This window comes from Panulirus ornatus, chromosome 57 (assembly GCF_036320965.1).
Source record: "Panulirus ornatus isolate Po-2019 chromosome 57, ASM3632096v1, whole genome shotgun sequence".
Classification (NCBI taxonomy): Eukaryota; Metazoa; Arthropoda; class Malacostraca; order Decapoda; family Palinuridae; genus Panulirus; species Panulirus ornatus.
In genome coordinates, this window is record NC_092280.1 from 12564833 (window position 1) to 12630219 (window position 65387).

General features: G+C 41.1%; 1 protein-coding gene across 1 annotated transcript; it reads right to left on the reverse strand.

Annotated features, from left to right (window-relative positions):
• Positions 1-8011: 8011 nt before the first annotated feature.
• On the reverse strand, positions 8012-45157 carry LOC139766180 (glutamate receptor ionotropic, kainate 5-like). Its single transcript, XM_071694450.1, has 9 exons — positions 45017-45157; positions 27471-27676; positions 23810-24084; positions 21863-22047; positions 18570-18800; positions 12836-13017; positions 8768-8936; positions 8327-8457; positions 8012-8192 (listed from the first exon to the last, which is right to left on the reverse strand). The coding sequence occupies exons 1-9, from the start codon at positions 45155-45157 to the stop codon at positions 8012-8014; spliced, it is 1701 nt and encodes a 566-aa protein (XP_071550551.1).
• Positions 45158-65387: the final 20230 nt, after the last annotated feature.

Here is a 65387-nt window from a genome sequence, read left to right on the forward strand (position 1 = left end):
GGTGAAAGGAGGGCAAGAAATAGAGTGAATTGGAGTCATGTGGTATACAGGGGTTGACGTGCTGTCAGTGGATTGAAGCAAGGCATGTGAAGCGTCTGGGGTAAACCATGGAAAGCTGTGTAGGTATGTATATTTGCGTGTGTGGACGTGTGTATGTACATGTGTATGGGGGGGGGGGGGGTTGGGCCATTTCTTTCGTCTGTTTCCTTGCGCTACCTCGCAAACGCGGGAGACAGCGACAAAGTATAAAAAAAAAAAAAAAAAAAAAAAAAAAATATATATATATATATATATATATATATATATATATATATATATATATATATATATATATATATATATATATATATATATATCCCTGGGGATAGGGGAGAAAGAATACTTCCCACGTATTCCCTGCGTATCGTAGAAGGCGACTAAAAGGGAAGGGACCGGGGGGCTGGAAATCCTCCCCTCTCATCTTTTTTTTAATTTTCCAAAAGACGGAATAGAGAAGGGGGCCAGGTGAGGATATTCCTTCAAAGGCCCAGTCCTCTGTTCTAAACTCTACCTCACTAATGCGGGAAATGGCGAATAGTATGAAAGAAAAGAGAGATGTATATATATATATATATATATATATATATATATATATATATATATATATATATATATATATATATATATATATATATATATGTATATATTATACTTTTATTATACTTTGTCGCTGTCTCCCGCGTTTGCGAGGTAGCGCAAGAAAACAGACGAAAGAAATGGCCCAACCCCCCCCCCATACACATGTATATACATACGTCCACACACGCAAATATACATACCTACACAGCTTTCCATGGTTTACCCCAGACGCTTCACATGCCTTGATTCAATCCACTGACAGCACGTCAACCCCGGTATACCACATCGATCCAATTCACTCTATTCCTTGCCCTCCTTTCACCCTCCTGCATGTTCAGGCCCCGATCACACAAAATCTTTTTCACTCCATCTTTCCACCTCCAATTTGGTCTCCCTCTTCTCCTCGTTCCCTCCACCTCCGACACATATATCCTCTTGGTCAATCTTTCCTCACTCATTCTCTCCATGTGCCCAAACCACTTCAAAACACCCTCTTCTGCTCTCTCAACCACGCTCTTTTTATTTCCACACATCTCTCTTACCCTTACGTTACTCACTCGATCAAACCACCTCACACCACACATTGTCCTCAAACATCTCATTTCCTGCACATCCATCCTCCTGCGCACAACTCTATCCATAGCCCACGCCTCGCAACCATACAACATTGTTGGAACCACCATTCCTTCAAACATACCCATTTTTGCTTTCCGAGATAATGCTCTCGACTTCCACACATTCTTCAAGGCCCCCAGAATTTTCGCCCCCTCCCCCACTCTATGATCCACTTCCGCTTCCATGGTTCCATCCGCTGCCAGATCCACTCCCAGATTTCTAAAACACTTCACTTTGTCCAGTTTTTCTCCATTCAAACTCACCTCCCAATTGACTTGACCCTCAACCCTACTGTACCTAATAACCTTGCTCTTATTCACATTTACTCTTAACTTTCTTCTTCCACACACTTTACCAAACTCAGTCACCAGCTTCTGCAGTTTCTCACATGAATCAGCCACCAGCGCTGTATCATCAGCGAACAACAACTGACTCACTTCCCAAGCTCTCTCATCCCCAACAGACTTCATACTTGCCCCTCTTTCCAAAACTCTTGTATTTACCTCCCTAACAACCCCATCCATAAACAAATTAAACAACCATGGAGACATCACACACCCCTGCCGCAAACCTACATTCACTGAGAACCAATCACTTTCCTCTCTTCCTACACGTACACATGCCTTACATCCTCGATAAAAACTTTTCACTGCTTCTAACAACTTTCCTCCCACACCATATATTCTTAATACCTTCCACAGAGCATCTCTATCAACTCTATCATATGCCTTCTCCAGATCCATAAATGCTACATACAAATCCATTTGCTTTTCTAAGTATTTCTCACATACATTCTTCAAAGCAAACACCTGATCCACACATCCTCTACCACTTCTGAAAACGCACTGCTCTTCCCCAATCTGATGCTCTGTACATGCCTTCACCCTCTCAATCAATACCCTCCCATATAATTTACCAGGAATACTCAACAAACTTATACCTCTGTAATTTGAGCACTCACTCTTATCCCCTTTGCCTTTGTACAATGGCACTATGCACGCATTCCGCCAATCCTCAGGCACCTCACCATGAGTCATACATACATTAAATAACCTTACCAACCAGTCAACAATACAGTCACCCCCTTTTTTAATAAATTCCACTGCAATACCATCCAAACCTTCTGCCTTGCCGGCTTTCATCTTCCGCAAAGCTTTCACTACCTCTTCTCTGTTTACCAAATCATTTTCCCTAACCCTCTCACTTTGCACACCACCTCGACCAAAACACCCTATATCTGCCACTCTATCATCAAACACATTCAACAAACCTTCAAAATACTCACTCCATCTCCTTCTCACATCACCACTACTTGTTATCACCTCCCCATTTGCGCCCTTCACTGAAGTTCCCATTTGCTCCCTTGTCTTACGCACTTTATTTACCTCCTTCCAGAATATCTTTTTATTCTCCCTAAAATTTAATATATATATATATATATATATATATATATATATATATATATATATATATATATATATGTATTTGATATATATATATATATATATATATATATATATATATATATATATATATATATATATATATATATATATATATATATATATATATATATATATATATATATATATATATATTATCCCTGGGGATAGGGGAGAAAGAATACTTCCCACGTATTCCCTGCGTGTCGTAGAAGGCGACTAAAAGGGAAGGGAGCGGGGGGCTGGAAATCCTCCCCTCTCATTTTTCTTTTTTTTTTTTCCAAAAGAAGTAACAGAGAAGTGGGTCAGGTGAGAATATTCCCTCAAAGGCCCAGTCCTCTGTTCTTAACGCTACCTCGCTATCGCGGGAAATGGCGAATAGTATGAAAGAAAGAAAGAAAAAAGATATATATATATATATATATATATATATATATATATATATATATATATATATATATATATATATATATATATATATAAGAATACTTCCCACGTATTCCCTGCGTGTCGTAGAAGGCGAATAAAAGGGGAGGGAGCGGGAGGCTGGAAATCCTCCCCTCTCGTTTTTTTTTTTTTCTTTTTTTTTTCCCCAAAAGAAGGAACAGAGGGGTGCCAGGTGAGGATATTCCAAAAAAGGCCCAGTCCTCTGTTCTTAGCGCTACCTCGCTAACGCGGGAAATAGCGAATAGTTTAAAAGAAAGAAGAAAGATATATATATATATATATATATATATATATATATATATATATATATATATATATATATATATATATATATATATATATATATATTCTTTTTTCTTTTAAACTATTCGCCATTTCCCGCGTTAGTGAGGTAGCGTTAGGAACAGAGGACTGGGCCTTTTTTGGAATATCCTCACCTGGCCCCCTCTGTTCCTTCTTTTGGAAAAAAAAAAAAAAAAAAAAAAACGAGAGGGGAGGATTTCCAGCCCCCCGCTCCCTCCCCTTTTACTCGCCTTCTACGACACGCAGGGAATACGTGAGAAGTATTCTTAATCCCCTATCCCCAGGGATAAATATATATATATATATATATATATATATATATATATATATATATATATATATATATATATATATAAGGGTAAGAGAGATGAGTGGAAATAAAAAGAGCGTTGTTGAGAGAGCAGAAGAGGGTGTTTTGAAATGGTTTGGGCACATGGAGAGAATGAGTGAGGAAAGATTGACCAAGAGGATATATGTGTCGGAGGTGGAGGGAACGAGAAGTGGGAGACCAAATTGGAGGTGGAAAGATGGAGTGAAAAAGATTTTGTGTGATCGGGGCCTGAACATGCAGGAGGGTGAAAGGAGGGCAAGGAATAGAGTGAATTGGATCGATGTGGTATACCGGGGTTGACATGCTGTCAGTGGATTGAATCAGGTCATGTGAAGCGTCTGGGGTAAACCATGGAAAGCTGTGTAAGTATGTATATTTGCGTGTGTGGACGTGTATGTATATACATTTGTATGGGGGTGGGTTGGGCCATTTCTTTCGTCTGTTTCCTTGAGCTACCTCGCAAACGCGGGAGACAGCGACAAAGCAAAAAAAAAAAAAAAAAAAGAAAATATATATATATATATATATATATATATATATATATATATATATATATATATATATATATATATATATATATATATATATATATATATATATATATATATATTGGAATGTATGGGTATGTATATGTGCGTGTGTGGACCCACAAACATACGTGTGTATGTTTGTGGGGTGGGCCATTCATTCGTCTGTTTTCTTGCGCTCCCTCGCTAACGCGGGAGACAGGGGCAAAGTATAATGAGATAGATATAACATATATATATATATATATATATATATATATATATATATATATATATATATATATATATATATATATATATATATATATATATATATATATTTCTTTCTTTTTTTAAACTATTCGCCATTTCCCGCGTTAGCGAGGTAGCATTAAGAACAGAGGACTGGGCCTTTGAGGGAATACCCTCACCTGGCCCAATTCTCTGTTCCTTCTTTTGGAAAATTTAAAAAGAAATGAGAGGGGAGGATTTCCAGCCCCCCGCTCCCTCCCCTTTTAGTCGCCTTCTACGACACGCAGGGAATACGTGGGAAGTATTCGTAATCCCCTATCCCCAGGGATAATATATATATATATATATATATATATATATATATATATATATATATATATATATATATATATATATATATATATTTTTTTTTTTTTTTTTTTTTATTATACTTTGTCGCTGTCTCCCGCGTTTGCGAGGTAGCGCAAGGAAACAGACGAAAGAAATGGCCCAACCCTCCCCCCCCCATACACATGTATATACATACGTCCACACACGCAAACATACATACCTACACAGCTTTCCATGGTTTACCCCAGACGCTTCACATGCCTTGATTCAATCCACTGACAGCACGTCAACCCCGGTATACCACATCGCTCCAATTCACTCTATTCCTTGCCCTCCTTTCACCCTCCTGCATGTTCAGGCCCCGATCACACAAAATCTTTTTCACTCCATCTTTCCACCTCCAATTTGGTCTCCCACTTCCTCGTTCCCTCCACCTCCGACACATATATCCTCTTGGTCAATCTTTCCTCACTCATTCTCTCCATGTGCCCAAACCACTTCAAAACACCCTCTTCTGCTCTCTCAACCACGCTCTTTTTATTTCCACACATCTCTCTTACCCTTACGTTACTCACTCGATCAAACCACCTCACACCACACATTGTCCTCAAACATCTCATTTCCAGCACATCCATCCTCCTGCGCACAACTCTATCCATAGCCCACGCCTCGCAACCATACAACATTGTTGGAACCACTATTCCTTCAAACATACCCATTTTTGCTTTCCGAGATAATGTTCTCGACTTCCACACATTCTTCAAGGCCCCCAGAATTTTCGCCCCCTCCCCCACCCTATGATCCATTTCCGCTTCCATGGTTCCATCCGCTGCCAGATCCACTCCCAGATATCTAAAACACTTCACTTCCTCCAGTTTTTCTCCATTCAAACTCACCTCCCAATTGACTTGACCCTCAACCCTACTGTACCTAATAACCTTGCTCTTATTCACATTTACTCTTAACTTTCTTCTTCCACACACTTTACCAAACTCAGTCACCAGCTTCTGCAGTTTCTCACATGAATCAGCCACCAGCGCTGTATCATCAGCGAACAACAACTGACTCACTTCCCAAGCTCTCTCATCCCCAACAGACTTCATACTTGCCCCTCTTTCCAAAACTCTTACATTTACCTCCCTAACAACCCCATCCATAAACAAATTAAACAACCATGGAGACATAACACACCCCTGCCGCAAACCTACATTCACTGAGAACCTATCACTTTCCTCTCTTCCTACACGTACACATGCCTTACATCCTCGATAAAAACTTTTCACTTCTTCTAACAACTTTCCTCCCACACCATATATTCTTAATACCTTCCACAGAGCATCTCTATCGACTCTATCATATGCCTTCTCCAGATCCATAAATGCTACATACAAATCCATTTTCTTTTCTAAGTATTTCTCAAATACATTCTTCAAAGCAAACGCCTGATCCACACATCCTCTACCACTTCTGAAACCATATATATATAAGTATTTTGTTTTCCTCCACCTGGTCTGTTGGACCCAAGGTTAGTGAATATCCTTCAAAAGTGACGATAGTGTTCTGGGGTTAAGGGTTTCTCTCCTGAAGCCACATCTCTCCTCACCATCTATGTGCCAGCCACTGCCACTGCTACCTACACTCAAACTATGGATGTAGAACATTTTCCATTGTCCCTCTGCCTTTGATATAGTGCCACTTTACAGCCATTCAACCAATCTTCAGGCACCTCATTTCGAGCCATACATACATCAAAATTCCTAGATACCCAATCCATACCTAAGTCATCCTCTTTCTTAAGAAATTCAACTGCAAGACCATCCACGCCTGCCACCTTAGAGCACTTCATCTCACGCAAGGCTTTCACCACCGCTTCTTTTCTTGTTGTACCTATTGCCATGACTTCATAACCTGGCAGACCTGCCCGGACTAAACACCCTACAGAACATCTGCCACCCAGTCATCATCACACATATTCAAGGTCCCTTCAAAATTCTCTTCGTTTCTTTCTTGCTTGTTACCACTTCCTTGTCTTCTCCTTTCAATGATGCTTCCATCACACTCTTTAACTCCTTCCAAAACATGTAACTATTTCCCATCTCCGATACTCTCACACTCCAACTCTCATTAGCCCTTCTTATTCTGCCCTTATCCTTAGTCGTGGCCAAATGTCGCTTCCTTTTGTACTTCTCCCACTCACTCTCGCTCCTTCCCATACAATTCTCTTTTCTCTTTCACAAATAACTTTACTTCCTCTACCCCCGACTCACTAATCTTCCCCACATGCCCACATCCTACCCTCCGCCTTTACCCACACTTCTCTCGCGCATGTTAGCTCTGCCTCCTAAACACCACCGATTCTTCCTCAACTACATTAGTTTCCGTTTACCCTCACCTTCTGCCATCAATTCTCTCCTGGTATGTTATGTGATTAATTCATGATAATATAAATAAAAACATTATGAACAAAACTTTATCCTGAAAACATTAGGTAAATCGTAGAGTTCCAAGGTATCAATGTTTATTCAAAACTTGTTAAGATGAATAATTCCATACAGTTGATGTCATTGATCATGCATTGACTTGAAATAATGTGAAATATCTGCATAGGTGTCACTTGTCTTGAGGGATACTTGACTGTACCATTCCTAGATATTCATTGGCGTTGCAAGATATTTCTGAATTATGTTTCAGCCGGAAAGCCACACAGTACAGATAACCAGCGAACATTTCTGAAAACTTGAAGATAACAACTTCTAACAAACAGCTCCATGTTACAGCTGGTGCCACCAACTGCGATTAATAAACCAAAATCCAGGGTGCTTGCCCATGGCCTATCAGGATAATGCTCTTTTCAAAGAAAATACAACCATAATGTACTGGATACAGTAATAAGAAAATACAGTGATGCAGATAATGTTTGGTTCAGTGAAGCTGTAGACGATGAGTTTCCTGAAGCATGGTATGGGGAGGGGCCAGGTTCCTCACCTCTGGTGTTCTTACATGTTATAAAATAACTGATGATGTTCTACCCAGAGAAATAGGTTATGATGCAGCATAGAGCCATCGCTCACCACTCCCCCGCCGCCGGCGAGGGTGTAGCGTTGTGCTGTGGGCAAATTTCTTTCGCGAGGGTGTCCCGTCCTGACCAACGTTGATGGTCGCTGATCTTAGTGATGTCCTGCAGCAGCGGGTGGAGCTGTGGTGCCCGGGAAGTAAGTGAGACTCATGAACTGTGGCGCAATTTTGGGCTGCTTTTTCCGACAAGTGCGTGCTTGCTGTGGACATGAAAGACGTTCTTTCTCAGAAAGTGGCGCTGGTGACTGGTGGAGATGCTGCTTATAATCTTCTCTGGCGAGTAAGACATGAGCAGGTGATACTGACATTGTGTGAGGCAGTTGCTAGAGAGGTTCCTCCTCAGAAGATGAAGCTAGTAGAGTGTGGTGTGGTGATGGACTAGGCTGTTCTCTGCCAAATGAAATTACTGAGATGTAGAACAAGAGTAGGCAAGTTTCTCCCCGAGTAGGACAAGGCAGACGGCACCATATCCACTGAGCAGCAGGTAGAAGGCACCTTGCAGGTGGTTCATTCCCAGGATCCTGTTTTCTTCATCATCCTGTATAAAATACGACAAACATAAAACATCTGAAACACTAAAAGATTATTTCCAGATGTGTGAAAATATTAAGACGACATGTGATGATTTTTGTTGTCTCTTTATCAATAAATGAATAGTTAATGTAAATCTGACATGAAGAGAATATGATAGTATATTTTGAATGGGATTTTCATCCGGTCATGTTTCCATGAAGAATCATGTTATGAATAATGACAATCTTATTGTGTACTGTCGCCATGACGACGATGGTGATAAAATGTTTGGCTTTGCTGTTAACTTGGTATGAACTCGCTAGACATCTACGAACCTCTAGAATTTCGTTGCTCACTACATCTTCTACTTCTTCATTATCTGTCCTGTCTCTTGACATTTTGCTCGCCTTAGCAATAACGTCATCTAGCCAGTAGTCTATCAGTCCGCTCGCTATTAGTCGTTCCATCATTTGACTGATGCGGTGGCGAAATGGTGCACCGATCCTAGAAAATGGAGTAAACATTATTTATATATTCAAGGAAAAGTATCGTCTGCTGGTAGTGAACAGAAGTCGGTATGTCCTACAATATCTTTAATGAGAGAGAGAGAGAGAGTGTGTGAAATGCATTCTGGCAGTTCAGATTTCTAGTAGATTTCTAGTAGAAATCTAGGAGGTTGTCCCTCGCGTAGGTAACTTCTCTGCAGGAAGTCGTTTACTTACTTAGTGATTATCTTTCCCAGGACCTGACAGACCGGACACGTAAGACAGGCCTGTTTGTGGCTCACCGCTTCATTCTGGTCTCCTTTCCTACATATAGGTATGACTTTTGATCATTTCCACTTCCTTGGCAATTTGTCTTTCGCAAGTGACACCTTTACAGTATTTCAAACGGTTATCAAGTGTCTCTGAACACATCTTTAGCACAAATATTGAGACCTTATCAGGACCATTAACACATATGGACCGAGAACAACACTCAGTATTCTGTTAATGTCTTTTCTAAGATTCGCTTGGCTTTGTACGACCTCATTTCCATTCCACCAGGTTGGTGTCGGAGCTGTAGAGTCTTCCACCGAGAACACTTTTGTTAAACTTGTCCGATGGTTCCTCAGTTATCCTCGCATCATCCACTACAATTCTTTCCTCTGAACCCCTTGGCTTGATTTACTGCTTTTTGAATGACAATTTTTTTTTTGATGAATTTATGGAGGAGTTTTGAACTCTCGTCTGCCTTGTACACAATATTCTTCTTTCCTCTTTAATTATCCTGCTAGACTGGTTCCTTCCTGCCATTCACCTTACCGATGCTGTCTGGCTGGGTTGTGGCTTATAACCTCGCCAGAGCACATCTCAAAGCTCTTATGAACCATTCCTCTTTCTTTTTGTAGCCTCTCTCGGTATTTAGGGCTGGAAGTGTCCATGTGACTATCCTTCACTGTACATTCCAGAGAGCTTTACGCCCAAGTTGCCTGGTTCCTGGTTCACCTGTGTGTGTAATGAATGATTTATGATTCGTATTGTTCACGGAGGGAGTTGACGCTTGTGGGACCCCATTTCTTGGAGATTCTTTATTACTGAAGTCTTATACATTTCTCTATGATGTCGGCAGTCATCATGTCCTTACTTACTATACCCAACTCGTCCACAACGTCTGTACTATAAAGGTATTTCTTGAATCTTTTTGATGACACTTTTGCATAGTTTCATGTTATGTCGTCTGGTTCTTCAATCCTTAGTAACATATTTCAGAGAACGGTCCAGTGCTTACGTCATCCTCCTGATTAAGACAAAGAATCAAAGTTGTATCAACTCACCCCTCATTCTTCTCTCTTCCTTGCTAGACAGATTCAAGTTCTGTATTATTTTCCTGTAACTTTGTTCTCTTAAATCTGTTTCCATTTTTGTTGTCCTCCGCTTGATCTTCTCTACTGGCTCTTTGTGCTTCTTTAAGCATGATGACCAAACATGAGAAGCATAATCTAGTGTTGGCCTTGTGCAGGAGGTGAACAGCTGGCTAAACATTTCTTCATCCATATACTTGAAAGTTATTCCAATGTTTCCCAGCAGTTTGCCTCATACACTATCAATCTTTCCATTGTGGGACTCATGCGGCAGGTTAGAGACGTTGTAAATTCCAAATCTCCTTCCACACACAGATTCCTATAGTTTATTCCAACTACATCGGATTGAATTTCGTCAACCAAGGATCAGACCAGCTTTGGAACTAAACCAAGTCTCTGTATAAGTTACTAAAATCCTCTTCACTCCCCTCGTGATCTTCTCGTCACCTACCAATGTAGTCAAGCAGATCATCCATCCCTGGTGTCAGTTTCATGTACATAAATCATGATGAGTAACCGTCCCAGGTCAAAACCCTACGGCACTTCACTGTTGACCTCAGCCCATTTCGTGACTGCTCCTCTGTTCGCTTCCTTCTGAAATGATAATCTTATAATTAGTGAGCCAGTTTTCCCTTGTTCCTACGAGCTGATGCAGCTTCTTAATTGGTCTCCGATGCGCTACTGAGTCAAATGCTTTCTGACAATGTGTGTGTGTGTGTGTGTGTGTGTGTGTGTGTGTGTGTGTGTGTGTGTGTGTGTTTACCTTTTGTTTTCAATCTACAAGTCAGTATACTTTTGTTATTGTTGTTCTGATGAAAGTATCTGCAAACACTCTTTCCGGAATTAACAACCACACAAATAAGTAGAACAAATTCAAGAAGAATCAAGTTAAAACTAAACATGACACTAATGGTTGATATATGATAAACATGATACTGACGGTTGATATATGATAAACATGACACTGATGGTTGATATATGATAAACATGACACTAATGGTTGATATATGATAAACATGACACTAATGGTTGATATATGATAAACATGACACTAATGGTTGATATATGATAAACATGACACTGATGGTTGATATATGATAAACATGACACTGATGGTTGATATATGATAAACATGACACTGACGGTTGATATATGATAAACATGACACTGACGGTTGATATATGATAAACATGACACTGACGGTTGATATATGATAAACATGACACTGATGGTTGATATATGATAAACATGACACTGATGGTTGATATATGATAAACATGACACTGACGGTTGATATATGATAAACATGACACTGATGGTTGATATATGATGAACATGACACTGATGGTTGATATATGATAAACATGACACTGACGGTTGATATATGATAAACATGACACTGACGGTTGATATATGATAAACATGACACTGACGGTTGATATATGATAAACATGACACTGATGGTTGATATATGATAAACATGACACTGATGGTTGATATATGATAAACATGACACTGATGGTTGATATATGATAAACATGACACTGACGGTTGATATATGATAAACATGAAACTGACGGTTGATATATGATAAACATGACACTGATGGTTGATATATGATAAACATGACACTGACGGTTGATATATGATAAACATGACACTGACGGTTGATATATGATAAACATGACACTGACGGTTGATATATGATAAACATGACACTGATGGTTGATATATGATAAACATGACACTGACGGTTGATATATGATAAACATGACACTGACGGTTGATATATGATAAACATGACACTGATGGTTGATATATGATAAACATGACACTGATGGTTGATATATGATAAACATGACACTGATGGTTGATATATGATAAACATGACACTGACGGTTGATATATGATAAACATGACACTGACGGTTGATATATGATAAACATGACACTGATGGTTGATATATGATAAACATGACACTGACGGTTGATATATGATAAACATGACACTGATGGTTGATATATGATAAACATGACACTGATGGTTGATATATGATAAACATGACACTGACGGTTGATATATGATAAACATGACACTGACGGTTGATATATGATAAACATGACACTGATGGTTGATATATGATAAACATGACACTGATGGTTGATATATGATAAACATGACACTGATGGTTGATATATGATAAACATGACACTGATGGTTGATATATGATAAACATGACACTGATGGTTGATATATGATAAACATGACACTGATGGTTGATATATGATAAACATGACACTGATGGTTGATATATGATAAACATGACACTGATGGTTGATATATGATAAACATGACACTGATGGTTGATATATGCTAAACATGACACTGATGGTTGATATATGATAAACATGACACTGATGGTTGATATATAACAAAACAATGCTAAATACAGCCTGACCAGATCTGTTGTCCATTATAAGCGATTATCTTCAGTAAGAAGAAAAACAATGATAAATTTGTTTCGTGTTTACACTAGTGTACGCGCTAACCAGCACCTCACCTAAAGGCCCAACCATTGCCGGGGAAGACTGGGTATTCAGTGCGGCTAACGTGGATGGGTGTGTAGCCTCGCCTGTTGGTATGTCTGGTAAACTCGGGCTTGACCACATCAGATTTGAAGGTGATGTATGAGTAGCCTCCCTGCAGTACCCGCCGGATCTGCTCCTCCAGTGTAGGGGAATACTGGGGAGGTCACACGGGGATACAAGCACACGTTACTCACTACACTAGATACAGATTTACAACAAAGAATTGAAACTTTTACAAGATACTCAGCATTATCATTTTGTTCATTATACATCTGCTTACTGATCATAAAGTCTTTCGTCTGTCTCCCATGTCTGTGCTGGGAGTCTATAATCAAATTATAAAGTTTTTTTTTCAAAATTTATCTTTGACTTGTACAAATATGGAATCGATTTTAAAAGAAGAGGCTGAACACAGAGAAGGACACCATCTCCGACGTTGTCCCCCGTATCACTGATATCTAACCAGGATTCTGATGTACCAGTTATGTCCTGGTTTACTTCCAATACAGTTAGTTGTCTCCAACACTCGCTACACAGTCTGAACAGCAACATGAACCACTTTGATGCATGACTGATTTGTTGTCATTTCTTGTCAGTGGTCCTATGTGTGTGTGTGTGTGTGTGTGTGTGTGTGTGTGTGTGTGTGTGTGTGTGTGTAAGTACTGTTCAGAGATACCATCTGTTCCTCTCTCGGGAGGTCACGCTGCCCAGAATGCTCACCTCTCCGGAATGTTTTCGTCAGATCTCATCAACAGACATCTGGCAGGTCAGACATACACCACCTTCCATGTGTTTCCAGAACCCAATAATAGCCATCCAATAATAGCCATGAGGTGGAACTTGAATTCAACATAATCCTCTGGCGACATATCAGAGGAAGTCCATTTAATCCTCAGATCGACCGAGTCATTGTACGATGGTTTATAGACGCAAGAAACTCCGGGAAACATAAGGAAATACAACAGAAAATTTCCAGAACACCAGCGACCTACGGATGATTAATGAATCACTCATAATTAATGGTCAAAATTAACGGTAACCTTACGGCTGTGGACCACGATGATCTATTAACAGGAAATAGACAATGGGCCATGACAAATACCAGAACATCTACCGAGAAGGAAGGAGAGCTTGAGCGATGTCAATCAGGACAGAAGAACCAACTAATATGGAAGGTGAGACACTCAGTGTTCGGGTTGAAGAAGATGATAAATATCGCACATATCTGGCTGGATGCTTATGGTAAGTGACACTGAAACTTGCACCCAAGCCAAGTGCTCGGACGACCTGAAGGTCGTGATGGAACACAGGGGAGAGGAAAGAAGTCGGGCCAGAAATGTAAGTCAGTCTGGATGACAAACTCTGTTTATGTGATGGTAATCCTACTAAATCCCTGGTAGGGTAAGGTCGATATATATACAAAGGGAAAGATTTGGTCTAAAGCAACAGACAGGGAGTTAGGCCTTCCTCCCTTACGTCACCTCCAGATAAGGTTTTCTTATCCCGGTCGTCTCAGTTTATCCTTATGAGGCTCTCCCCACCCAACCCCAGGCCACCCACACCACCCCATGCGAGCCACACCATCCTATCCCACGCCACCCACACCACCCCACGCCACCCACACCACCCCGCGCCACCCACACCACCAGAATCTTAACAGTAAGGTTCGTGGTGGATCTCAGGTCATGTGATCCGTTTGTCCAGCAGAGAACATAATGGGTCACGAATACAGTCACTCACTAACAACGGTCAGTACTAGGTCGTGGTGGTTGTGTCCCCACGGTGGGGACTGTGTATCCCCACAGTGGTGGTTGTGTCCCCACGGTGGGGACTGTGTATCCCCACAGTGTTGGTTGTGTGTCCCCACGGTGGGGACTGTGTATCCCCACAGTGGTGGTTGTGTCCCCACGGTGGGGACTGTGTATCCCCACAGTGGTGGTTGTGTGTCCCCACGGTGGGGACTGTGTATCCCCACAGTGGTGGTTGTGTGTCCCCACGGTGGGGACTGTGTATCCCCACAGTGGTGGTTGTGTGTCCCCACGGTGGGGACTGTGTATACCCATAATGGTGGTTGTGTGTCCCCACGGTGGTGGTTGTGTGTCCCCACGGTGGTGGTTGTGTGTCCCCACAGTGTTGGTTGTGTATTCGCACAGTGTTGGTTGTGTGTCCCCACGGTGTTGGTTGTGTGTCCCCACGGCGTTGGTTGTGTGTCCCCACGGTGTTGGTTGTGTGTCCCCACGGTGTTGGTTGTGTGTCCCCACGGTGGTGTTGTGTGTCCCACGGTGTGGTTGTGTGTCCCCACGGTGTTGGTTGTGTATTCGCCACAGTTTTGGTTGTGTGTCCCACGTGTTGGTTGTGTGTCCCCACGGTGGTGGTTGTGTGTCCCCACGGTGGTGGTTGTGTGTCCCCACGGTGGTGGTTGTGTGTCCCCACGGTGTTGGTTGTGTATCCGCACAGTTTGGTTGTGTGTCCCCACGGTGTTGGTTGTGTGTCCCCACGGTGTTGGTTGTGTATTCGCACAGTGTTGGTTGTGTGTCCCCACGGTGGTGGTTGTGTGTCCCCACGGTGGTGGTTGTGTGTCCCCACGGTGTTGGTTGTGTGTCCCCACGGTGGTGGTTGTGTGTCCCCACAGTGTTGGTTGTGTATCGCACAGTGGTTGGTTGTGTGTCCCCACGGTGTTGGTTGTGTGTCCCCACGGTGTTGGTTGTGTATCGCACAGTGTTGGTTGTGTGTCCCCACGGTGTTGGTTGTGTGTCCCCACGGTGGTGGTTGTGTGTCCCCACGGTGGTGGTTGTGTGTCCCACGGGGGTGGTTGTGTGTCCCCACGGTGGTGCTTGTGTGTCCCCACAGTGTTGGTTGTGTGTCCCCACGGTGTTGGTTGTGTGTCCCCACGGTGTTGGTTGTGTGTCCCCACGGTGTTGGTTGTGTATCCCCACAGTGTTGGTTGTGTGTCCCCACGGTGGTGGTTGTGTGTCCCCACGGTGGTTGGTTGTGTGTCCCCACGGTGGTGGTTGTGTGTCCCCACGGTGGTGGTTGTGTGTCCCCACGGTGGTGCTTGTGTGTCCCCACAGTGTTGGTTGTGTGTCCCCACGGTGTTGGTTGTGTGTCCCCACGGTGTTGGTTGTGTGTCCACGGTGGGGTTGTCCCCACGGGGGGTTGTGTGTCCCCACGGGGTGGTTGTGTGGTCCCCACGGTGGTGGTTGTGTGTCCCCACGGTGGTGGTTGTGTGTCCCCACGGTGTGGTTGTGGTGTCTCCCACGGTGGTGGTTGTGTGTCCCCACGGTGGTGGTTGTGTGTCCCCACGGTGTGGTTGTGTGTCCCCACGTGGGTTGGGTCGTTGTTGGTTGTGTGTCCCCACGGTGTTGGTTGTGTAGTCCCCACGGTGGTGGTTGTGTGTCCCCACGGTGGTGGTTGTGTGTCCCCACGGTGGTGGTTGTGTTTCCCACAGGTGGTTGGTTGTGTGTCCCCACGGTGGTGGTTGTGTGTCCCCACGGTGGTGGTTGTGTGTCCCCACGGTGGTGGTTGTGTGTCCCCACGGTGGTGGTTGTGTGTCCCCACGGTGGTGGTTGTGTATCCCCACGGTGTTGGTTGTGTGTCCCCACGGTGGTGGTTGTGTTCCCCACTGTGTGTGTGTCCACGTGTTTGTGTGTCCCCACGGTGGTGGTTGTGTGTCCCCACGGTGGTGGTTGTGTGTCCCCACGGGTGGTTGTGTATGTGTTTGTTTCCCAGTGTTGGTTGTGTGTCCCCACGGTGTTGGTTGTTGTCCCCACGGTGTTGGTTGTGTTTCCCCACGTGTGGTTGTGTGTCCCCACGGTGGTGGTTGTGTGTCCCCACGGTGTGGTTGTGTGTGTCCCCACGGTGTGGTTGTGTGTCCCCACGGTGTGGTTGTGTGTCCCCACGGTGTTGGTTGTGTGTCCCCACGGTGGTGGTTGTGTAGTCCCCACGTGTTGGTTGTGTGTCCCCACGGTGGTTGGTTGTGTGTCCCCACGGTGGTTGGTTGTGTGTCCCCACGGTGTTGGTTGTGTGTCCCCACGGTGGTGGTTGTGTGTCCCCACGGTGTTGGTTGTGTATCCCCACGGTGTGGTTGTGTGTCCCCACGGTGTGGTTGGTAGTCCCCACGGTGGTGGTTGTGTGTCCCCACGGTGGTGGTTGTGTGTCCCGCACGGTGGTGGTTGTGTGTCCCCACGGTGTGGTTGTGTGTCCCCACGGTGTGGTTGTGTATCGCCCACGGTGTGGGTTGTGTTCCCCACCGGTGGGTGGTTGTGTTTCCCCACGGTGGTGGTTGTGTGTCCCCACGGTGGTGGTTGTGTGTCCCCACGTGGTGGTTGTTGTGTGTCCCACGGTGGTGGTTGTGTGTCCCCACAGGTGTGGTTGTGTGTCCCCACGGTGGTGGTTGTGTGTCCCCACGGTGGTTGGTTTGTGTGTCCCACGTGTGGGGGTTTGTGTCTCCCACAGTGGTGGTTGTGTGTCCCCACGGTGGTGGTTTGTGTGTCCCCACTGTGGTGGTTGTGTGTCCCCACGGTGGTGGTTGTGTGTCCCCACGTGGTGGTTGTGTGTCCCCCACGGTGGTGGTTGTGTGTCCCCACGGTGGTGGTTGTGTGTCCCCACGGTGGTGGTTGTGTGTCCCCACGGTGGTGGTTGTGTGTCCCCACGGTGTTGGTTGTGTGTCCCCACGGTGTTGGTTGTGTGTCCCCACGGTGGTGGTTGTGTGTCCCCACGGTGGTGGTTGTGTGTCCCCACGGTGTGGTTGTGTGTCCCCACGGTGGGTGGTTGTGTGTCGCCCACGGTGTGGTTGTGTGTCCCCACGGTGGTGGTTGTGTGTCCCCACGGTGTTGGTTGTGTGTCCCCACGGTGGTTGGTTGTGTGTCCCCACGGTGGTGGTTGTGTGTCCCCACGGTGGTGGTTGTGTGTCCCCACGGTGGTGGTTGTGTGTCCCCACGGTGGTGGTTGTGTGTCCCCACGGTGGTGGTTGTGTGTCCCCACGGTGGTGGTTGTGTGTCCCCACGGTGGTGGTTGTGTGTCCCCACGGTGGGGACTGTGTATGTGTGACCAGTTGTACGATGATGAGGTTCAGTTCTCGTCATGTGTATGTGTAGCGTCTCCCTCACATTGTTGCAGTGTACATAATGTACCTGGTGGTCTCTCTCATATGTAACTGGTGGGATCATACAACAGTAAACAGAAGATCCATTTCATTTCAGGCTCTAACATCTGTCATCGGCCAGGAAGGTCACGACTTATTCAACTGTTATTTCAGTCATTTTGTAGTTGTCAGTGTTATATCACCACTCAGGTCGTAGTCAAAGTATATCATTTAACATCAAATGAAGTTTTATCATTTGAAATGATGTTATAAGTTAATATTTCTAACAACGAAGGTAAATGGCCACTTCCGTTTTGTGGAATATAAAATGTCTCAACATTTGGTATGAAGAATGTTCACTGGTGTAAACCGTGAAGGATGTTTTCCTTTACACAAATGAATCGTTTTTCCCCAAAGGATAATGAACTCTGAGTGTGTTATGCTCGCTTGTTATATGTTGTAGGTTAAGGTCATTAGATCAAGCGTAAATATATCTCAGAAATGATATTCGTTATTGTCGTAGATTAATTGCTGTATGATAGATATGTCGGTCTTAAGGTTCTTCTTCCAGTGAAGATGTATATGATTCTTTACGTTATGGCAGTCGCTACTTCCTCACTTGCCTGCATTCCGTCAGCGATCTTCTTGACGCTCGGGTACTGAGTCTCCTCGAAGTATATACTGAGGACAGTGCCTTTACGATTTGTGCCCCAGCTCCAGCCGTCATGGGATAACAGGTCGTGCAAGGTGTTGATCTCGGCGTCCTTGTGCTGGACGATGAGGTGAGCCACCAGGGAGGAACGGTAGGCGGTAGTGATGATCAAGCAAGACACGAGCAGCAGCCCCACCAACAGCTGCAGGTGAGGGAGGTACACCTTGCATACTACATACCACTAGGTAACACACACACACACACACACATACACACACACACATACACACACACGCATACACACACACACACACACACACACACACCTTGCATACTACATACCACGAGGTAACACACACACACACACACGCATACACACACCTTGCATACTACATACCACGAGGTAACACACACACACACACACACACACACACACGCATACACACACACACACACACGCATACACACACCTTGCATACTACATACCACGAGGTAACACACACACACACACACACGCATACACACACCTTGCATACTACATACCACGAGGTAACACACACACACACACACACGCATACACACACCTTGCATACTACATACCACGAGGTAACACACACACACACACACACGCATACACACACCTTGCATACACACACACACACACACACACACACACACACACACACACACACACACACATACACACACACACACACACACACACACACACACACACACATACACACACACACACACACACACACACACACACACACACACACACACACACACACACACACACACACACACACACACACACACACACACACACACACACACACACACACACACACACACACACACACACACACACACACACACACACACACACACACACACACACACACACACACACACACACACACACACTCACACACACACACACACATACACACACACACACACACACACACACACACATACACACACACACACATACACACACACACACATACACACACACACACACACACACACACACACACACACACACACACACACACACACACACACACACACACACACACACACACACACACACACACACACACACACACACACACACACACACACACACACACACACACACACACACACAACACACACACACACACACACACACACACACACACACACACACACACACACACACACACACACACACACACACACACACACACACACACACACACACACACACACACACACACACACACACACACACACACACACACACACACACACACACACACACACACACACACACACACACACACACACACACACACACACACACACACACACACACACACACACACACACACACACACACACACACACACACACACACACACACACACACACACACACACATACACACACACACACACACACACACACACACACACACACACACACACACACACACACACACACACACACACACACACACACACACACACATACACACACACACACACACACACACACACACACACACACACACACACACACACACACACACACACACACACACACACACACACACACACACACACACACACACACACACACACACACACACACACACACACACACACACATACACACACACACACACACACACACACACACACACACACACACACACACACACACACACACACACACACACACACACACACGCATACACACACACACACACACACACACACACACACACACACACACACACACACACACACACACACACACACACACACACACACACACACACACACACACACACACACACACACACACACACACACACACACACACACACACATACACGCATACACACACACATACACACACACACACACACACACACACACACACACACACACACACACACACACACACACACACACACGCATACACACACACACACACACACACACACACACACACACACACACACACACACACACACACACACACACACACACACACACACACACACACACACACACACACACACACACACACACACACACACACACACACACACACACCACACACACACACACACACATACACACACACACACACACACACACACACACACACACACACACACACACACACACACACATACACACACACACACACACACACACACACACACACACACACACACACACACACACACACACACACACACACACACACACACACACACACACACACACACACACACACACACACACACACACACACACACACACACACATACACACACACACACACACACACACACACACACACACACACACACACACACACACACACACACACACACACACACACACACACACACACACACACACACACACACACACACACACACACACACACACACACACACACACGCATACACACACACACACACACACACACACACACACACACACACACACACACACACACACACACACACACACACACACACACACACACACACACACACACACACACACACACACACACACACACACACACACACACACACACACACACACACACACACACACACACACACACACACACACACACACACACACACACACACACACACACACACACACACACACACACACACACACACACACACACACACACGCATACACACACACACACACACACACACACACACACACACACACACACACACACACACACACACACACATACACACACACACACACACACACACACGCATACACACACACACACACACACACACACACACACACACACACACACACACACACACACAGCATACACACACACATGCATACACACACACACACACACACACACACACACACACACGCATACACACACACACACACACACACACACACACACACACACACACACACACACACACACACACACACACACACACACACACACACACACACACACACACACACACACACACACACACACACACACACACACACACACACACACACGCATACACACACACACACACACACACACACACACACACACACACACACATACACGCATACACACACATACACACACACACACACACACACACACACACACACACACACACACACACACACACACACACACACACACACACACACACACACACACACACACACACTTACACTCCATCCTCACCCGTCCAGTAACGTTGACAGGAAGGTGTGTGATGCAGTTTCTCATGAGTGCTGTCCAGCTGTAGAAGAGAGCAGAGCTGAGGTGGAGTCCACTCCCACCCAACACCCACGACCTCGCTCTCTCTATCAACCACATGGCAATGGACCACAGCAGGATGCTGACGAACAGCGCCACCCACAGTGCCCCTGCAACAAACACCAGCCATGGTAATGCATGAGTATCCAGCTGCCTCCCACGAACCAGCTGGAGGAGAAGAGAACATATGTGACTGTAACTCGGAGGGAAAATAAGCTTTGTTATACACACGTGCATACGTAGTTGCTGTCTGTGGTGCGTTATGTTACTCACGGCGGAGTGGCAAGAACCTCTCTGATGACGAGGCTAGAGATGAGAGAACCATCCTCATGACACTTGATATGATGGTGTCTGTGTTATGTTAGTTCCAGCAACTTCAGACCAGCAGATGTAAGAATATTCAGCCGCCTTCACCATTGGCAGGAAGGCAAAAGTCGTCTGACTTAAGAATTCGAATCCCTGATCTAATGTCATTAATGTTCTCATGTGGGAATATGTCATCATATATAATGAGACAGGTCATGATACACATGCACTGGTCTGTCACTGATTTCAAAGGTTCTTATATCACATGGTTAAGGTCAAACAATCTGTGAGTTTAAGGGAATAAAGTATTCTTGGTAGACAAGATGGACGAACGTCATTGCCAGTGAGTAGTTCAGTGTAAAGATCTAGTGTTTGATCATGTACTTACTGAGGAAAGTGTCGTAGTAACATTACTGTAGACACTGCAGGTCATCTACAATAAATGAATTTCGATAAGTCTAGAAACCAGGTTCTGGTTAACTCACAAGATAAACATTAGTTCTCATACCTATCCCATCACACCTCACTGTATATAAACACTAACATGAAGGCTCACATGATAAAGTCATGAAGGTTATATGTTCAACTGATGTGGAGGTTCTCACTCTGTCAAGTAGACCATTACCAGGTCTTGATGGTTGTATGTTTGTCTTATGGTTATTATTTCATATTATCATTGGTCAGATGTTTTATGCTCAGTAATGGGTATGGTGTTTGCATGATGAGGATTTAATGTCAGAAATTTAATTTCCACGTTTGACTTTGTCAAAAATATGTGAATATTTGCAACTAAAAATGCCACCAATTTGCTCCGAAATATGATGTCAAATACGGCAGGTTTTAATAAGAAGAGTAATATTTCTTTATACTTTTTTTTTTACCCCTGAGTCATGCTCCTAAAGTTTGAAAAAAAGAATATTATGTCCTGACATATCATAGCAAGGCTATGACATAGCATGGCTGCCAATATTCGAGTCGATTAGCTGAGGAATAAAAGAATAACTTGCAATTACCATTGTTGAAAGAAATGTTGAAAAAACTTAAATAAATATTGAAAAATTGTACTTCTTGCCTGTGGAGGAGGTGAGAAATATGGCCAAACAAATGAAGCTTCTTGCGATGTGAAAATGACCGACCCCTAGGATAAGACATTATAAATATTGGTGGTACCAGAGTCTAGCTTTCAACGTAAATGATTGGATTTGTAAATTGTATTAAACTACATACTGGTTACATTATGATTACTATTTGGAAAGGTAAATGTAATATAAAGATTTTGCTATCAACTCAGATATACACTTGTGTGACATCCAGATTAGAATGGAACATAAAGATAAGGAGGAAATGATATGCTACAACTTTGTTATACTGTCGCTGATAATGACCCTAACAGTGAATGATCTTCACTTGTAATATCTTGAGAACTTGTCTTTAATAGTAATTTCAAGCAGTAAAGCCGAGCCATTCACACACACACAACACACACACACACACACACACACACACACACACACACACACACACACACACACACACACACACACACACACCCACACACAGCCGTACCTGGGAATGGCCTGACGATCGCCAGATGTTGAGGTAAAAGTCTTGGTTTCAGGGAGATGATGACGATCTTGGCCTGCATGTAGAGTGACGTGAACTGGATGACCTGCGACCTGGTGACGGTGGGTGTGATGGTCATTGAGAAGTCTGCCTGCTGGTGCTGGAGGACGTGCACTATACCCGTCCAGCTGCCGTCTTCTCGCTGCACACCCCACTGACGATCCAGCGGTTCCCTAATCTGGAACCTGTTGGTCAGGACACGTGTCACGTGACGACACCTGCGGATGACTGGATGGGAATATAAAGGTTATAACACAGGAGGGTCTCACGTAATCTGTTCCCAGGATGTGTAAGGTAAATAATGTTGACGTTCAGTCCAGTTTACATGAATTTACATGGTGACAGGTGAGTTGAGTTTACATGGTGACAGGCAACAGGAGACTTGATTGGCCCATGACTGGAAAATATGGTAAAGAATACAAGGAGTTTAACTTGACAAGAAAATGCAATTCCGCTCAGCAGTTTTTTAAGCTATCACCGACTCTCCGCTCCAGCACATTCACCTTCTAATGTCTCCGTTACCGCTGTCGTTTATACATTTACTCCTGACGTTTTTCTCAAAGTATACCTAAATTATCAAAATATTTATCGGAACGACTTTTGAAGGTATCTATGGTCTTAGCATTCACTATGTCTGACAGTAACTTATTCCAGTGCTCAATACACTTATTGGAAAAGAAGCTTTTTCCCCATGTCCTACTACATCTTTTGATTTTTATTTTTATTGCATTTGTCCTGGTAAACGTGTTTTCTTGTATTTCGAAAAGATGTTCGTGAATTGCTTTATCAAACTTGTTCAGAATTTTGAACATTTTGATTAAGTCGCCGCAAAGTCTACGTTTTTTAAGGGAGAAGAATTCCAGTCGTTTTAGCCTCTCTTCTTATGCCAGATTTCTAAGGAATGGATTCAATTTTGTCGTGCGTCTTTGTACTCACTCTAATTTTTCCTAGTCTATTTCTGTAGTCTGGGGACCAAAACTGGACTGCATATTCAAGGTGTGGTCTTACTAGAGAATTATAATCTTTGAGAATTGTTTCTGGTGTCTTGTAATTTATGTTCCTGGCTATGAAACCTAGCATTTGTTTGCCTTTTTTAGTTGCTGCTTGACACTGCTTAGTGTATTTTAGATTGTTGCTATTGGCAACTCCAAGGTTCTTTTCTTCAACTTTAGTTAGAGAGTTTCCGAATAGTTTGTAATCGTAGCGTATATTCTTGTCTCTTAAGTGCATAACTTTACACTTGTCTACATTAAACTTCATTTGCCATCTGTCTGACCACTCTGCTAGTAAGTTAAGGTCTATTTGAATCATTCAAAAGTCCCTACTGTTTACAGTTCTACCTCCTAGTATAGTTTCGTCAGCAAATTTAGAGATCTTAGATATGAGACCGAGTTCTAGGTCATTAATGCACATTATGAAGAGAATTGGGCCTAAAACCGACCCTTGTGGCACACCACTCGTTACGTCCAGCCAATCTGAGGCTTCACGGTTTAATACCACACGCTGCTTTCTTCCGGTAAGCCAGTCTCTGATCCACGTACAGAGTTCTTCACCGATTCCGTGTGCTTTGAGTTTACGTAAGTCTCTTGTTAGGTACTTTATCGGAAGCCTATTGGAAATCTAAATATACCACATCAGACGGTAAGTTTTCGTCCCAATTCTGGTAAATAACACGATGAGCAAGGGGCGCACAATGAATTTGCCGGGATTACCAGCATAAATCGAATCAATCACTACACGTAAATCTGGTTGGGTCCACGTCATATATGCAGTACAGTGCTGGGCTGCCCACGTAAGTATGGATATCCTCAACTTGGAAACATTGCAGCGAAGACCAACTGATTTGATGCCTTCCTTCCGCAACAAACCACACGAGGACAGACTGACAGGATTGCATTTGTTCTTCTGATGCAAAAGGCTGCGCAGAGGCAAGTTAATAGAATGATTTCCAATACTTAGAGGATTCAATGACGTCGCGTCAGAGCCACCAACGAGACGGATTGGATTAAAACTCTGAAGTCACCGAATCAATGTGGATTGTACGAAATATTTCCTTACCAACGATATTGTCGAGGCGTGAAATAAGACCAGATAATGTTGTTGAAAACAACACTTGAAATGTTCAAAATCAAGCATGATCAAAACCTGTCACTCTGTGGTGATGAATAGTTATCTTAACCAATGATCATAACGTCGTGGTATATGATGCTAACTTCTCAACCAGTGGTTTAGCCATGGTCATGCTGTGGTAACGTACCAATATTGATAAACCTGTGAAGGCTGCTTGAAGGAATGAAAAGTTATTGTATCATGATTCTACACCAGGAGGGATATCGACAATGGAGGTCTTGAGGCTGGAGCTCAAAGTTTAACGTTGTTGTTGTCTTTATAACAACAAGAGCTGGGATGCATGTCTTTACTGATGGAATACATGACGAATTTTCTTCGAGCACATTAATCCTACAAGGAATATTTTCTACCTGTTTCCCGTCCGGCGCTCGTGTTGCCAGAGAGAGAGAGAGAGAGAGAGAGAGAGAGAGAGAGAGAGAGAGAGAGAGAGAGAGAGAGAGAGAGAGAGAGAGAGAGAGAGAGAGAGAGAGAGAGAGAGAGAGAGAGAGAGAGAGAGAGAGAGAGAGAGAGAGAGAGAGAGAGAGAGAGAGAGAGAGAGAGAGAGAGAGAGAGAGAGAGAGAGAGAGAGAGAGAGAGAGAGAGAGAGAGAGAGAGAGAGAGAGAGAGAGAGAGAGAGAGAGAGAGAGAGAGAGAGAGAGAGAGAGAGAGAGAGAGAGAGAGAGAGAGAGAGAGAGAGAGAGAGAGAGAGAGAGAGAGAGAGAGAGAGAGAGAGAGAGAGAGAGAGAGAGAGAGAGAGAGAGAGAGAGAGAGAGAGAGAGAGAGAGAGAGAGAGAGAGAGAGAGAGAGAGAGAGAGAGAGAGAGAGAGAGAGAGAGAGAGAGAGAGAGAGAGAGAGAGAGAGAGAGAGAGAGAGAGAGAGAGAGAGAGAGAGAGAGAGAGAGAGAGAGAGAGAGAGAGAGAGAGAGAGAGAGAGAGAGAGAGAGAGAGAGAGAGAGAGAGAGAGAGAGAGAGAGAGAGAGAGAGAGAGAGAGAGAGAGAGAGAGAGAGAGAGAGAGAGAGAGAGAGAGAGAGAGAGAGAGAGAGAGAGAGAGAGAGAGAGAGAGAGAGAGAGAGAGAGAGAGAGAGAGAGAGAGAGAGAGAGAGAGAGAGAGAGAGAGAGAGAGAGAGAGAGAGAGAGAGAGAGAGAGAGAGAGAGAGAGAGAGAGAGAGAGAGAGAGAGAGAGAGAGAGAGAGAGAGAGAGAGAGAGAGAGAGAGAGAGAGAGAGAGAGAGAGAGAGAGAGAGAGAGAGAGAGAGAGAGAGAGAGAGAGAGAGAGAGAGAGAGAGAGAGAGAGAGAGAGAGAGAGAGAGAGGAAACAGCCTTTGCTTTGTTATCCATATCTTATTCTCTCATTTAAGGGAACTGCAGCTTTTTCAGCAACGTTGAGGCCAGACCCCCTTCCTTGGACGCTTGGGTCTGTGTGTCACCCACGTAACTCTCTCTCTCTCTCTCTCTCTCTCTCTCTCTCTCTCTCTCTCTCTCTCTCTCTCTCTTACGTGAAGTTAGCTTGAGCGGCGAAGGCTTTAAGAATCCTAATGTCCAGAGAGTCCAGAGGCATCAAGGGGGTCCCTGGTGGGTGGTTGTCCCGCTTCAGTGCTGTTTTATACGTCTCATCAACAGCGATGATCTGGAACATATGACCCATGAAGTCCTCTAGTGCCTCTGAAAAGTTACAACCTGTTATGGCCGGGATGTTGTTGTCCTGCTGGTAAAAACAAATGCTGAGAACATAGTCAAACAGGTTCCCTGAAATTTTGGCAATATCTAATTTCACCTTAGTGTGTGAAAATATAAAAAGTCACGATATAGATATATTATCTTTAACATACAACCCAATCACGAAATTGATCTGCAATGATTACTCTTTCTTTCAAACTGATAAAGCTGAAATGCTCTGGATTATCCATATGGTCTTGTGAGAGCATGAGCAATAGATTAGGGAAGTGGAGGCAGGAAAATACCATCAAACACCTGACATTTTCGTCAACATTTATGTCTAAAGACTTCGCTGTACACAGGTTGTGTACAAACGATATGGAGGAGATCTAAGATTTTGAGTATGCGTTGCTGAAGAAGATAAGTAATGAAGACATCAATATATGGCTTTGAACTTTGCATCCTCAATTTTACTTATTATATTCATTTTTTTTAATTCTTATTATACTTTGATGCTGTCTCCCGCGTCAGCGAGGTAGCGCAAGGAAACAGACGAAAGAATGGCCCAACCCACCCACATACACATGTATATACATGCACGTCCACACACGCACATACACATATCTATACATCTCAATGTATACATATATATACACACACAGACATATGCATATATATACACGCTGGAAAGGATCAAAATTTTGAGCGTGATCAAGATATTCCTATAAGTCCACGGGGAAAATGAAACACTAAAAGTTCCCAAATGCACTTTCGTGTGATAATCACATCATCAGGGGAGACACAAGAGAGATATGTAACAGTCAGTTGATATACATCGAAGAGACGAAGCTAGGACGCCATTTGGTAAACAGATATCTAAAACACTTCACTTCCTTCAGTTTTTCCCCATTCAAACTTACCTCCCAATTGACTTGCCCCTCAACCCTACTGTACCTAATAACCTTGCTCTTATTCACATTTACTCTCAGCTTCATCTTTCACACACTTTACCAAACTCAGTCACCAGCTTCTGCAGTTTCTCACACGAATCAGCCACCAGCGCCGTATCATCAACGAACAACAACTGACTCACTTCCCAAGCTCTCTCATCCACAGCAGACTGCATACTTGCCCCTCTTTCCAAAACTTTTGCATTCACCTCCCTAACAACCCCATCCATAAACAAATTAAACAACCATGGAGACATCACACACCCCTGCCGCAAACTGACATTCACTGAGAACCAATCACTTTCCTCTCTTTCTACACGTACACATGCCTTACATCCTCGATAAAAGCTTTCCACTGCTTCTAACAACTTGCCTCCCACACCATATATTCTTAATACCTTCCAAAGAGCATCTTTATCGACTCTATCATATCCCTTCTCCAGATCCATAAATGATACATACAAATCCATTTGCTTTTCTAAGCATTTCTCACATACATTCTTCAAAGCAAACACCTGATCCACACATCCTCTACCACTTCTGAAACCACACTGCTCTTCCCCAATCTGATGCTCTGTACATGCCTTCACCCTCTCAATCAATACCCTCCCATATAATTTACCAGGAATACTCAACAAACTTATACCTCTGTAATTTGAGCACTCACTCTTATCCCCTTTGCCTTTGTATAATGGCACTATGCACGCATTCCTCCAATCCTCAGGCACCTCACCATGAGTCATACATACATTAGATAACCTTACCAACCAGTCAATAATACAGTCACCCCCTTTTTTAATAAATTCCACAGTAATACCGTCCAGACCTGCTGCCTTGCCAGCTTTCATCTTCCGCAAAGCTTTTACTACCTCTTGTCTGTTTACTAAATCATTTTCCCTAACCCTCTCACTTTGCACACCACCTCGACCAAAACACCCTATATCTGCCAACTTTATCATCAAACACATTTAACAAACCTTCAAAATACTCACTCCATCCCCGCTCTCACAACACCACCACTTGTTATCACCTCCCCATTAGCCCCCTTCACTGATCTTCCCATTTGTTTCATTGTCTACGCACTTTATTTATCTCCTTCCAAAACATCCTTTTATTCTTCCTAGAATTTAATGATAAACTCTCACCCCGACTCTCATTTGCCCTCTTTATCGTCTCTTGCACCTTTCTCTTGACCTCCTGCCTCTTTCTTTTATACATCTCCCAGTCATTTGCATTATTTCCCTGCAAAAATCGTCCAAATGCCTCTCTATTCTCTTTCACTAATAATCTTACTTCTTCATCCCTCCACTCACTACCCTTTCCAATCTGCCCACCTCCCACGCTTCTTATGCCACAAGCATCTTTTGCACAAGCAATCACTGCTTCCCTAAATACATCCTAATCTTCCTCCACTACCCTTACGTCCTTTGTTCTCTGTACTCAGTCTCTCCTGGTACTTCCTCACACAAGTCTCCTTCCCAAGCTCGCTTACTCTCACCACTCTCTTCACCCCCAACAATCTCTCTTCTTTTCTGAAAACCTATACAAATCTTCACCTTCGCCTCCTCAAGATGATTATCAGACATCCCTCCAGTTGCACCTCTCAGCTCATTATCATCCAAAAGTATCTCTTTTGTACGGCTGTCAATTAACACGTAATCCAATAACGCTCTCTGGCCATCTCTCCTACTTACATACGTATACTTATGTATATCGCTCTTTTTAAACCAGGTATTCCCAATCACCAGTCCTTTTTCAGCACATAAATCTGCAAGCTCTTCACCATTTCCATTTACAACACTGAACACCCCATGTACATCAATTATTCCCTCAACTGCCACATTACTCACCTTTGTATTCAAATCACCCATCACTATGACCCGGTCTCGTGCATCAAAACCACTAACACACTCACTCAGCTTCTCTCAAAACACTTGCCTCTCATGATCTTTCTTCTCATGCCCAGGCGCATATGCACCCATCTCTCTCCATCAACTTTCAGTTTTACCCATATCAATCCAGAGTTTACTTTCTTACACTCTATCACATACTCCCATCAATCCTGTTTCAGGAGTAGTGCTACTCCTTCCCTTGCTCTTGTCATTTCACCAACCCCTGACTTTACTCCCAAGACATTCTCAAACCACTCATCCCCTTTACCCTTGAGCTTCGTTTCACTCAGAGCCAAAACATCTAAGTTTCTCTCCTCAAACATACTACCTATCTCTCCTTTTTTCTCATCTTGGTTACATCCACACACATTTAGACACCCCAATCTGAGCTTTCGAGGAGGACGAGCGAGCACTCCCCGCGTGACTCCTTCTTCTGTTTCCCCGTTTAGAAAGTTAAAATACAAGAAGAGGAGGGTTTCTAGCCCCCCCCCCCCTCTCGTCCCCTTTAGTCGCCTTTTACAACACGTGAGGAATGCGTGGGAAGTATTCTTACGCCCTTATCCCCAGGGATAGGGGAGAATATACATATATATATATATATATATATATATATATATATATATATATATATATATATATATATCCCTGGGGATAGGGGAGAAAGAATACTTCCCACGTATTCCCTGCGTGTCGTAGAAGGCGACTAAAAGGGAAGGGAGCGGGGGGCTGGAAATCCTCCCCTCTCTCTTTTTTTTTTTTTTTTATTTTCCAAAGGAAGGAACAGAGAAGGGGGCTGGATGAGGATGTTTCCTCAGAGGCCCAGTCCTCTGTTCTTAACGCTACCTCGCTGACGCGGGAAATGGCGAATAGTATGAAAGAAAGAAATATATATATATATATATATATATCCCTGGGGATAGGGGAGAAAGAATACTTCCCACGTATTCCCTGCGTGTCGTAGAAGGCGACTAAAAGGGGAGGGAGCGGGGGGCTGGAAATCCTCCCCTCTCATTTTTTTTTGATTTTCCAAAAGAAGGAACAGAGAACGAGGCCAGGTGAGGATATTCCCTCAGAGGCCCAGTCCTCTGTTCTTAACGCTACCTTGCTAACGCGGGAAATGGCGAATAGTATGAAAGAAAGAAAGAATATATATATATATATATATATTTATATATATATATATATATATACTTTTTTCTTATTATACTTTATCTCCGGGGATAGAGGAAAAAGAATACTTCCCATGTATTCCCCGGGTGTCGTAGAAGGTGACGAAACGGGTCGGTAGCGGGGGCTAGAATCCCTCCCCTCCTTGTATTTTAACTTTCTAAAAGGGAAACCGAAGAAGGAGTCATGTGGGGAGTGCTCAACCTCTTCGAAGGCTCACATCTGGGTGTGTAAATGTGTGTGGATGTAACCAAGATGAGAAAAACGGAGAGATAGATAGTATGCTTGAGGAAAGGAACCTGCATGTTTTGGCTCTGAGTGAAACGAAGTTCAAGGATAAGGAGAAAGGTGGTTTGGGAATGTCTTGGGATTAAAGTCAGGGGTTGGTGAACGGACAAGAGCAAAGGAAGGAGTAGCACTATTCCTGAAGCAGAAGTTGTGGGAGTGTGTAATAGAGTGTAAGAAAGTAAACTCTAGATTGATATGGGTAAATCTGTGAGTGGATGGGGAGAGACTGGTGATTATTAGTGCCTAAGCACCTGGTCATGAGAAGAAAGATCATGAGCGGCAAGTTTTTTGTTAGCAGCTGAGTGAGTGTGTTAGCAGTTTTGATGCACGAGACCGGGTTATAGTGATAGATGATTTGAATGCAAAGGTGAATACTGTGGCAGTTGAGGGTATAATTGGTGTAGATGGGGTGTTCAGTGCTGTAAATGGAAATGGTGAAGAGCTTGTATATTTGTATGCTGAAAAAGGACTGGTGATTGGAAATACCTGGTTTAAAATGAAAGATATACATAAGTATACGTATGCAAGTAGGAGAGATGGCCAAAGAGCTTTATGGGATTACATGTTAATTGATGGGCGCGTGAAAGAGAGACTTTTGGATGTTAATTTTTCTCCATTCAAATTTAAATACCAATCAAATTGTCCCTCAACCCTACTGAAGCTAATAACCTTGCTCTTATTCACATTTGCTCTCAACTTTCTCGTTTCACACACTTTTCCAAACTGAGTCACCACTCTGCAATTTCACACACGAATCAGCCACCAGCGCTGCATCATCGGCGAACAACAACTGACTCACTTCCCAGTTCCTCTCATCCACAACAGAATGCATCCTCGCGCCTTTCTCCAAACTTCTTGCATTTACCTCCCTCTCCACCCCATCCATAAACAAATCAAACAAGCATGGGGACATCACACACCCCTGCTGCAGACCGATATTCAAAGGGAACCAATCGCTTTCCTTTCTTCTTACTCGTACACATGCCTTACATCCTTGGTAAAAACGCTTTACTGCTTTTAGCAGCTTACCTCCCATACCAATACACAATACCTTCCACAAAACATCTCTATCAACCTTATCATATGCCTTCTCCAGATCCTTAAATGCTACATACGAATCCATTTGTTTTTCTAAGTATTCCTCACATACATTATTCAAAGCAAACAACTGATCCACACATCTACCACTTCTGAAACCACACTGATCTTCCCCCGTCTGATGCTTCGTACATGCCTTCACCCTCTCAGTCAATACCCTCCTATATAATTTCCAAGGAATACTCAACAAACTTATGCTTCTGTAATTTGAACACTCACCTTTATTCCCTTTACCTTTGTACAATGGCACTATGCATGCATCCCGCCAATCCTCAGGCACTTCACCATGGTCCATACATACATAGGGCATCCTTATCAACCATTCAACAAGACAGTCACTCCCTTTTTCAATAAATTCCACTGCAATACCATCCAGATACCTTCCCGGATATCATCTTACGCAAAGCTTTCAATACCTTTTCTCCCTTCACCAAATAATTCTCCCTGACCATCTCACCACCTCAATCAAAACACCCTATATCTGCTATTCTATCATCAAACACTTACAACGAACTTTCAAAAAACTCACTCCATGTCTTTCTTACTCCATCACTCTCTGTTATCACTTCCCCATTTGCTCCCTTCACCGATATTCCTATTTGTTCCTTTGTCTTACGCACGTTCTTTACCTCCTTCCAAAAAATCTTTTTATTCTCCCTAAAAATTGATGAAACTCTCTCACCCCCACTTTCATTTGCCCTCTTTTTCAACTCTTGCACCTTTCTCTTGACCTCCTAACGCTTTCTTTTTATACATCTCTCAGTCATTTGCACTACTTCTCTGCAAATATCGCCTAAACGCCTCTCTTTTCTGTATCATTACCAATCTTATCTCTTCATCCCACCACTCACTACCCTTTCTAATCTTCCCACATGCATCTTTTGCGCAAGCCATCACTGCTTCCCTAAATACATTCCATTCCTCACCCGCTTCACTCACATCATTTGCTCTCACCTTTTGCCATTCTACACTCAATGTCTCCTGGTACTTCTTCACACAAGTCCAATTCCAAGCTCAATTACTCTCACCACTCTTTTCTCCCAAACATTCTCTTCTTTTCTGAAAACCTCTACAACTCTTCACCTTCGCCTCCTCAAGATAGTGATCAGACATCCCTCCAGCTGCCCCTCTGAGCACATTAACATTCAAAAGTCTCTCTTTTACACACGTATCATTTGTCATTTGAAAGGCACGTTTCTTCTCTCTAGAAATGCGAAAAGCCTCCTCCACACTGGAAGAACCGGATGTTGGACTATTGCTATGATGAATTAAGGAAAGAACGCAATAGGCTACAAGTGTCACTAAATCGTAAGTTGGACCTTCTTATTGAAAACAGCGACTGGACCAAGAACATAAACCCATCTTTTGTGGTAAACCTGTCTAATAAACCACTAGATAAAGATTCCTTGTGTGCATTAGGCTATGGTTTAAGTTTTGTGTGCTCCAACAAAGTCTTTTTGTAATTTAGAAAAATACAGTAATTTAAGTAATGATGATATTAATATTTGCAAGGGTTTAGTGTATGCCAGTTTGTCAAAACCAGCTGAAGCTAATTGCCCTAAAAGATTCATAAGAGCTATTAACACCTTAAAAAAAAGACAAGGATATACATATTACTAAAGCAGATAAGGGTAACACTGCTGTGATTTTAGACAAAAGTAACTATTTATCTAAAATGAATGATCTAAATGATAACACAACATATTCTAAACTTAGTAAAAATCCCTTAGAAGCAGTTAATTCTCACTTCAATAAAGAAATGAAGTTGTTGAAAGGTAACATTTCTCTTATCAAAAATTTGTCATCTTTGTCCCCTTCATTGCCATATATGTATGGACTTATCAAAACACATAAATAAAATTTTACAGCAAGACCTATAGTGAGTTCAGTAGGCTCCATCACATATAAATTATCAAAATGGTTAGTTTTCCTTATTAAGCCCTTTAGTGGGTAAGGTATCAAATTCTAATATCATGAACAATGTAGATTTAGTCAACAAGCTAAACAATATCAATATTAATTTTGATTACAAACTAGTTAGCTTTGATGTTTCCTCACTTTTCACTAAAGTTCCAGTTGATGACCTTTTAGAATATTTATTTGATGTCTTGGATGATATTCATTTACCTGTTTCAAAGTCTAATTTCATTGAAGTGATAAAATTGTGTATAAAAGACTGTGTATTTCAATTTAATGGAGATTATCATGCTCGAAAATTTGGTATGGCAATGTGTAACCCTCTTTCACCTGTACTAAGTAATCTTTATATGGAATTTTTTGAAACAAAATTACTAAAGGATATCTTACCTTCTAATGCAATTTGGTTTAGGTATGTAGATGATGTTCTTTGTGTTTGGCCAACAAATGAAAATTTACAAATATTTCTCCCCTTACTTAACAATTTAGTACCTTCCTTCAAATTTACCGTAGAAAATGAGAATAATGGTATGTTACCATTTTTCGATTGCATGATTCATAGACATGGAAACAAGTTTAAGTTTAGCATATACAGAAAACCCACCAATGTATGCTCATATATCCATTATTACTCATCTCATCATGACAGAGTTAAATTATCATCATTTCAATCTATGTTCCTAAAGGCATTTCGTATTTGCAGTCCAGAGTTTATTGATGATGAGTTTGAGAAGATATATTCTATTGGATCTAAGTTAAAGTACCCTAGATCTTTCATTGATAAATCCCTTAAGTTAGCAAAGAAATCATTTTATAGAGTTGAGTCCAAACCTCCCATTGACACCAAAAATCTTTTAGTTCTCCCTTTCAATTATAATTTCACTTTGCTTCCCATGTTGCTTAAATCCTTTAATGTAAATGTTGTCTTTAGCAACAATAATACTATAAAGAATATCTTAATCAGGAATTCACAAGAAAATTCTCTTGGTTGCATCTATAAAGTTCCTTGTGGAAACTGTGATAAATTTTATGTTGGTCAGACTGGTAAGGATCTTTCTGTTAGACTTAAGCAACATAAATATAGTATAAGAACGGGACAAGAATCAAAGGCCTTGTTTAATCATGTTAAAAACTATGATCATTGTATTGACTGGAGTAAAGCCATCTCAGCTTTTAATTCTAACCCTATTAAAAAGAGAAATATCATTGAATCTTCTATTACTAAATACACAAAGAATTATAATCTTAATATTAGTGATGGTCTGTACAAATTAGATAACTTTATTGTTGATAAGATTTGTAAAATGATAAGTTTATGAACGCTCTTTGTATGTTTTGGACAATCACATGTTTACCAAATGGCGTCCTAGCTTCGTCTCTTCGATGTATATCAACTAACTGTTATATTTCTCTCTTGTGTCACCCCTGATGATGTGATTATTACACGAAAGTGCACTTGGGAACTTTTCGTGTTTCATTTTCCCCGTGGACTCATTGGAATATATATATATATATATATATATATATATATATATATATATATATATATATATATATATATATATATATATATTTTTTTTTTTTTTTTTTTTTTCTTTTTCAAACTTAACGCCATTTTCCGCATCAGCAAGGTAGCGTTGAGAACAGAGGGCTGGGCCTCTGAGGGAACACCTCACCTGGCCCCCTTCTCTGTTCCCTCTTTTGGAAAATTAAAAAAAAAAAAAAAGAGGGGAGGATTTCCAGCCCCCTGCTCCCTCCCCTTTTAGTCGCCTTCTACGACACGCAGGGAATACATGGGAAGTATTCTTTCTCCCCTATCCCAGGGATAATATATATATATATATATATATATATATATATCATAGAACATGCAAAGCTCCAACAGCCAGGATCGAACCTGGGACCCCTTGTGCAAGAGGCAGGCATGCTAACCGCTAGGCTAAGTGACTGTATACTAGGAATACAGTCCCTTAGCCTAGCGGTTAGCATGTCTGCCTCTTCCACAAGGGGTCCCAGGTTCGATCCTGGCTGTTGGAACTTTGTATGTTCTATGAAGGTGCGCGTTCATATACACTTTATTCGTATATATATATATATATATATATATATATATATATATATATATATATATATATATATATATATATGGTTTGATTAAAAAAGAAGAGGTAATGAAAGCCTTGTGGAAGATGAAACCCAGCAAAGGTAGCGGGTGTGGATGGTATTGCAGCGGAATTCATCTAAAATAGAATGACTGCGTTGTTGACTGGTTGTTAGGGATATTCAAGGTATGTATAGATCATATTGTAGTGCCTGAGTATTGGCGGAATGTGTGTATAGTGCCGTTGAATGAAGGCAAAGAGGATAAAGGTGAGTGTTGAAACTAAGGGGTTTTCCGGGGAAATTATATGGGAATGATTGATTGAGTGGATGAAAGCATGTACTGAGCATCAGATTGTGGAAGAGCAGTATTGTTTCAGAAGTGGTAGAGGATGTGTGGATCAGGTGTTTGCTCTGAAGAATGTGTGTGAGAAATACTTAAAATCAGATGGATTGGCACATAGTATTTATGGATCTGGAGATGGCATATGATATTGTTGATAGAGATGCTTTGTGGAAGGTCTTAAGAGTATATGGTGTAGGAGGTAAGTTGCTAGAAGCAGTGTAAAAGTTTTACCAAGGATGTATGGCATGTGCATGAGAAAGCAGCAAGAGAGGAGAGAGATTGATTACCAGTGAATGTCAACCTGTGGCAAGTGCGTGATGTCCCCACGGTTGTTTAATTTTTTTATGGATGGGGTTGTTAGGGAGGTGAATGCAAGAGTTTTGGAGAGAGGGACAAGTATGCAGTCTGTTGTAGATGAGAGGGTGTGGGAAGTGAGTCAGTTGTTGTTCGCTGATGATACAGCTCTAGTGGCTGATTCGTGTAAGAAACTGCAGAGGTTGGTGACCGAGTTTGGAAAAGTTTGTGAAAGGAGAATGTTGGGAGAATATGTGATTAAGAGCAAGGTTATTAGGTTCAGTAGGATTGAGGGACAAGTTAATTGGGATGTGAGTTTGAATGGAGAGAAAATGGAGGCAGTGAAGCGTTTTGGATATGTGGGAGTGGACGTAACAGCGGATGGAACCATGAAAGTGAAGTGAGCCACAGGGTTGGGAAGGAGGCGAAGGTTCTGGGAGCGATGAAGAATATGTGGAAGGAGAGAACATTACCTCGGAAAACAAAAATGGGAATGTTTGAAGGAATAGTAATTGCAACAATGTTATATTGTTACGAGCCATGGGCTATAGATAGGGTTGTTCGGAGGAGGGTGGATGTGTTGGAAATGAAATGTTTGGGGACAATATGTGGTGTGAGGTGGTTTGATCGGGTAAGTAATGTGAGGGTAAGGGAGAAGTGTGAAAATGATAGAAAATGGTTGAGAGTTCAAAAGACGGTGTGTTGAAATGGTTCAGAGTTATGGAGAAAATGCGTGAGGAAAGATTGACAAAGAAGATATATGTGTCAGAGGTGGAGGGAACAAGAAAATCGTAAGACCAAAATGAAGGTGGAAGGATGGAGTGAAAAATATTTTGAGAGATCAGAGCCTGAACATACAGGAGGGTGCGAGGCGTACAAGGAATCGAGTGAATTGAACGATATGATATATAGGGGTAGACATGATGTCAATGGATTGAACCAGGGTATGTGAAGCGTCTTGGGTAAACCATTGAAACGTCTGTGGGGCCTTGATGTGGAGAGGGAGCTGTGGTTTTGGTGTATTACACATGACAGCGAGAGACTGAGTGTGAACAAATGTGCCCACTTTTCTGTTTTTCTGACGCTACCTCGCTGAAGCAGGAGATAGCGATTCTGTTGTCCTGTGGGGTGGGGTAGTGCCAAGAATGGACGAAGGCTAGCAAGTATGAATATGTACATGTGCATGTATGCAATGTTTGCATATGAGTATGTACATGTTGATATGTATATGTATGTAAACACAGGGGTCCCTGGTTCGATCCTGGCTGTTGGAGGTTTGTATGTTATATGTATGTAAGTATATATATATATGTATATATATATATATATATATATATATATATATATATATATATATATATATATATATATATATATATATATATATATTCATATATATATATATATATATATATATATATATATATATATATATATATATATATATATATATATATATATATATATATATATATATATATATATATATATATATATATATATATATATATATATATATATATATATATCCCTGGGGATAGGGGAGAAAGAATACTACCCACGTATTCCCTGCGTGTCGTAGAAGGCGACTAATAGGGGAGGGAGCGAGTGGCTGGAAATCCTCCCCTCTCGTTTTTTTTTTAATTTTCCAAAAGAAGGAACAGAGAAGGGGGCCAGGTGAGGATATTCCCTCTAAGGCCCAGTCCTCTGTTCTTAACGCTACCTCGCTAATGCGGGAAATGGCGAATAGTATAAAGAAAAAGAAAAGAGATATATATATATATATATATATATATATATATATATATATATATATATATATATATATATATATATATATATATATATATATGAATATATATATATATATATATATATATATATATATATATATATATATATATATATATATATATATATATATATATAATTTTTTTTCTTTTTTTTTCATACTATTCGCCATTTCCCGCATAAGCGAGGTAGCGTTAAGAACAGAGGACTGGGCCTTTGAGGGAATATCCTCACATGGCTCCCTTCTTTGTTCCTTCTTTTGGAAAATTTAAAAAAAAAAAAATGAGAGGGGAGGATTTCCAGCCCCCCTCTCCCTTCCCTTTTAGTCGCCTTCTACGACACGCAGGGAATACGTGGGAAGTATTATTTCTCCCCTATCCCCAGGGATATATATATATATGTATATGTATATATATATATATATATATATATATATATATATATATATATATATATATATATATATATATATATATATATATATATATATATATATATATATATATTTATTTTGCTTTGTTGCTGTCTCCCGCATTTGCGAGGTAGCGCAAGGAAACAGAAGAAAGAAATGGCCCAACCCACCCCCATACACATGTATATACACACACGTCCACACACGCAAATATACATTCCTATACATCTCAATGTACACATATATATACACACACAGACACATACATATATATACCCATGCACACAATTCACACTGTCTGCCTTTATTCATTCCCATCGCCACCTCGCCACACATGGAATACCATCCCCCCCCCACCCCCATGTGTGCGAGGTAGCGCTAGGAAAAGACAACAAAGGCCCCATTCGTTTACACTCAGTCTCTAGCTGTCATGCAATAATGCCCGAAACCACAGCTCCCTTTCCACATCCAGGCCCCACACAACCTTCCATGGTTTACCCTAGACGCTTCACATGCCCTCATTCAATCCACTGACAGCACGTCAACCCCGGTATACCACATCGATCCAATTCACTCTATTCCTTGCCCGCCTTTCACCCTCCTGCATGTTCAGGCCCCGAGCACTCAAAATCTTTTTCACTCCATCTTTCTACCTCCAATTTCGTCTCCCACTTCTCCTCGTTCCCTCCACCTCCGACACATATATATCCTCTTGGTCAATCTTTCCTCACTCATTCTCTCCATGTGCCCAAACCATTTCAAAACACCCTCTTCTGCTCTCTCAACCACGCTCTTTTTATTTTCACACATCTCTCTTACCCTTACATTACTTACTCGATCAAACCACCTCACACCACACATTGTCCTCAAACATCTCATTTCCAGCACATCCACCCTCCTGCGCACAACTCTATCCATAGCCCACGCCTCGCAACCATACAACATTGTTGGAACCACTATTCCTTCAAACATACCCATTTTTGCTTTCCGAGATAATGTTCTCGACTTCCACACATTCTTCAATGCTCCCAGAATTTTCGCCCCCTCCCCCACCCTATGATTCACTTCCGCTTCCATGGTTCCATCCGCTGCCAGATCCACTCCCAGATATCTAAAACACTTTACTTCCTCCAGTTTTTCTCCATTCAAACTTACCTCCCAATTGACTTGACCCTCAACCCTACTGTACCTAATAACCTTGCTCTTATTCACATTTACTCTTAACTATCTTCTTTCACACACTTTACCAAACTCAGTCACCAGCTTCTGCAGTTTCTCACATGAATATATATAAATATATATATATATATATATATATATATATATATATATATTATTTTATTTTATTTATTATACTTTGTCGCTGTCTCCCGCGTTTGCGAGGTAGCGCAAGGAAACAGACGAAAGAAATGGCCCAACCCCCCCATACACATGTATATACATACGTCCACACACGCAAATATACATACCTACACAGCTTTCCATGGTTTACCCCAGACGCTTCACATGCCCTGCTTCAATCCACTGACAGCACGTCAACCCCGGTATACCACATCACTCCAATTCACTCTATTCCTTGCCCTCCTTTCACCCTCCTGCATGTTCAGGCCCCGATCACACAAAATCTTTTTCACTCCATCTTTCCACCTCCAATTTGGTCTCCCTCTTCTCCTTGTTTCCTCCACCTCCGACACATATATCCTCTTGGTCAATCTTTCCTCACTCATCCTCTCCATGTGCCCAAACCACTTCAAAACACCCTCTTCTGCTCTCTCAACCACGCTCTTTTTATTTCCACACATCTCTCTTACCCTTACGTTACTCACTCGATCAAACCACCTCACACCACACATTGTCCTCAAACATCTCATTTCCAGCACATCCATCCTCCTGCGCACAACTCTATCCATAGCCCACGCCTCGCAACCATACAACATTGTTGGAACCACTATTCCTTCAAACATACCCATTTTTGCTTTCCGAGATAATGTTCTCGACTTCCACACATTCTTCAAGGCCCCCAGGATTTTCGCCCCCTCCCCCACCCTATGATTCACTTCCGCTTCCATGGTTCCATCCGCTGCCAGATCCACTCCCAGATATCTAAAACACTTCACTTCCTCCAGTTTTTCTCCATTTAAACTCACCTCCCAATTGACTTGACCCTCAACCCTACTGTACCTAATAACCTTGCTATTATTCACATTTACTCTTAACTTTCTTCTTCCACACACTTTTCCAAACTCAGTCACCAGCTTCTGCAGTTTCTTACATGAATCAGCCACCAGCGCTGTATCATCAGCGAACAACAACTGACTCACTTCCCAAGCTCTCTCATCCCCAACAGACTTCATACTTGCCCCTCTTTCCAAAACTCTTGCATTTACCTCCCTAACAACCCCATCCATAAACAAATTAAACAACCATGGAGACATCACACACCCCTGCCGCAAACCTACATATATATATATATATATATATATATATATATATATATATATATATATATATATATATATATATATATATATATATATATATATATATAAATATATATATATATATATATATATATATATATATATATATATATATATATATATATATATATATATATATATATATATATATATATATATATATATATATATATATATATATATATATATATATATATATATATATATATATATATATATATATATATATTATCCCTGGGGATAGGGGAGCAAGAATACTTCCCACGTATTCCCTGCGTGTCGTAGAAGGCGACTAAAAGGGGAGGGAGCGGAGGGGCTGGAAATCCTCCCCTCTCGTTTTGTTTTTTTTTAATTTTCCAAAAGAAGGAACAGAGAATTGGGCCAGGTGAGGGTAGTCCCTCAAAGGCCCAGTCATCTGTTCTTAACGCTACCTCGCTAATGCGGGAAATGGCGAATAGTTTGAAAAAAAAAATATATATATATATATATATATATATATATATATATATATATATATATATATATATATATATATATTTCTTTTTTTCTTTCATACTATTCGCCATTTCCCGCGATAGCTTCGCCTCTTCGATGCATATCAACTGACTAATATTTCTCCCTTGTGTCTCCCCTGATGATGTGAGCATTCCACGAAAATGCGCTTGGGAACTTATCGTGTATCATTTTCATCGTGGACTCATAGGAATACCTTGATCACGTGCAAAATTTGATCCTTTCCAATATATATTATATTTTATATATCTTTCTTTCTTTTCTTTCAAACTATTCGCCATTTCCCGCATTAGCGAGGTAGCGTTAAGAACAGAGGACTGGGCCTTTGAGGGAATACCCTCACCTGGCCCAATTCTCTGTTCCTTCTTTTGGAAAATTGAAAAAAAAAAAAAGAAAAACCGAGAGGGGAGGATTTCCAGCCCCCCGCTCCCTCCCCTTTTAGTCGCCTTCTACGATACGCAGGGAATACGTGGGAAGTATTCTTAATCCCCTATCCCTAGGGATAATTTTATATATATATATATATATATATATATATATATATATATATATATATATATATATATATATATATATATATATATATACATATATATATATATATATATATATATATATATATATATATATATATATATATATATATATATATATATATATATATATAATCCCTGGGGATAGGGAAGAAAGAATACTTCCCACGTATTCCCTGCGTGTCGTAGAAGGCGACTAAAAGGGGAGCGAGCGGGTGGCTGGAAATCTTCCCCTCTCTTTTTTTTTTAATTTTCCAAAAGAAGGAACAGAGAAGGGGCCCAGGTGAGGATATTCCCTCAAAGGCCCAGTCCTTTGTTCTTAACGCTACCTCGCTGACGCGGGAAATGGCAAATAGTATGAAAGGAAATATATATATATATATATATATATATATATATATATATATATATATATATATATATATATATATATATATATATATATATATATACAGTGGTTAAATTGATGAGAACTACTATTGACGTTTGTGTAAATAAATTAAACATTTTCCTTTTTCCATAGCCAGAGGTTGAACCATTATGTGACATTCATTTTTTCATTTCATTTCAAGCTAGAAGTTTCTCTTTTCTAAATTGTTTCTAACATTTTTCAAATGTATATATATGTATGTGTGTGTGTGTGTGTATATGTGCGTGTGTGTGTATGTGTGTGTATGTGTATATATATATATGTATATTATCCCTGGGGATAGGGGTGAAAGAATACTTCCCACGTATTCCTCGCGTGTCGTAGAAAGCGACTAGAGGGGACGGGAGCGGGGGGCCAGAAATCCTCCCCTCCTTGTATTTTTTAACTTTCTAGAATGGGAAACAGAAGATATATATATATATATATATATATATATATATATATATATATATATATATATATATATATATATATATATATATATATATATACATATATATATATATATATATATATATATATATATATATATATATATATATATATATATATATATATATATATATATATATATATATATATTTCAAGATTTTGCTTAAACGTGTCTATGACACTACCTTTAGCTATTTTAATTGGTGTATCATTTCATATGTTAACAATCCTGTTGAAGAAAACGTACTTTACCTTATTCGAGGTAAAACGTTTGCCTCGACTGAAATCAGACAAATTTATTGTTGATTAACTACTTAGATCGAGATCATCGAAGCCTTTAATGGTTATAAATATTTGCAGTCGATCACCTCTTAATCTTATCTTTTCTGAGCTAAACAGATTTAATTCGTTTGGTCGGTTCTTATAGGATTTGTTTATCAGGCCGAGAATCATCTTGTCAGTTTGCCCCTGTATTCACTTCGTTCTTTCTGTCTTCCTTGATATTCCGGACGGGGACGTAGGTACGTACAAGTGAGTTGTGAAAAACAAGGATAATATCTGGAGACTTAAATTCGGATATCCTGCTTATGGCTTTAATAATTTTGTTTGCCATTTCTACTGTTTTACGCGGCTCTAGCTCACCAGATGTTATTACACCCAAGTTCTTCATCTTTCATTTTTTGTATCAACAGAATTCATGAAGAAGTTTGCCCTTTTTCATTTTTCCTGCCTGTATATCCAACTTGGCCACCATCAATATCAAAACACATCCACCACCTGTTAGCCAAGTCCATCAGTTTCTCAACGTCAAATTGAAGTTGTAGAGGTTTACTTTCTGTTGTAGATTTATTTCCAAACTTAGCATCATCCGCTAAAGTAGACATCTTACAATGAAAGCCATTTTGCTTTTACGCTGATGGTTGTTGTTATGCATATATGTTTTAAATATGGCGAAAGATGACAGAGATGAAAGTGGCTGAACAACATCGAGAAGAAACATTTACCTGTGAAGATGCTGCCTGTATCCTGGAGCTCAGAGGTAGGATGCCACCGACGCAGTAGGCGGAGACCCATCTCACCGTCATCACAATACAAGCAGCGCCGGTACACCTCCACCTCAGCACTCCAGGCTAAGAACAACCGAGGAAAATCTTGTATATAATGTGCTTCATGAAACATGTTTCAGTGCAGATTGTAATCAATGTTGGGTTGAAGAGAGTGGTGAGAGTAAGTGAGCTTGGGAAGGAGACTTCTGTGAGGAAGTACCAGGAGAGACTGAGTACAAAATAGAAGAAGGTGAGAACAAAGGACGTAAGGGGAGTAAGGAAGAAATGGGATGTATTCAGGGAAGCAGTGATGGCTTGCGCAAAAGATGCTTGTGGCATGAAAAGCGTGGAAGGCGGCAGATTAGAAAGGGCAGTGAGTAGTGGGATGAAGAAGTAAGATTATTAGTGAAAGAGAAGAGAGAGGCATCCAGACGATTTTTGCAGGGAAATAATGCAAATGACTGGGATATGTATAAAAGACAGAGGCAGGAGGACAAGAGAAAGGTGCAAGAGGTGAAAAAGAGGGCAAATGAGAGTTGGGGTGAGAGAGTATCATTAAATTTTAGGGAGAATAAAAAGATGTTTTGGAAGGACGTAAATAAAGTGCGTAAGACAAGGGAACAAAAGGAAACATCAGTGAAGGGGGCTAATGGGGAGGTGATAACAAGTAGTGGTGATGTGAGAAGGAGATGGGGTGAGTATTTTGAAGGTTTGTTGAATGTGTTTGATGATAGAGTGGCAGATATAGGGTTTTTTGGTCGAGGTGGTGTACAAAATGAGAGGGTTAGGGAGAATGATTTGGTAAACAGAGAAGAGGTAGTAAAAGCTTTGCGGAAGATGAAAGCCGGAGAGGCAACGGGTTTGGATGGTATTCCAGTGGAATTTATTAAAAAAGGGAGTGACTATTGTTGACTGGTTGGTGAGATTATCTATGTATGTATGACTAATGGTGAGGTGCCTGAGGATTGGCGGAATGCTTGCATAGTACCATTGTACAAAGGCAAAGGGGATAAAATTGAGTGCTCAAATTACATAGGTATAAGTTTGTTGAGTATTCCTGGGAAATTATATGGGAGGGTATTGACTGAGTGGGTGAAGGCATGTACAGAGAATCAGATTGGGAAAGAGCAGTGTGGTTTTAGAAGTGGTAAAGGATGTGTGGATCAGGTGTTTGCTTTGAAGAATGTATGTGCGAAATACTTAGAAAAGCAAATGGATATGTATGTAGCATTTATGGATCTGGAGAAGGCATATGATAGAGTTGATAGAGATGCTCTGTAGAAGGTATTAAGAATATATGGTGTGGGAGGCAAGTCGTTAGAAGCAGTGAAAAGTTTTTATTGAGGATGAAAGGCATGTGTACGTGTAGGAAGAGAGGAAAGTGATTGGTTCTCAGTGAATGTAGGTTTGCGGCAGGGGTGTGTGATGTCACCATGGTTGTTTAATTTGTTTAAGGATGGGGTTGTTAGGGAGGTGAATGCAAGAGTCTTGGAAAGAGGGGCAAGTATGCAGTCTATTGTGGATGAGAGAGCTTGGGAAGTGAGTCAGTTGTTATTCGCTGATTAGTGGCTGATTCGGGTGAGAATCTGCAGAAGCTGGTGACTGAGTTTGGTAAAGTGTGTGAAAGAAGAAAGCTGAGAGTAAATGTGAATAAGAGCAAGGTTATTAGTTCAGTAGGGTTGAGGGTCAAGTCAACTGGGAGGTAAGTTTGAATGGAGAAAAACTGGAGGAAGTAAAGTGTTTTAGATATCTGGGAGTGGATTTGGCTGCGGATGGAAGCATAAAAGCGGAAGTGAATCATAGGATGGTTAGGGGGCGAAAGTTCTGGGAGCGTTGAAGAATGTGTGGAAGTCGAGAACATTATCTCGGAAAGCAAAAATGGGTATGTTTGAAGGAATAGTGGTTCCAACAATGTTATATGGTTGCGAGGCGTTGGCTATAGATAGAGTTTTGCCGAGGAGGGTGGATGCGCTGGAAATGAGATGTTTGAGGACAATATGTGGTGTGAGGTGGTTTGATCGAGTATGTGATAATAGGGTAAGAAAGATGTGTGGAAATAAAAAGAGTGTGGTTGAGGGAGCAGAAGAGAGTGTTTTTGAAATGGTTTGGGCACATGGAGAGAATGAGTGAGGAAAGATTGATCGAGAGGATATATGTGTCAGAGATGGAGGGAACGAGAAGTGGGAGACCAGATTGGAGATGGAAAGATGGAGTGAAAAAGATTTTGAGTGATCGGGGTCTAAACATGCAGGAGGGTGAAAGGCGTGCAAGGAATAGAGTGACTTGGAACGATGTGGTATACCGGGGTTGACGTGCTGTCAATGGATTGAAGCAGGGCATGTGTAGCTTCTGGGGTAAAGCATGAAAAGTTCTGTGGGGCCTGGATGTGGAAAGGGAGCTGTGGTTTCGGTGCATTATACATGACAGCTAGAGACTGAGTGTGAACGAATGTGGCCCTAGTTGTCTTTTTCTAGCGCTACCTCGTGCACATGCTGGGGAGTGGGTTGTTATTTCATGTGTGGCGGGGTGGCGATGAGAATGAATAAGGGTAGACAGTATGAATTATGTACAGGTGTACTATGTACAGGTCTATAGCTCACGCCTCGCAACCATATAAGATTGTTGGAACCACTACTCCTTCAAACATACCCAATTTTGCTTTCAGAGATAACGTTCTCGCCTTCCACACATTCGTCAACGCTCCCAGAAGTTTCGCCCCCTCCCCCACCCTATGATTCACTTCCACTTCCATGGTTCCATCCGCTGCCAATTCTACTCCCAGATATCTAAAACATTTCACTTCCTCCAGTTTTTGAGGACAATATGTGTTGAGAGGTGGTTTGATCGAGTAAGTAATGATAGGGTAAGAGAGATGTGTGGCGGGGTGGCGACGAGAATGGATGAAGCAGCATGTATGTATATATGTATATGTTTATGTATGCATATATATTCATACGTTGAAATGTATAGGTATGTATATGTGCGTTTGTGTGCATTTGTCTAATTAGATGTGTCTGTATATATATATATATATATATATATATATATATATATATATATATATATATATATATATATATATATATATATATATATATATATATATATAATGTTTATCTATTCTATTTCATTTATCTATCATACTTAACGCTGTCTCCCGCGTTAGCGAGGCAGCGCAAGGAAACACAAAAAAAAATGGCCCAAGCCCACCCACATACACATATGTATATATATATATATAGATATATATATATATATATATATATATATATATATATATATATATATATATATATATATATATATATATATATATATATATATATATATATATAAATATATATATATATATATATATATATATATATATATATATATATATATATATATATATATATATATATATATATATATATATATATATATATATATATATATATATATATATATATATATATATATATATATATATATGTATATACATTTTTTTTTTTTTGCTTTGTCGCTGTCTCCCGCGTTTGCGAAGTAGCGCAAGGAAACAGACGAAAGAAATGGCCCAACCCACCCCCATACACATGTATATACATACGTCCACACACGCAAATATACATACCTACACAGCTTTCCATGGTTTACCCCAGACGCTTCACATGCCCTGATTCAATCCACTGACAGCACGTCAACCCCGGTATACCACATCGCTCCAATTCACTCTATTCCTTACCCTCCTTTCACCATCCTGCATGTTCAGGCCCCGATCACACAAAATCTTTTTCACTCCATCTTTCCACCTCCAATTTCGTCTCCCTCTTCTCCTCGTTCCCTCCACCTCCGACACATATATCCTCTTGGTCAATCTTTCCTCACTCATTCTCTCCATGTGCCCAAACCATTTCAAAACACCCTCTTCTGCTCTCTCAACCACGCTCATTTTATTTCCACACATCTCTCTTACCCTTACGTTACTTACTCGATCAAACCACCTCACACCACACATTGTCCTCAAACATCTCATTTCCAGCACATCCATCCTCCTGCGCACCACTCTATCCATAGCCCACGCCTCGCAACCATACAACATTGTTGGAACCACTATTCCTTCAAACATACCCATTTTTGCTTTCCGAGATAATGTTCTCGACTTCCACACATTCTTCAAGGACTCCCAGAATTTTCGCCCCCTCCTCCACCCTATGATCCACTTCCGCTTCCATGGTTCCATCCGCTGGAAGATCCACTCCCAGATATCTAAAACACTTTACTTCCTCCAGTTTTTCTCCATTCAAACTCACCTTCCAATTGACTTGACCCTCAACCCTACTGTACCTAATAACCTTGCTCTTATTCACATTTACTCTTAAGTTTCTTCTTTCACACACTTTACCAAACTCAGTCACCAGCTTCTGCAGTTTCTCACATGAATCAGCCACCAGCGCTGTATCATCAGCGAACAACAACTGACTCACTTCCCAAGCTCTCTCATCCCCAACAAACTTCATACTTGCCCCTCTTTCCAAAACTCTTGCATTCACCTCCCTAACAACCCCATCCATAAACAAATTAAACAACCATGGAGACATCACACACCCCTGCCGCAAACCTACATTCACTGAGAACCAATCACTTTCCTCTCTTCCTACACGTACACATGCCTTACATCCTCGATAAAAAGTTTTCACTGCTTCTAACAACTTGCCTCCCACACCATATATTCTTAATACCTTCCACAGAGCATCTCTATCAACTCTATCATATGCCTCTTCCAGATCAATAAATGCTAAATACACATCCATTTGCTTTTCTAAGTATTTTTCACATACATTCTTCAAAGCAAACACCTAATCCACACATCCTCTACCACTTCTGAAACCCAATCTGATGCTTTGCACATGCCTTCACCCTCTCAATCAATACCCTCCCATATGATTTACCAGGAATACTCAACACACTTATACCTCTGTAATTTGAGCACTCACTCTTATCCCCTTTGCCTTTGTACAATGGCACTATGCAAGCATTCCGTCGATCCTCAGGCACCTCACCATAAATCATACATGCATTAAATAACTTCACCAACCAGTCTACAATACAGTCACCACCTTTTTCGATAAATTCCACTGCAATATATATATATATATATATATATATATATATATATATATATATATATATATATATATATATATATATATATATATATTTTTTTTTTTTTTCTTACTATTCGCTATTTCCCGCGATAGCGAGGTAGCGTTAAGAACAGAGGACTGGGCCTTTGAGGGAATATCCTCACCTGGCCCTCTTCTCTGTTCCTTCTTTTGGAAAATTAAAAAAAACAAAAAAAAAACGAGAGGGGAGGATTTCCAGCCCCCCGCTCCCTTCCCTTTTAGTCGCCTTCTACGACACGCAGGGAATACGTGGGAAGTATTCTTTCTCCCCTATCCCCAGGGATATATATATATATATATATATATATATATATATATATATATATATATATATATATATATATATATATATATATATATATATATATATATATATATATATATATATATATATATATATGATAGAGTGTAAGGAAATAAAATCTAGATTGTTATGGGTAAAACTGATTATTGGTGCATTTGCACCTGGGCATGAGAAGAAAGATCATGAGAGGCAAGTGTTAGTAGTTTTGATGCACGAGACCGGGTTATAGTGGTGGGTGATTTGAATGCAAAGGTGAGTAATGTGGAAGATGAGGGAATAATTGGTGTACATGGGGTGTTCAGTGTTGTAATTGGAAATGGTGAAGAGCATGTAGATTTATGTGCCGAAAAAGGAACGGCGATTGGGAATACCTGGTTTAAAAAGAGAGATATACACAAGTATACGTATATAAGTAGGAGAGATGGCCAGAGAGCGTTATTGAATTACGTGTTAATTGATAGGCGATTGAAAGAGAGACTTTTGGAGGTTAATGTGCTGAGAGGTGCAACTGGAGGGTTATTTAATCATTATGATGTGTAGGCGAAGGTGAAGATTTGTAGAGGTTTTCAGAAAAGAAGAGAGAATGTTGGGGTGAAAAGAGTGGTGAGAGTAAGTGAGCTTGGGAAGGAGACTTGTGTGAGGAAGTACCAGGACAGACTGAGTACAGAATGGAAAATGGTGAGAACAAAGGACATAAGGGGAGTGGGGGAGGAATGGAATGTATTTAAGGAAGCAGTGATGGCTTGCGCAAAAGATGCTTGTGGCATGAGAAGCGTGGGAGGTGGGTAGATTAGAAAGAGTAGTGAGCTGTGGGATGAAGAAGTAAGATTATTAGTGAAAGAGAAGAGAGAGGCATTTGGACGATTTTTGCAGGGAAATGATGCAAATGACTGGGAGATGTATAAAAGAGAGAGGCAGGAGGCCAAGAGAAAGGTGCAAGAGGTGAGAAAGAGGGCAAATGAGAGTTGGGGTGAGAGAGTATCATTAGATGTTAAGGGGGAACAAAAAGATGTTTTGGAAGGAGGTAAATAAAGTGCGTAAGACAAGGGAACAAATGTGAACTTCAGTGAAAGGGGCTAATGGGGAGGTGATAACAAGTAGCGGTGATGTGAGAAGGAGTTGGAGTGAGTACCTTGAAGGTTTGTTGAATGTGTTTGATGAGAGAGTGGTAGATATAGGGTGTTTTGTTCGAGTTGGTGTGCAAAGTGAGAGGGTTAGGGAAAATGATTTGGTAAACAGAGAAGAGGTTGTAAAAGCTTTGGGTAAGATGAAAGCCGGCAGAATAGCGGGTTTGGATGGTACTGCAGTGGAATTTATTAGAAAAAGGGGAGACTGTTTTGTTTACTGGTTGGTAAGGTATGTATGTATTTCTGTATGTATGACTCATGGTGAGGTGCCTGAGGATTGGCGGAATGCTTGCATAGTGCCATCGTACAAAGTCAAAGGGGATAAGAGTGCTCAAATGACAGAGGTGTAAGTTTGTTGAGTATTCCTGGGAAATTATACGGGAGGGTATTGATTGAGAGGGTGGAGGCATGTACAGAGAATCAGATTAGGGAAGGGCATTGTGGTTTCAGAAGTGGTAGAGGATGTGTGGATCAGGTGTTTGCTTTGAAGAATGTAGTGAGAAATACTGAGAAAAGCAAATGCATTTGTGTGTAGCATTTATGGATCTGGAAAAGGCATATGATAGAGTTGACAGAGATGCTCTATGGAAGGTATTAAGAATATATGGTGCGGGAGGCAAGTCGTTAGAAGGATTGAAAAGTTTTCATCGAGGATGTAAGGCATGTGTACGTGTAGGAAGAGAGGAAAGTGATTGGTTCTCAGTGGATGTAGGTTTGCGGCAGGGGTGTGTGATGTCTCCATGGTTGTTTAATTTGTTTATGGATGGGGTTGTTAGAGAGGTGAATGCAAGAGTTTTGGAAAGAGGGGCAAGTATGCAGTCTGTTGTGGGTGAGAGAGCGTGGGAAGTGAGTCAGTTGTTGTTCGCTGATGATACAGCGCTGGTGGCTGATTCATGTGAGAAACTGCAGAAGCTGGTGACTGAGTTTGGTAAAGTCTGTGAAAGAAAAAAGCTGAGAGTAGATGTGAATAAGAGCAAGTTTATTAGGTAGAGCAGGGTTGAGGGACAAGTCAACTGGGAGGTAAGTTTCTGCTCTCTCAACCACACTCTTTTTATTTCCACACAACTCTCTCACCCTTACATTACTTACTCGATCAAACCACCTCACACCACATATTGTCCTCAAACATCTCATTTCCAGCACATCCACCCTCCTGCGCACAACTCTATCCATAGCCCACGCCTCGCAACCGTACAACATTGTTGGAACCACTATTCCTTCAAACATAACCATTTTTGCTTTCCGAGATAATGTTCTCGACTTCCAAACATTCTTCAAGGCTCCCAGAATTTTCGCCCCCTCCCACAACCTATGATTCACTTCCGCTTCCATGGTTCCATCCGTTGCCAGATCCACTCCCAGGTATCTAAAACACTTTACTTCCTCCAGTTTTTCTCCATTCAAACTTACCTCCCAATTGACTTGACCCTCAACCCTACTGTACCTAATAATCTTGCTCTTATTCACATTTACTCTTAACTTTCTTCTTTCACACACTTTACCAAACTATATATATATATATATATATATATATATATATATATATATATATATATATATATATATATATATATATATATATATATATATATATATATATATATATACATATATATATATATATATATATATATATATATATATATATATATATATATATATATATATATATATATATATATATATATATTGTTACGAACTCAATACTTATTAAGGTCGCCAGTAACATATGTTACAAATACTACTGACCTTGTCTTGCAAGGACGTTAGAGATTTGTCTAGTTGCACAACTCAGGATAACACAATAATAAAGTTATGGGATTGAATTAAAGACCAGCATTACATTAAATCTACTTATAATGAAAGAATTCAAATGTACAAAGATAGGCATATAAATCAAGCATGAAACATTACGTTAACACTGAACATAAGTCAATATTCCAGATAAGATTTCAAGCCAGGAGATCTCTTTCTTGTGACACTTAGTTACGCTTGACGTAACACAATGAACCTCATTGTTACACTTATCTAAACCTGATGTAACACAGTAAACACTTATAGCACAGCACTCGGGTAACGGGCTTATAGCAGTAACGGCTTTATAGCACAGCACTCGGGTAACGGGCTTATAGCAGTAACGGCTTATAGCACAGCAGGGCTTACAGGCCTACAAGTTTACAGCAGGGGACACCACCCACCTCGCTGGGCTGGAGAAAGAGGAATCAGATCTCAGCGGGTGTAGTGGGTACAAGAAGACAAGCGTTCACCCTTGCTGCTATAAACCTTACATTTCGATTGGCTATAGAAATATAGGAGAAATTCTCATTGGTTGGAGGGTCCCAGAGTCTCGGCGCAGTCACACTCTCGTAAAATGCTGGGTGGACAGAAACTCCGAGCCAGCGTCAAGCATCACTCCTCGCCCTGATAAGAAATAGATACAAACACACACGTCTTCGTAACACCCCCTTCCTTAAAGGAGAATATTCCTAGAAGAGGAATTTTCTCACCTTAAGAGCGGGATAAACAATCAGCTAACACATTATGTGCGCCAGCAATATGGTGAATATCTAAATTATACTCTTGAAGGAACAAGGCCCACCTAGTTAACCTTGATTCTTATCTCGGAACTTATTAAGATATTTCAATGGGTGGTGATCAGTATACACCTTGATGACATTGCCTGAAGGACACAAGTAAACATGAAAATGATGCAATGCTAATATTAAAGACAAAAGTTCCTTCTCAATGGTAGAATAATTCCTTTGGGCTTGATTGAATTTCTTACTAAAATAACTTACAGGGTGCTCAACATGGTTCTCGTCCTCCTGCAAGAGGACAGCACCGGCTCCCACATTGCTGGCGTCAACAGCTAACTTGAAAGGTTGATCAAAATCAGGGGCCTGAATATAGGACTATTACAAAGTATGGATTTTAATTGATGAAAGGCTATGTCACACTGCTCATTCCAAACATATTTAACATCTTTCTTCAATAAATCTGTCAGAGGGGTTGCGACTGTTGGAAAATTTACAATGAACATCCTATAGTACCCAACCATACCCATAAAACGTCTCAGTTCTCTTCGAGATCGGGGGGCACCCATCTGGGATAAAGACTGGACATTTGCAGTCGGTGGGGCTAGCTCACCTTGGCCGATCACATAACCCAAATATTGCACCTTGGCCTTCACAAACTCTCATTTGTTCCAATTGAGAACAAGGTTAGCTTTTTTCAAGGCCGTGAGAACGTTGTCAAGGCTCTGTAGATGTTCGTCCTAACTCTGACTGTATATCACAATATCATCCAGGTAGACGACACAACCAGGCAGGTCTCTGATGAGGATGTCCATAAGTCGTTGAAATGTGGTAGGAGCATTCTTCATGCCAAAAGGCATCACTTTACACTTATAAGTCTGTCCTAGCACTACAAAGGTGCTAACATCTTGTGCTCTCTCCGTCAATCTAATCTGCCAGTACCCTTTTCTGAGGTCTAGTTTTGACAGGAAGCGAGCATTGCCGACGCGATCTATGCAGTCTTCCACTCGCGGCAGGGGGTAACTGTCAGTTCTTGTCAACTCATCAATCCGGCGGTAGTCAATACAGAACCGATGGGTCCCATCGGGCTTGGATACGAGAGTAACAGGGGAGCTCCACCCTGACTAACATGGCTCAATCAGGTTGTGCTCAAGCATATAGTTCACCTCAGTGTGAAGGATGGCCTCTCGTTGTGGGCTCACCCGGTACAGAGCCAATTTAACCGGTCGGGCTGCTTCCACGCCCACATCATGGGTTGCGAGCGAGGTCTGTCCGGGTGTGTTTCGGAAAACCTCCGGGTGTTTTGACAACAAGGCGGACATTTGCACACGTTGATCTTCCGATAGATGCGAAAGTTTGGTCTCCCACTTCCCGTTCGCGCCTCCGTCCGGTTCCCAGGCTCCCGAGGCACTCGCAGCTACGTCGTCGTCTTCGTCACACACGGCTACCGCTGGACGTTGGATGATGCAGACTGGCACAGTCTGTTCCAAAGGGGGAGGATCACGACTGAAATAAGGCTTAAGCATGTTGACGTGGCATAGTCTCCGACCTCTGCGCCTATCGGGGGTAGAGACAAGGTAATTTGAGTCTCCTACACTCCGGATAATGGTGTAGGGACCCTGAAAACGGGCAGCCAAGGGTTGACCTGGCTGCGGTAGTAGAAACAACACCTCGTCCCCCGCCTCAAACCTTCTTGAACGAGATCGTTTGTCATACCATCTCTTCATTCGTGCTTGGGTCTCTGTTAAATTCTGCCGAGCGGTTTCCCAGCACCTTTGTAGTTTCTCCTTGAACTCGCTGACAGAGTCCAACAGGCCGACACTCATTCGAGTTGAGCCACACGTCTTTCAGTAACTTAAGAGGCCCTCGGACCTCGTGGGCAAACATCAGCTCAAAGGGGGAGAAACGTAGAGATTCATTAGGCACTTCTCTTGTGGCGAAGAGAAGAAATGGGAGTCCCTTAGTGGGAGTCCCAGTCCTTAGTGTTGTCAGCACAATACTTCTTTAACATGGACTTCAAGGTGGAATGGTAACGTTCCAATGCTCCCTGGCTCTTAGGGTGGTAAGCAGCGGAGGTAATCTTACCGATACCCAACTCCCTCAGGAATTGTTGAAAAGTCCTGGACATGAAATTGGATCCCCGATCAGATTGCACCTCTTTGGGAAGTCCAAATTTTGTGAAGAAGCTAAGCAGCTCCCGGACAACAGTCTTGGAATTTATGCTTCTTAATGGTATTGCCTCTGGATATCTCGTGGGCATATCAACAATACTTAAAATGTAACAGTGGCCAGAGGAGGTTCGTGGCAATGGGCCCACAATGTCAACCATGACTCGGTCAAACGGAGCTTCAAATGGGGGAATAGGAACTAAGGGGGCAGCCTTAAGCTTCTGATTAGGCTTTCCCATCACTTGGCAAGTATGACACGTCTTTACGTATTGAGCGACATCCCGGCGGACACCAGGCCAATATACATTCCGCCACACTCGGTCCAGGGTCTTCCTCACCCCTAAATGACCGGCGAAGCTTGAGTTATGCGCAAGCTTCAAAATCTCCCTCCTGTAGGGACGCGGCACTACCACCTGGTGGACTGCCTGCCACTCCTCGTCTTCCCCATTACATGACACTGGACACCACCTCCTCATTAACAACCCATCACGGAGGTAATAACCGTCAGCCGATGCCTCAGCCGACTCAAACAATTCCTTAAACTCGGGTTCGGCTCTCTGTAATCTCTTCAGATTCTGACGAGACAAATCATCAGTCTCACCCGTCGACGCGGGGTCAGTGCCTAACTCAGCAAAGAAGGTATCAGCGAGCTCCACCTCACTCGGCTCACTCTCGGGCAGTGACTGTAGTTTTCCCGCCTCACGCTGTCTCCTGGGACTTGCAACTTGCTTTCTTAGCGGACATGGACCGGGTAACTGCGCATACGGGGACTATCTCTGGTACCTCTTCCTCAAGCTGCACTGCCTCCGTGGACTCCACCGGGCCCGTAGGCAACACCGGCACTGGGTTCATCTTCCCACCCGCTAGGTCATTGCCTAACACAAAGTCCGCACCCGAGACAGGTAACCTATCTACAACCCCTATGAGAGCATGGCCCATGAAGAGATCTGTTTCCACTCCCACATCGACTAATGGAGCTTCCTTGGGACCCGACAGTCCATCTAGCAAGACTCGGTCTCCAAACTCTCCTCGCGGCACCAAGCCATCCACCATTAGGGACTGTAGCGCACCAGAATCCCGTAATACGGTCACTTTTCGTCGTACACCACACCTACTAACATAGCCCTCAGACAGGAACGCATTGTAGTTCCCACAGAACGGATCCTTAACTACACTCTCGCAACCCCTCTTTTTCCTAAGAGCAGGGACAGCCTCACCTACTTTACTAAGTGGCCCTAAAGTTGAGACGAGATTCACCGGTCTACTCTTGGTAGAATCTCTGGATTCCTTCACTCGAGCCCAGCAATCCCTCACCTGGTGCCCAGCCTTGCCACAATAAAAACAACTCTTAACTCTGTTGGAGTATTTCCCCTGACTTTTATGAGTTACCGGCAAGGTAGCAGATTCAGGTGGGATTACATGACCATTGGTCCTCCCTCTGCCGTCGTAGCCCTTTGAATGCCTGCCCGCGTCAAGTTTGACATCTAACATGTACTCATCTGCTAGTTTCCCAGCCTCCTCAAAATCCTTCGCTGATTTAGTTATTACGTACTGCCGTACATCACGGGGTAGACCGTCCTTACATTCCTCGAACACAAATAGTTTCAGGACCGATTCAGCATCTATATAAGCTCCTGCGGAGCGAACCCACTGCGCGCCTAAATTGTACTTCTCACAAAAGTTATCTTGGTAGGTTTGATCAGGGCGCTTATGCTTAGTTCGAAATCTGAGTCGGTGTGCTTCCGGACTTAAATGATAAGAATTTATCACTGCCTGCTTAACGACCTCATAATCACCACACTGGTCATCGTTCAACGCGGTGTATGTGGATTCAGCTTTGCCAAAAAGGAGGGGCCGCAAAACTGTCACTCAGGCTGACTTCGGCCAAGAGCAGTCACGGGCAGTCTGTTCAAATTTAAGGAAAAAGGAAGCCACATTATCTTCATCGAACTTTGGTACGAGATGTAAGTCTCCCAACCGAGACGACACTGGTCCTGATGGTGAAGCGTTAAGTCTAAGTTTTTCACGTTCGAGAGTTAACCGAGCTTGTTCAGCCTGGAACCGAGCTTGTTCAGTCTGCTCCTTCTGTACTTGCACTTGTGCTTGTGCATTGATCTTAGCTATCTCTAGTTGAATTCGCCAATATTCGGGATCAACATTAACATCACTAGGGATACGGGGAGGGATCGAGGCTTCGGCCGACGTCACTGATGGAGCGGTATTGTCGACACTAATTTCAACATCAGGCGCAGCATCTACTATCTGTTCACTAGCAAAATGATATATGACTAAGGACTCCAACTGTACTTTACTAGCTTTCCGGTCATAATTCAATTTTAACCTATTTGCAATAAGCTTCAACTCATGCTTTGTTAAAGATTTGATGTCCTCGTGAGAGGGCTCAGATCGACAGAACTGGTCAACGTCAGCGTTGCTGGTCAACGGCATGATTAACGAAAAGGAAAGAGATTCCGTTAAGGCAAGAAATATCCTGGCAAGGTCGCCAATTCATATGCTACGAACTCAATACTTATTAAGGTCGCCAGTAACATATGTTACAAATACTACTGACCTTGTCTTGCAAGGACGTTAGAGATTTGTCAAGTTGCACAACTCAGGATAACACAATAATAAAGTTATGGGATTGAATTAAAGACCAGCATTACATTAAATCTACTTATAATGAAAGAATTCAAGTGTACAAAGATAGGAACATAAATCAAGCATGAAACATTACGTTAACACTGAACATAAGTCAATATTCCAGATAAGATTTCAAGCCAGGAGATCTCTTTCTTGTGACACTTAGTTACGCTTGACGTAACACAATGAACCTCATTGTTACACTTATCTAAACCTGATGTAACACAGTAAACACTTATAGCACAGCACTCGGGTAACGGGCTTATAGCAGTAACGGCTTTATAGCACAGCACTCGGGTAACGGGCTTATAGCAGTAACGGCTTATAGCACAGCAGGGCTTACAGGCCTACAAGTTTACAGCAGGGGACACCACCCACCTCGCTGGGCTGGAGAAAGAGGAATCAGATCTCAGCGGGTGTAGTGGGTACAAGAAGACAAGCGTTCACCCTTGCTGCTATAAACCTTACATTTCGATTGGCTATAGAAATATAAGAGAAATTCTCATTGGTTGGAGGGTCCCAGAGTCTCGGCGCAGTCACACTCTCGTAAAATGCTGGGTGGACAGAAACTCCGAGCCAGCGTCAAGCATCACTCCTCGCCCTGATAAGAAATAGATACAAACACACACGTGTTCTTAACAATATATATATATATATATATATATATATATATATATATATATATATATATATATATATATATATATATATATATATATATATATATATATATGTTTGTGTGTCTGTATATATATGTATACGTTGAGATGTATAGGTATGTATATTTGAGTGTGTGGACGTGTATATATATGCATGTGTATGTGGGTGGGTTGGGCCTTTCTTTCGTCTGTTTTCCTTGCGCTACCTAGCTAACGCGGGAGACAGCGACAAAGCAAAATAATAAATGATATATATATATTGGAAAGGATCACAATTTTGAGCGTGATCAAGTACATTCCTTTGAGTCCACGGGAAAAATAAAACACGATATGTTCCCAATTGCACTTTAGTGTAATAATCATGTCATCACGGGAGAAAAAAGAAAGAAATATAACAGTCAACTGATATACAACGAAGGAACGTAGCTAGGATGCCATTCGGTAAACAAGTGCTTGTCCAAGGCAGGCAACAAGCGTATCATAAACTTATTTTGTGGATAAGAAGGGGAATTGTTTACATATTTTTTCAACTATAAAGTTATCCAACGTGTATAGACCTTCACTATCATTAGAGTTATAATTCTTTGTGTATTTGATAATAGAAGATTCAATGATATTTCTCATAGTTCTGGAGTTAGAACTGATAACTGAGATTGAAATGCAGGAGGCTTTTCGCATTACAAGAGAGAAGAAACGTGCATTTCAAATGGCTATACCGACATGTTGGACGAATCGGATGTTGGACTATTGCTATGATTGATTAAGAAGTGAACGCAATAGGCTACAAATGAAACTGAATTGCTATTTGGACAATCTTATTTAAAACAATGACTTGAACTAAGAACACGAACTCTTCTTTTGTGATAAACCTGTGCAATAAACAGCTAGATAAGGATTCGTTGTGTGCTTTAGTCTATGGATTAAGTTTTGTGTGCTCTAACAAGGAAACCAGCTGCGTTGATTTCAAAAAGGCTTTTTGCAATTTAGAGAACAGTTTATTATCCAATGATAAAATTAATATCTGTAAGGGTTTAGTGTATGCCAGTTTGTCTAAACCAGTGGATCCTAATTGCCATATAGTATCTATTACCACTTTAAAAAAGACAATGATATACATATTACTAAAGCAGATAAGGCAAACACTGTTGTGATTATGGACAAAAGTAACTATTTATCTGAAATGAATGGTCTTTTAAATGATGACACAACATAGTTTAAACACAGTAAGAATCCCCTAGAAACAGTTAATTCCCATTTCAACAAAGAAATGAAGTTGTTGAAAGGTAATGTTTCTCTTATCAAAAGTTTGTCATCTCTGTCCCCTTCATTGCCATATATGTATGGACTTATCAAAATACATAAACAAAATTTCCAGCAAGACTTGTAGTGAGTTCATTAGGCTCCATCACACATAAATTGTCAAAAGTTGTTAGTTTCTTTATTAAGCTCTTCAGTGGGTAAGACATTAAATTCTAATTTCATGAACAATGTAGATTTAGTTAACAAGCTTAACAATATCAATGTTGATTTCGATTTCAATATCGTTAGCTTTGATGTTTCCTCACTTCACAAAAGTTCCAGTTGATGACCTTTTAGAACTTTATTTGATGTTTTTCATGATATTCATTTGCCTCTTTCAAAGTCTGTTCTCATTGAACTGATAAAATTGTGTATAAAACACTCTGTATTTCAATTCAATGGAGAATATTATAGTAAAAATTTTGGTATAGCAATGGGTAACCCTCTTTCACCTATACGAAGTAATCTTTGTTATAGAATTCTTTGAAATAAAATTTCTAAACTATATCTTACCCTCTAATGCAATTTGGTTCAAGTGTGTAGCTGATGTTCTTAGTGTATGGCCAACAAATGAAAATTTACAAATATTTCTCCCCTTACTTAACAATTAAGTACCTTCCATCAGATTTACTGCAGAAAATGAAAATAATGGTATATTACCATTTTTAGATTGCAAGGAAACAAGTTTAAGTTTAGCATATACAAGAAAACTTACCCATGTATGTTCATATATTCATTATTACTCATCTCAACATGACAGAGTTAAATTATCATCATTTCAATATATGTTCCTTAGGGCATTACGTATTTGCAGTCCAGAGTTTTTTGATGATGAGTTTCAAAAGATACATTTTATTGGATCTAAGTTAAAGTACCCTAGGTCTTTCATTGATAAATCCCTTGAGTTAGCAAAGAAATCATTTTATAGAGTTGAGCCCAAGCTTCCCATTGACACCAAGAATCATTTAGTTCTCCCTTTCAATAATGATTTTACTTTACTTCCCACGATGTTTAAAACCTTTAATGTAAATGCTGTCTTCAGCAACAATAATACTATAAAGATTATCTTAATCAGGATCTCAACAGAAAATTCTCCTGTATGCATATCTAAAGTGCCATGTAGAAATTGTGATAAGTTTTGTGTTGGGCAGACTGGAAAGGATCTTTCTGTTAGACTTAAGCAACATAAATATAGTATAAGAACAGAACAAGAATCAAATACCTTGTTTAATCACGTTGAAAACATGATCATTGTATTGACTGGAGTAATGCCATCTCAGTTATTAACTCTAACTCCAGTGCAACGAGATACATCATTGAATCTTCTATTATTAGATACACAAAGAATTATAACCTTAATATCTGTAAAGGTCTATACAAACTGGATAACTTTATTGTTGATAAAATTTGTAAACAATTACCAATCTTGTCCACATAATAAGTTTATGATGCACTCATTGTCTGTCTTAGACAATCACTTGTTTACCAAATTGCATCCTAGCTACGTCTCATCGTTGTATATCAACTAACTTTCATATTTCTATTTGTATCTCCGCTAATGATGTGAGTATTATACGAAAGTGCACTTGGGAACTTATCATGTTTAATTTTCCCTGTGGCTTTATATAAATATACACACACACACACACACACACACACACACACACACACACACACACACACACACACACACACACACATACACACAAACACACACACACACACACACACACACACACACACACACGTATATATATATATATATATATATATATATATATATATATATATATATATATATATATATATATTATATATATATATATATATATATATATATATATATATATATATATATATATATATATATATATATATATATATATATATATATATATATATATATATATATATATATATATATATATATATATATATATATATATATATATATATATATATATATATATATATATATATATATATATATATATATATATAGGGTGGGGGAGGGGGCGAAAATTCTGGGAGCCTTGAAGAATGTGTGGAAGTCGAGAACATTATCTCGGAAAGCAAAAATGGGTATGTTTGAAGGAATAGTGGTTCCAACAATGTTGTATGGTTGCGAGGCGTGGGCTATGGATAGAGTTGTGCGCAGGAGGATGGATGTGCTGGAAATGAGATGTTTGAGGACAATGTGTGGAGTGAGGTGGTTTGATCGAGTAAGTAACGTAAGGGTAAGAGAGATGTGTGGAAATAAAAAGAGCGTGGTTGAGAGAGCAGAAGAGGGTGTTTTGAAATGGTTTGGGCACATGGAGAGAATGAGTGAGGAAAGATTGACCAAGAGGATATATGTGTCGGAGGTGGAGGGAACGAGGAGAAGAGGGAGACCAAATTGGAGGTGGAAAGATGGAGTGAAAAAGATTTTGTGTGATCGGGGCCTGAACATGGAGGAGGGTGAAAGGAGGGCAAGGAATAGAGTGAATTGGAGCGATGTGGTATACCGGGGTTGACGTGCTGTCAGTGGATTAAATCGGGGCATGTGAAGCGTCTGGGGTAAACCATGGAAAGCTGTGTATGTATGTATATTTGCGTGTGTGGACGTATGTATATACATGTGTATGGGGGTTTCCTTGCGCTACCTCGCAAACGCGGGAGACAGCGACAAAGCAAAAAGAAGAAAAAAAAAAAATATATATATATATATATATATATATATATATATATATATATATATATATATATATATATATATATATATATATATATATATATATATACATATATATATATATATGTATATATATATATATATATATATATATATATATATATATATATATATATATATATATATATATATATATATATATATATATATATATATATATATATATATATATATATATATATATATATATATATATATATATATATATATATATATATATATATATATATATTTTCTTTTTTACTTTCAAACTATTTGCCATTTCCCGCATTAGCAAGGTAGCGTTAAGAACAGAGGACTGGGCCTCTGAGGGAATATCCTCCCCTGGCCCCCTTCTTTGTTCTTTCTTTTGGAAAATTAAAAAAAAACAAGAGGGGAGGATTTCCAGCCCCCCCGTTCCCTCCCCTTTTAGTCGCCTTTTACGACACGCAGGGAATACGTGGGAAGTATTCTTTCTCCCCTATCCCTAAGGGATGAATATATATATATATATATATATATATATATATATATATATATATATATATATATATATATATAAAATAATATATATATATATATATATATATATATATATATATATATATATATATATATATATATATATATATATATATATATATATATATATATATATATATATATATATATATATATATTATATGGGAGGGTATTGATTGAGAGGGTGAAGGCATGTACAGAGCATCAGATTGGGGAAGAGCAGTGTGGTTTCAGAAGTGGTAGAGGATGTGTGGATCAGGTGTTTGCTTTGAAGAATGTATGTGAGAAATACTTAGAAAAACAAATGGATTTGTATGTAGCATTTATGGATCTGGAGAAGGCATATGATAGAGTTGACAGAGATGCTCTGTGGAAGGTATTAAGAATATATGGTGTGGGTGGCAAGTTGTAAGAAGAAGTGAAAAGTTTTTATCGAGGATGTAAGGCATATGTACGTGTAGGAAGATAGGAAAGTGATTGGTTCTCAGTGAATGTAGGTTTGCGGCAGGGGTGTGTGATGTCTCCATGGTTGTTTAATTTGTTTATGGATGGGGTTGTTAGGGAGGTGAATGCAAGAGTTTTGGAAAGAGTGGCAAGAATGAAGTCTGTTGTGGATGAGAGAGCTTGGGAAGTGAGTCAGTTGTTGTTCGCTGATGATACAGCGCTGGTGGCTGATTCATGTGAGAAACTGCAGAAGCTGGTGACTGAGTTTGGTAAAGTGTGTGAAAGAAGGAAGTTAAGAGTAAATGTGAATAAGAGCAAGGTTATTAGGTACAGTAGGGTTGAGGGTCAAGTCGAATGGGAGGTAAGTTTGAATGGAGAAAAACTGGAGGAGGTAAAGTGTTTTAGATATCTGGGAGTGGATCTGGCAGCGGATGGAACTATGGAAGCGGAAGTGAATCATAGGGTGGGGGAGGGGGCGAAAATCCTGGGAGCC

Excerpts from the sequence above, each read along its gene's own strand:
- LOC139766180 (XM_071694450.1), bottom strand. The coding sequence starts at position 45,157 with ATGTCTACTTTAGCGGATGATGCTAAGTTTGGAAATAAATCTACAACA. Across the intron at positions 27,677-45,016 it reads TTGATATTGATGGTGGCCAA|GACAACAACATCCCGGCCAT; the intron begins GTTGGATATACA and ends TTTTACCAGCAG. Across the intron at positions 8,193-8,326 it reads TACTCTTGTTCTACATCTCA|AGAAGATTATAAGCAGCATC; the intron begins GTAATTTCATTT and ends CTTACTCGCCAG.